Source organism: Sparus aurata, chromosome 21 (assembly GCF_900880675.1).
Source record: "Sparus aurata chromosome 21, fSpaAur1.1, whole genome shotgun sequence".
In the NCBI taxonomy this organism is placed as follows: domain Eukaryota; kingdom Metazoa; phylum Chordata; class Actinopteri; order Spariformes; family Sparidae; genus Sparus; species Sparus aurata.
The window spans coordinates 8,480,088-8,547,623 of record NC_044207.1 but is presented as its reverse complement, the minus strand read 5'-3'; the positions used below and the strand labels follow the sequence as shown (position 1 = coordinate 8,547,623).

General features: G+C 41.7%; 4 protein-coding genes across 4 annotated transcripts; 2 read left to right on the top strand and 2 right to left on the bottom strand.

Moving 5' to 3' along the window:
- Positions 1–8,380: 8,380 nt before the first annotated feature.
- On the bottom strand, positions 8,381–23,750 carry nop9 (NOP9 nucleolar protein). Its single transcript, XM_030404122.1, has 12 exons — positions 23,656–23,750; positions 22,497–22,794; positions 15,162–15,398; positions 14,846–15,055; positions 12,461–12,568; positions 11,258–11,399; positions 10,965–11,157; positions 10,736–10,876; positions 10,439–10,558; positions 10,088–10,300; positions 8,742–8,847; positions 8,381–8,620 (listed from the first exon to the last, which is right to left on the bottom strand). Exons 2-12 carry the CDS (start codon positions 22,720–22,722, stop codon positions 8,466–8,468), a joined length of 1,851 nt encoding a protein of 616 aa, XP_030259982.1. The 5' UTR covers positions 22,723–22,794; positions 23,656–23,750; the 3' UTR covers positions 8,381–8,465.
- Positions 23,751–30,876: 7,126 nt separating this feature from the next.
- tgm1l1 (transglutaminase 1 like 1) lies at positions 30,877–52,628 on the top strand. Its single transcript, XM_030403928.1, has 14 exons — positions 30,877–31,067; positions 36,012–36,298; positions 36,473–36,664; positions 40,138–40,389; positions 43,418–43,536; positions 43,833–43,940; positions 44,459–44,636; positions 45,115–45,253; positions 46,885–47,077; positions 47,492–47,645; positions 47,936–48,220; positions 50,495–50,655; positions 50,780–50,916; positions 51,009–52,628. The coding sequence occupies exons 2-14, from the start codon at positions 36,013–36,015 to the stop codon at positions 51,151–51,153; spliced, it is 2,349 nt and encodes a 782-aa protein (XP_030259788.1). The 5' UTR covers positions 30,877–31,067; position 36,012; the 3' UTR covers positions 51,154–52,628.
- Positions 52,629–55,906: 3,278 nt separating this feature from the next.
- abhd4 (abhydrolase domain containing 4, N-acyl phospholipase B) lies at positions 55,907–62,211 on the bottom strand. The gene is made up of 8 exons (XM_030403703.1): positions 62,012–62,211; positions 61,009–61,094; positions 60,684–60,788; positions 60,266–60,554; positions 57,282–57,469; positions 57,092–57,203; positions 56,811–56,997; positions 55,907–56,610 (listed from the first exon to the last, which is right to left on the bottom strand). The coding sequence occupies exons 1-8, from the start codon at positions 62,059–62,061 to the stop codon at positions 56,521–56,523; spliced, it is 1,107 nt and encodes a 368-aa protein (XP_030259563.1). The 5' UTR covers positions 62,062–62,211; the 3' UTR covers positions 55,907–56,520.
- A 440-nt stretch (positions 62,212–62,651) lies between these two features.
- Positions 62,652–66,522, top strand: dad1 (defender against cell death 1). The gene is made up of 3 exons (XM_030403704.1): positions 62,652–62,989; positions 65,305–65,476; positions 66,268–66,522. The coding sequence occupies exons 1-2, from the start codon at positions 62,779–62,781 to the stop codon at positions 65,433–65,435; spliced, it is 342 nt and encodes a 113-aa protein (XP_030259564.1). The 5' UTR covers positions 62,652–62,778; the 3' UTR covers positions 65,436–65,476; positions 66,268–66,522.
- The last annotated feature ends 1,014 nt before the right edge of the window (positions 66,523–67,536 follow it).

The following is a 67,536-nucleotide window of genomic DNA, read 5'->3' as shown; positions in this document are numbered from 1 at the left end:
GCGGCAGCCATTTTCACACCTGGGGCGGAAAGCTCAGATGTCGCACTGCTGTGTTCCAGGTCGCGAGTTGTACGAGCACGGGGAATCTGACAAATCGTTATCACTTGACCGGCTTTCTGATTGATCAGCAACTGAGAAGAGTTTGAATGTTGATGATCTGGAGGCACATCTGGGCAGTGGCGGTTCTAGACCAGTTTTCATAGGGGGGCCAGGTTGGGGCCGGCTTTTTTGTTAGGGGGCACATACAACCCAGAAAAAAGGATAAATCTCTCATTCAGACAAAGCAGTGTTTACAATTTCAACAATTTTGATTGGGTAGTAAACTGCTGAGACACTTTATTTCTGCCTTTCCCTTCAGAACAAAATCATTGCAAGAAATCTGTCATTGTATTATTAATGCAGAGTCCCTGTCAGGGGGGCCACAGGGGGGTCCAGACTCAGAGTTACGGGGGCACTGGCCCCTGTTGGTCCCCCCTAGAACCGCCCCTGCATCTGGGCCCTCTGTCAATGTAAGCTTCAAAGTGTTGCTTACATTTATCAGATGGCGCGAAGACACAACTCCCAATGACTTCTAATGTTGCTCTGCTTCTGTAAATAAGAAGCCGTTCGCTAACAACTTAAATGGTGATTATACGATTTTGTTGTTTTTCTTATTAATTGGAGTAGCCCCGGGGCTGTAAGTGTGGACTGGGTCGCGATCACTGCTCACTTTAATGGCAACAATCACTTTCATCACAATCATTTTGACTTGGCTTACACAGGTGTTTCTTATAAAGTTAATGTTCTGTTACACTGCAATAATAACTAGAATTAAGGGCATCATTATTGTTTTGTTTTTTTTTGTCTCACTAGTGCTTTTCCTCCAGTTGCAAGTCGAGTGCTCTGTGAAGATTCAGGATAATCAGGGAGTTACAGAAAGCCGCGAGACGTGTAAAGTACAGTACGAGATGTTCATTGTCAAAATAGCAGAAGGGGCCTTTATCGTGCCTTTTGTGGGAAACTAAATTAAAATTCCGCTCCTTGTTTCCTTGATATTGTACGCAGCTCAGAGTGACAGTGCATGCATCAGGGAGCATGAATTGGGCGCTTTGAATGGGGGCAGAACAGAGAGACTCTAGGAGCTGCTCGGAATAATCCACTGAAGACGCCGTAAAAGGGCTTTTACAGGGACTTTCAGCAGAAAGTAGTTCTAGCGGAGAAATGTTCAGAGTGTGCTCTGTGGATTGTCAGTAACAGGAGAAGAAAGCGATGCTGCCCTTAAATTTTTTAAAGCTCTTTTCAAACGGAAGAAAAACCACAGATGTTGGTTTACCTCAGCTGCACAGTGTTTGGAGGGCGAACTTCCAAAAGTGATATCCAAAAAACGTGGACGATTAAAATCAAAGCTGTCTGCACGGCTAAACACCACCGGTAGTGATTGAGGGACCTGACCTTTGAACATAATCCATCAGGCACTTGTCAAGCTTAGTGGAAGAAGCGAACACGATCTTGAATGCCACAGTTTCACCTGAGACTTGTTCGATAAAATTGTCATGTTGTCCGTGCTGTCTGGTATTACTTTCCTCCCTTCCTAAGGAAGTTAAAGAGAGAGGCCAAAGGGGAACTGCTGCTGCTAAAAATACATGTGCAGTGGCTGCTCACCTGAAATAGTTTGAGAAACAAAGTCGGCATCAGTCACGCCGGTGAGTTATGGACTGACACTCCTTCAAACAACACGTTTGGCTGACGTGGGATTAAAAAATACTAAAGGCCACTTCTTTTACATCATTTTTTTTACTTTTAGTCATCATGGTGTAATCTGTACCACACCTCATGATCGTCTGGGAGCTGGGGTTTGATCACTAAACAGTTCACCAATTCCAAACATACGCCAAAGGTACAAAATCCTGGCACAAACAAGGATGGTCTTGGTCGTAGCAGGTGTAGAGAAGCGCCTCGGGGCTCGGGGAAAAGCGATGCCTCCAGCCAATCGCACAAGATCACATCAGATGGCTATGAGCTTGTGAGGCTGGTACAGTAACTATCTGGAGTGGATAAACGGGAGGACTCTTGAGAGGAAGGCAAACTGGCAAAGAGACAGAGGGGTGAGGAGAGAGACAAGAGAGGGAGAGGGAGAGAGACGGGGCTGGAGAAAGGCTTTGAGGAGTAATGGTTGCTTGGAGACTGTCGTCAAGGAGACGATGAGTCCTTTGGCATCTCAAATGTCCTATATTTATATTTATATTTATGTTGATGTTCAGAAAGAGGAGGTTTTCCATCTGTTTTGCTTTTCCCCCCCTTCATAGTAGGTGAATAAGAGATGGGCGGCGATGTGCGCACAGATAAGATGAACTAAACGGAGAAAAGCCGGGATTCTTTTCTTTCTTTTTCTTTCACAGAGCGGGAGATGACACATAAAGGATTTTTTTTATTTTTTTTATCACACTTAACCAGGTCAGATAACTGTCAGATAATAGCATACATTTGACAGCTGCACAGAAGCCTGCAGGAAACAGAGCGGGGCACGGGGACAATACGATAGAGTTTCTCTCCGTGACGCCCTATCAGTCTCTCAGATCGTGACAGAAAATCCTCCCTCTCTCCATCGCTGACTCATTCTGTGGGCACCGACTGTGATTTTTTTTTTTTTTTTTTTTTCGGGCAAAAGAATACTTTCTCGAGAGCAGGGAAGACAGAGGCAGCTCAATGAAGACGAAAAAGCCACCTACTGCGTGCCAGTGAAAGCCTGTCGAACTTGCTCCCTCACTTTGCGCCAATGAAAGACTATTTCCAGCGAGCACTGTGTGTAACTAATGATATGCATATTTTCCTGAAGTGTGGGTGCAGGCATGTTAGCTAGGAGGTAATAATGGAAAAAAGGGCCATGGAAGGGTGTTCGGGGATAGACCTGGGCACGAGGACGCTGCAGCGGTTGGCCGGATGCCGGTGTTGGCCAGACTTTGAGTGGCGTTGAAGGGAAGCGTCTGAATCCCCGGGGGAATGCATTTGATTTGTTTTCAAGGAGGGACGTCTCAATGTACCCCAAAAAGGTCACTGTTCCTCTGCTTTGTCTCCAGATTGCACAGAGCTGATTATACATGCACAGGGCTATAATAACCAAACAACAAAAGGGAAGCCAGGCCAGCCTTGCTTTTAATATCGCGCTGCAGAATGGAGCACGTGTAATTAAAACCGGCTCGGTCGAAGCGAGAAGCCCAAAGAGAAACATCGGGCCAGCTGATTGTAATGGCAGGGTTGAAGAAGAAGGCACAAATCAGCGTTGTTATGGGCTGAAGGCCTCGCACGTTCCACAAATGTGGATTGATGACAGCGAACCCCGCGCTCTGCAAAACAGAGCAAACTATAACGAGATGGCGCCACAAGGTTAGTATTGATCTCAACATTAGCTTGCATTGATTTTAATGGTAAAACCAGTGTCTCGGAGTCCGAACAAATGGTAAAAAACATGACGGCACCGCACACAGATTCAGACATTTAATCCTGCATGAGATGTCCGAACGTGACCAGACCTTTGCTGTATATTTTGATGTGTTCTTGAAATATCACAAATGTTTCCAACAGTGTTCAAATCCAGAGAAATCCGCAAGTTTGCTCCAGGTAGCGGTGCGTTTCAATCGGTCGCCTGATGCTACAACTTCCTGGAGAGAGTCAGAGTGACGAAAGGAAGATGGCGAACAAGACAACACATGTTACACGAATCTAATTTTAAAACATCACCCTGTCTGTGAATGTTTTTTTTTTTTTTTTAATTTTTTTTTTTATTTATTCATATGCACAATGATTAAAAAAAACAGAATCATACTTCATAATACAAAGGCAAATATTTGTGCAGGAGAGGAAAAGAAGCCCAAAGGGCTTATATAAAATCCTCCCCCTTAATACAAAATCACTAAAAGAGATTAACTAATAAAAAAATAAAATAAATAAAAAATTTTAAAAAAGATGGCGAACAAGACAACACATGTTACACGAATCTAATTTTAAAACATCACCCTGTCTGTGAATGTTTCTGTCTGGATCACATCAGGTGGATTTTCCCTGGAAATGAAGGTGGTTTAAGACAGCGAGTCCCATGATCCCACACGACTTAATGTGTTTTGGTTTAATGATGGGGTTCGGGTTAGGCCTCAGCCGGGTTTACTTACTGCAAATAAAAACCCAACATTTCCTGATTTTACCTGCTTCATGATAAAAGCTGTTAAATTTATTTTTTTTTTAAATGGAGGACTTTCTTTGAGAAGAATTTATGTATTGTATCCAAACTAGCGGAGCTTTTTTAGCAGCCATTCTTCGATAATGCTGCCGGGAGGAATTTACAGTGTTTACAGCTGCTCCTTTGACCTCTACATACGATCACGACGTCATCCGTTAAAGGGGCACTATGTAGTTTTTGGGAAGACAATTTGAATGCTTAAAAGAAATTTTAAAAAATGAACTTGTTTTTTAACAAACTGACCTTAAAAGACATCGCGATTTCATCCCATTTCACTTTGTTTATATGTGGTGGACCCCGCCACCTTTCACGCTTCAATCTGTGTTCCGGGACCTTATTTTCCTCTGAGAACAGCTTGTTTATTTATGGAAAAGTTTATATTTTTAAGTTTATATTATTGCCTCGATGATATTGTCAATATTTGAGTTAGAATTTCTTCTCCAAAACTACATAGTGCCCCTTTCAAGACACACCACTGAGCAGGCAGCCATGTTGTAATGGTAATGTGAACCCCTGCTGCGCTGGGCTGACATGCCGAGTTCAAGCAGAGCCAGCACATGTGCATAGAAAGGCCCCATTAGCTTCAGAAATTACATACTGTGTGTTTAAGTAAAGGCACAGATATCATGCTGTTAATGGTGAGTTGGTTTATTAACCATATCTCTCTATTATAATGTATCCATTATTAAGTAACTTTTTTTATTGTTTCACACATGGCTGCTACTAATGATTATTCATCATGGATTCTTCTGCAGGGTGTTTTCCTAATCACCTATTTATGTTCGCTTTGTAAAACTGCCCATCATTATTATCTCGAGCTCAAAATGACACCTTCAAATGTTTTTTTTACTCAAGCAACGGTCTCAACTGATATGGGATTACTCAAGAAGTTGGAACAGCTGCTAATGTCAATTAAAACTAAGTGCATCCAATTACTGGTCTCGAGAGGTTCAGAATGTGTTACCAATTCAGATGGAATATACCATGCTGTTGATTCTGCTATGGGAAACACAGAGGAGACACAAACGTATGAACGTGGTACGGAAAGGCCACGGGTTCGGTAGAATCATGCATATGAATATGCTCCTACAGAGATGAACTAACAGCCTGACCTGTAGACCTAATGCCTGCTAACATTTTATGTGTTGAGTGCAAAAATCACATGCTAAAGTAATGCATAATGTATCGCTCATGACTATTTTATGTATGGACTAATGCATTATGAAGGCATCATGCGTCACACATTGAGAAAGGATCGAGTCACTGTGAGTTTATGTGACCGGCTCAATGGGCGATCTATTAATGACTGTTTTTAAAATCAGGGAGCGGCTGCCGGCTGACAGTCAGGGGAGAATGGACAGACATGTTTAAACAATACATCATGTTTACGTTGGAATGAAGTGAGAAAGAAAAGCTGGCTTCGAATCAGAACTCTGACTGTAACTTGTCAACATTACCAGAGGAAGAGACGTGCACAGTAGGTGTTTGCTTGTCACTGCCAGTCTGATTATAGAAAGCCTCATATTTCAGAGAGCAGGTCCTGTTTCTGAGCCGCACTGAATTATCCTCTTTGTAAATGGATTCCAAATCATTTGGTGGAATTATATTTAATGCACTATGTGCATAGTTGACTATTCTGTGTTATGTCATGCAAATGGAAAGGTTTGGCAGTTACAAACGCCTGTAAAGATTCATCATCTGTGGGTAATACTGAGCAACCAGGCCAGTGTTTCAGGACACTTTGATGTTGAGTTTTCAGGGGTAACATTTTTGACTGGCTTTGATCACTGCAAACTAAATTTGATTCAGCTTAAAAGTACAAGGGCGTTCAAAGCATTTCTACAACAAGACCTCTGGGCCACTCCACAGTTCAAAACTCTTAGATGAAAGTGGGACAGTGATTAGTTTTTTCTCTGATTTGACTTGAATATTATTAAATATTCTTTGATGATAATATTTTGTCCTATTTGAATTTATATAAGTGGAAGGGCAAAAATTGTAGAAACATAGTAACACTTCAAAATTAGGGACACAACAGCTGTGTCCCAATTCAGGGGCTGCATCCTTCGAAGGACACATTTGAAGGCCAGTTATATCACAACGCCCGCGAAGGCTGTCCCAATTCGAAGGCTCCTTCAAATGCAGCCCAACCTTCCCTCTTTTTGGAGGATGCACCACTACTATCCTTCGCAGCCTCACGTATCCCAAGATTCTTTGCGCGCCGCTGCTCAGACCCAGAAAAGCTAATAATGACAATGAACATTACTGTGGGTTCAAATAACAAGTTTGCCTATCCACGGTCCTCTCCTAACCGGAGATATACCAGCCGGCGCCTATGAAGCCCCTCTGAAGGCCGCAAAGGCTGCGTCCTTCGAAGGATGCAGCCCATGAATTCGGACACCGCTAACATTTTGAGTAGTTAATATGGGAAACAAATGAAGACTGAAGACTGCTAGTTAACCATTATTTAATGAGTAACTAATACAATTTACTAGCGTAGCTAATTATTAGTTAATTATTAATAATTAGTAATTCATGAGTCCGTACTACTTTTGAACCAATGACCATGTGGTTCAGAATTAATCAGGAATCATTGAGGAAGTACTTGTTAACATTTCATGAATTATTAAGTCGTTCTTGATTTGTTATTGACGTTTCTTTATCAACTAATCATTACCCAATCATGAGCTACTCTATATAATTGGATTAGGAGTTGCTCAGGTAGGTCCTCATTTGTCCCCTAGTGACTACCCAAAATGTTGTGTTCCTTATTGTAAAGTGTTACTGACACATTTGGTAATAAACAAGATGGAACAACCCAACTCAACCTAGGTCCTAAAAATCAAACAGTTGAATGATTTCAAGAAATTCAGTCATTGTCTCAATTTTAGTGACAGATGCAATGTCAGGTGAATGTCTTGGTCCGCAAAACATTTCTGGAGATTTAGTAAAAAACAAGTTTGCAATACCCTGCGAAAGATAGATAGACCGGGACTCACATTAGAATGAGCTCATTAATTTAAAACGTTAATTACACCCATGAACATGCGCTCTTGCCAGAGCACCCATTTCAGATGGGCTGTGCATTAATGCTTTTCCATTAGCAGCTACGGTGAAGTTTTAGGCTTCAAAAAGGGGTGAAAATAAGGTTTTCAAAATCAGTTTGGGAAGTCGGGTCTGCCAGAGGTTTGGATGACACAGGACGAATTGTATTGAACCATTTTGATTCATTTGTTTGGTTTCTTTACATTTGAAAACGAGTCCCAATATACTTAATATTTAACTACTACGAAATTTCACCCAACTTTCTACCAGCATGAGGTTGAGTACGTAATGACTGGATTTTCCTTTTGGGGTATACGAATCATTGTCTTTATTTGTTAAAGTGGGTTAAAAGATTGTAAAAAGGGCACCAGAATTGGTGGTTTCCTTACAGGTGGTCTATACAAAACATACAGGGGAAGTGTCAATCCAGTTTCTGCATGCCAATTATGTGACCAAGAGGTTTGGTGGCCCTCATTGTCGGCTGTCACATGTGCCATCTTGTAGCACAGCTGCTTGTTTCTCTGCTGAGAGGTATCTGCCAAGACGAAGGCCTTCCTTCTTCAAATCAATATGTAATCAATGTTCTCCTTGGTCACTAAGCTATGTGTCTCCAACAGGCCTGAGGACTAACAGGCTCACTGCTGAGACACAGAATGCTTTCCAACAGCCTCAATTTGTTTGGTTTCTGAGAGGAATTCTTTAAATTGTCAAGGGGAACAGATGAGCTTCAAAGATTTCCTGATCTTTATTACTCGTACGTCAGACTACTTTTTATCTCCCAAATGTCTGAAATGTACAAAAAAAAAACTTTTATATATTTAAGTATGCATATATGGAATAGTTTATGTTGTCATTATTAAGCAAAAACAACAAAATGAAGCAGCTTAAAAAACAGATGTAATGTAAGCACTTGTAAGTGTCTTCATGTTCTCACATTTGAATTGGTGTTGCTTCACTCATTTGAAGACCTGGACCACCACCAAACAAGACTCGGAGGACAAATGCTACACAAGCATCCCCTAGTGGCCAAGTTGATTCTTACATGAAATAATACAAACATATATACAACCACTGTATATTGTCATTGTTAAGGAACCAAGCTCACACAAATTCTCACACAAATTAAGGAATCACTTTGTCTTTTATTGTTTTTATCCAATTGCATATCAAAAACGACACTAACAAACTATTTAAATATAAATTTATTTTAATCAAGAATGTCACTGAAGAGTTTCCGCTTCTTAGACTCTCCGGTCTGGATTTCCTGCCAGTGGGCTCTTCTGTGCATGAAGTGGGAGAGGGCGAATTTAGCCCAGACATGGCGAGCGAACTGGTCTGACCTCAGCTGGCTTTCACTCCCCACTGGAAGGGAAGGAGAGATGGGAGAGGAGGTCATTAACAGAGATGTGAACTACAGACAAGATGTGAAAGCAAATATATATATTTTTTTTTAAGTCAGGATTTGTGTCATGATGTGTATTACCTAGTTCCTGTGCGATGCTTTGCCTGTGATTGACTGAGGCACCGTTCCATATGGCTTCCAGGACACGACTACCTAACCTGGAGCAGGCCATTTGAACATACTGACCCTGTGGGGACAGAAATGAAGAAAGATTGAAACGTGATCATATAACAGCTAAAGAAGCACATAGCGCATAAAGTTACTCTCCATACACTCGCATCTCATAAGCAGGACTCAATGGATAAGAAAAAAGCATCCTAGTGTATATTTACAGAAATAATTGTTTGTATATGAGTCGAGATTTCCCAGAGAAATATGCTTTAATGCTTTTGGTCGATGCAATGTTTCCTTTCATGTGACTTTTAATATATCTTTGATATATTAAAACCATTATTGTTTCTGTACTGCTACTTGTAGTGAACATTGTGTACTTCTTAAAGAGTTAATTGTTTCCAGATCACCCCACATGTTACATCTCCTGAATCCAGCTGTTTTCAAAGGCAAACTATGGACTTCTGGCTGAATCAAAGTGGTTCAGGGAATCAGCATCGTATGAGGAACTACTTGCAGGTACAGGAGGGGTTTTGGTGTGATGACAGCTAGACTGTTTTTGGAAACAACAATGGCGGCTCCTCAATCAGATATATCAGAGTGTTATATCTGTATTTGATTGGAATAAGAGCAAAGGGAGACACTGAAGCCTTCGCTCTCATCCAGACTTCTTTCGGTAAGAGTTTGATGAACAGTTAGTTTGTGATAGACAGATGGTTCTTCCAATCACCTGACAAGTAGTTTTTTGAAAGTGTCTGCCCTTTACCAAACAGCTCCTAATGACTCTTTTCCAGACGGTTCTGTGAAACACACCATCTGTCAGGTTGTTCATTAAAGGCAGTGAATGAACAACATGTGGTCATCTTTTGAACATCTACTCTCTGAATATAAAAAGAGAGACATATGAAATTATGTTGCACAATGCGCACAAATCAAATGGCTCCTGAAGGAGACTTTCTTAATCCTACATCAGGACCTGGAGGTTCAGCTTCCACTCTGACTCTCTTTGAGTTAAATTTAATTTTCACAGTCTACATAGAGACTAAAGGCATATTTAGAAAGTTGTAAGAAACAGCAGCCGCAGCAGCATTTGGACTAGAGCAGTAGTTACTGTGAAATTAATCCCCTCAAAACGAAGCAACACCGACCATTTGCATAAATATAAACAAATCTTAATCCCACTGTGGGTATTCTAGGGTTTTGGTGTTAACAAATCCCATTAAAAAGACCAAAACAAACATCGTGCTGGTTTTCCAAGTCTGAAAAATGTTCTTCACGGTGGTTTTGAGGATTCTTATTGAGGACTGCACTCGTACCTCCAGTCTCTTGAGGATCTTGCCTCTTCCTTTGTCGCTTGATGTGGTGATGAGGGCCTGGAGGACGTGGCTGCCTGCGGGGTCAGAGGCCAGCGTCAGGAGGTCAGCGGGGGTCAGGGTGCGCAAGCTGCTCAGGAGGATCGAGCGCTCTTTGAACCGGGCCAGCGCCTGGACCAGCCGGGAGCCGTGGTAACAGATGGAGGACAGCGGGATCTAGATGTGATCAAGAAGACCAGAAATCAACTTCACTGCGTCTGTTTTCACCGGGCTGACAGTGGTGTTGAGGTTCGGCACTAGTAACTAAATTGTATGTACAGCAGAACTGAAAACCCAGTTGTGTCAGTGGTTTACCTCCGTCTGTGTGTTGCCCTCTGCTGTGTCAGAGTGGTAGTACACCTCATAGGCGAGCAGGGACATGAAGAGCGGGAGGCAGCTGACGTGTCGGGAGCCAGGCTCAGCGCAGTGGAACGCCTGGGAGGCCGCACAACAGCAGGGGTCTCATTACCCACAAATCAAAACGTTAAGTTGCTTCATTGTGCTGTTTTGTACACTTGCAGTCATAAAAAAGGAGAAATGAATAGAAACAAGGGTATCGTTCTATTGATTTAAGACCTCTGTGGCCATTACGTCTCAATAACAAACACTTACACGCAGGAGGCACTGCATCAACTCTTCCTGTTTCTCCTCGCTCTCTGCACAGCTCTCTGCCAGCTGGACGATCACACCCATGTGACCTGCGGCCAAGATGGCCTCCAGACCTTGGATCAGCTCGTCAAACAACCTCAAGAACTACAAAAGAGAAAGTGAAAACTGAATCATTCTTGCGATGAAAAAATCCTGACGGTGATCCGTGTGACGTGCAGACACTATGACCCACCACTTTGTATTTGGCTGAGGCTGCTGTTAGCCTCTGTATGGGGAAGTTGGCGATGGGATGGAGGGCTAAGTCAACCAGGTGACCCTTGAGGTGGTTCTTGTAGAGGTCGCGGAGCAGGGACTTGTGGGACAGCTGGATGATGGTCTCAATGAGGCGGCTGGCGGCCTGGTCCTTGAGAAAGACCAGGAGGGGACTGAAAAAAAGAGCGCAGAAACAAGAGCAGCCGTTGAGAAAACATTCCATGGTGGTCGGGACACATCTGTGGTCAAAAAAGGAAGATTGTCGTCTCCTACCTCACTCCTGGAGCAGCGCTGCGGCTCGTCAAATACTCCATGATGCGTTTGAGGAGCTGTTTGCAGAGTTTGGGCCGTTTCCTGTGACACACGGTCAACATGGTCTGGAACACTGCGCTGGAAATGGCATCCGTCACACTTACTGGAACGGAGGAACAGCAGGAGAGAAAAATACTTGTTAACACTTCCTGCCAATTTAATGATGCCCTGTGGCAGAGTAAACAAAACATTCGGGGTTCCTTACAAAAACACACTGTGTGTATCCCTGAGGTCTAACTAATAGGTTGAATGCATTTTCCTCTCGAGTTACACCAATAAATCAGGTCAGCATTAGCTTATTGCAGATATATCAGTGTTAGTGTATACTGTGTGTTGGCAGAGAAGAATCAAATAATTGCTGGACAGAAGATGTATATTTATTAGCTCCTGCTGTGCCTGACAACGCTTTCAAGGCGGACTGCAAGAGCTGCATCCTCAAACACGTATGTGCTCTCTCTTCAGTTATCCAGACCAGATCTGCCGTTTTATGTGATTAAACATGTGGACAAAACAGAGTTACGCTTTGTCTCTGTGCAGGGCTACTCTGTTAAAAGCCACTTAAGCTTCTCTTTGGTGAGTGCACTCGCCCCAAGGTCACTTATTGACTATTTCACTTTATTTTGATATTAAACACAAGAGGTTGGCTTCATCGCAGATATTCTAAACACAATCTAGACGACGTTCTACTCAGAAAAGCTGCCCTCGGGCACTTCCACCACGACTCACTTAAGAGTCCTCACTTGCATTTAATCAAAACTCAGATGTTTTTCTGACTCCAGGAAAAGTCAGTAATGAGAGAGCAAGAAGAAGAAAAAGAAGAGGAGGCAGCAGCAGCACTGCAGACAGTCTGCCACATTATTTCAAATGCTCCCTTTCAAAAGATCATGGGGCATTCATTAACCAAGTATTCAAAATGTTTATGCACAAAGGGTAAGCTACCGTTTCCAGAGCTCACACTCTTGTGGCTTATGCTCCCAAACATACTAAGCAAAGAAAAACATCTGAAGAAAAGAAAGAGGCGAAGAGAGCCAAAAAAAAAAAAGTAATGGAAGTGTGGGCACGTATCATTTGCTTGGCAATAATACGATTTTCCCTCTGTGATGAAATCTGCTTTTACAGGGAGAACTAACTACATGCACTCGGTCTGGATGAGAGCTGACTCACAATTAACGTTGTCCATCAAGGTGTCGGTGAGGCTTTTGAGCTCGTACCAAAACGATGTCGGAATCTCAAAGTCTGTCAGCTGGGGAGCAACGTTACGTTCTTTTGCACCTGGAGAAAAACAAGAGTAACAAAAGACAAGAGATGACATGAATGCAAGCTCAAAGAGACAAGCCACAAGTGCAGTGAAGTCCTGTCACACTGGAGTGGCCTCAAAGAACTGAAACTGTCAGGGAGAAAATTTACCGTTTGATCTGTTGGCTTTGTTGTTAAAAAAAAGGGTCCAGACTGAGGTGAGAAAGCAAATCGAATGGGTGAAGTCACTTATTTTCCAGCAGCTCAGGCAGGTCTTTATCTGTGTGCTAAGGGTCGACGTTGCCAGACGCTGGGCAATGCTGGGTCACAGACTTTCAACAACAACAACAACACCAGCTTGATGTCGCGATTTCAAACTGTGAGGCGCACCTCACAGGAGGGGGGCTGCTGCTGGAGCTGCATCCAACAACTTTGACACACAGCTAGCACTCACGGAGGCTTTTAAAACCATCAGACTTAGATTGTCTCAGGTCGCCTCAAAAATCACACTCCTTCCAGGAGTCAAAACATAGTCACAACTGAACACAAAAACACATTTTTAGATTCACTGTGACTTTCGCCCTCAGGGGATATCGTTATATCCCATATACGTTGCAAATAATTGTTCATACACCTGCTAATATATCAAACAAAAAAGATGCCCAATGGAACTACAGAAATGTATTTGATGCAAACAGAAACCGCTAAGTACCAATTTGGCATACTTTTAAATGGCAACTTGTTGATGCCACTTAAGCTTCTCTTTGGTGAGTGCACTCGCCCCAAGGTCACTTATTGGCTATTTCACTTTATTTTGATATTAAACACAAGAGGTTTGCTTCATCGCAGATATTCTAAACACAATCTAGACGACGTTCTACTCAGAAAAGCTGCCCTCGGGCACTTCCACCACGACTCACTTAAGAGTCCTCACTTGCATTTAATCAAAACTCTGATGTTTTTCTGACTCCAGGAAAAGTCAGTGAGCAGAGAGCAAGAAGAAGAAAAAGAAGAGGAGGCAGCACACATTTTTAGATTCACTGTGACTTTCGCCCTCAGGGGATATCGTCATATCCCATATACGTTGCAAATAATTGTTCATACACCCGCTAATATATCAAACAAAAAAGATGCCCAATGGAACTACAGAAATGTATTTGATGCAAACAGAAACCGCTAAGTACCAATTTGGCATACTTTTAAATGGCAACTTGTTGATGCCAAATATAGGTTCAGAAAAACACACACCATACCAAATGCAGCAACAGTAAACTTCTGTTTTTATCTCCCAAAGCCCTCATTAATATTTGAACTGTAGTACCAAAACCTGGTGAGTAGGTACTATGACCACACCAGATGTGCCCTCGTATAGAACAGCGATGGTTTTGCTCCTGACGCCTTTATAGCTTAACATCTTGATGTGGTCAGCCACTATTAGTCACTTTTTCATGTTTTTCCCCCCCATCTTCTCTAGCATTTTTCATGTTGCACTGTAAATATCTTTTGACATTACAGAAGCTCAGAGCTTCCCATAAACACTGGGGGATTTGGGCCGATGTCTGGTTGTCACTATCCTGAGTGATGGTGCCCCTGCAGTGTCAGACTTTAGAGATTATGGAGGCTGTTCATGGACACACAGACAATCTATATTACATTTTTAGATTCAGGACTTCCACTTTCAGAGGATAGCAATATCTGTGTATGTACGTAAATCTGCTTAGAAATCATAGAAAAATGACACTTATTTCTAGGAAGCATCATGTTTTTAAATTTTCTTCTCTATCAAAGCGATCCAGTGATAGCTGACTGAACATCAATGTGTACACTGGAAACAGGACCTGCTACTAGCTAATTCAGCATACATGTAATGATGCCACTTTGTTGATACCAAATATAGGCTATGAAAAACAGGGCTCAACTTGTTGCCAACAGCTCACAAACAGCATCAACATTGTGCTTTAGATTTTTGTGCTTCCACATATTTTAAGATTCCATATGACTTACACTTAAAAAGCATAATAATATGTCACATGTCCAGATGCTTGGAAATCACAGAAAGATGATCCTTATATCAACAGAACTTGCTTCAAAAAAAATCATGTTCAAGTTTTCTTTCATATAAAAATGTTCCAGTGATAGTTGTCTATAGATCCATATAAAGACTGCAAACAGGAACTGCCAATAGCTAATTCGGCATTATTCTTTATGCCAGTTAGATGATTCCACTTACAGGCTCTGAAAACAGTGGCACAGTGTCAGACCTTGAAAACCCCTGTAGTATGCATAGCTGTGAATTTGTGTGTGTGTGTTTACCTGGACGGGACTCGGTTCGCGGCGGTCCAACACAACCTGCCAGCACATGCAGGAGCGTGCGCACCACGTGTGAGCCATGAATATGTTTGATGAACTCTGCGCAGTTGTCTCTCACCACCTGGCTTAAAGACAACACCTGGGCCTCCAACACTCCACAGCTCTCCTCTTCTTCTTCCTCTGTGGTAGCAGACGACTCCTTCTGTGAGGACTCTAAACATGAACAAACACAGAGGAGGCACACAGGGGTCAGCTGATGCTGTTGGCTTTGTGCGATTTCACCTTTTTTCTACCGTCTCACTGAAACATGGAATCTTACCCGTCCACTTGGACATCTGTCTGACAGCACTCTCCACTACGTGACCGCCGCACCGGTCACAAGAAACCGTCTTGAAGGCGGACCCCGTTTCTCCTCCCAGTTCAGCCAACACCTCACCCACCTGATCAGGACTGGACAGCGGGAGCAGCCGCTGCAGAGTGATGCTTCCAGTCTGGTCCAACGCCACCAGGGCCGCTTTACCTTTCACTTCTATGAGGACATTCTCCACAAACATTTCTACGGAAGAAATATAAAGAGACACAGCAAAGATAATACACAGTTAAAGATACTGTTATAGAAACTGGGCAGTGATTGAAATCAACTAAGAACATAACTATAACGGAACTGGACAGATGGACGCTGCGTAACCTGCTTTTTTACATTTCAGGTAAAATGAGGAAGATGACCAGACATTTTTTGACTTAACAGTATTTCAAACTCTAGAAAAGTGTTTATAAGCTATCCTGAGCCTTTGTTCATTTGATCCTGTATTAGAAAAAAGCATTAGGGGGGCGCTCGTGAGCAGGACATGGCGTAAGAAGCATTTTTCAGAGCTCCTGCAGAATTAACAATATTTATTCCAAAAAACAGCTTAAAAATACGTGAAGCTCAGCCCAAACGTTTACGAAAGACAACATAGGGAGGCAAACGGCCGAACTGCACGCAGAGCGTCGATTTGAATGGCGGAAAAGCTTCAACAATACAAGTACGGCGGCCAAGCTAATGCTAACAGCCAACGGCCTACTAGAACCACGAGGCAGCATACACCAGGTGTGCTAAACCAACCCTCGCCTACCCGGCCTGGAAACTCAACCATGGATGCCGAAGATATTAAAAAAGAGGTCTTATCCTCCTTAAGGGGAGAGATTTCTAAAATCATCAGGAGCGAACTAAAAAGTGCGCTGACGGATGACTTTAACGCACTTAAATCGGAGTTACAAGGAATGAGGTCTGAAGTCGCCAACAATATGAAAGCAATGCGGGCAGAAGTCGACCACATCAAAACAGACATACAGGATATGAAGGGTGGATTATCAACATGGTCCGACGAAGTGACTTCGCTGCAAGCCACGGTATCCAGCCTTAAAAACCAGGTGGCAACTCTTAAAGATCGATGTGAGGACATGGAGGGAAGAATGAGACGGGGCAACATCAGGATTGCAGGCATAGAAGAGCAACCGAACTCCAGCTCCCCAAAAGCGGTTGCTAAAATCATCAGAGAAGTCCTTCAGCTGGACCGGGATATAAAGGTGGACCGCTCACACCGCGCACTGGCTACCAGGAATCAAGGAGACCGAGAGAGGCCACGGGTGATAATCGCTAAACTACACTACGATGGAGACGCCGTGGAGATCCTACGAAAAGCCCGGGACGGAGCTCCACTGTCTTATAATGGACACCGCATTGCCATATTTCCCGACTACACCGCCAGTGTTGCCAAAGCTCGAGCTGCATTCACGGATGTACGGAAAGCACTTCGAGGTCGGAAGGAGATCCGCTACGGCTTATTCTATCCAGCCAGACTTCGAATCACACACCGGGACGAGGACAAGGAGTTCGTGGACCCCCAGAAGGCCATGGACTATGTGAAGAAAATCCTCCCAGCAACGGAGATAGATGACTGAGTGTATCCTTAACATATGTGACATTAACAGTAAGAACCGGTTATGATAATGACGAGTGACTCTAATATTACGAGCGATGTTTCTTTCTTTCTTTTTCTTTCTTTTCCCCTCTCTGTCGTCATACCGGTTCACTTGTTAAATTTCACATGGGATCATTAACAGTGCAATCTATATCTCATTTAACATACACCAGCATGCCCCATGAGCAATATAAGGTTATAGTAGTCCTCATTATTATCATTTATTCTAAGTTTCTTAAAGTAAGAGCAGACTACTTCCAACTCCTTTTCAGAGCTTGATTTTACAAGTAATTTATGTTTACAAAGCTGTAAAGAGCTGTTTAACTTGATATATTTACAATATGCAGGAGCCTGAATGAATGAATGATGATCATTTTCTTTTTACTTTCTTCTTTCTTTGTCTTAGCGCACCTGAAGTACAGTCCAATCCAATCTAGACTGTGCACACTTGCTGCTTACTTAGCAGTTAGGGACAAGGTCCCAAGTACTATCATATCTCTTAACTATAGTTATACCTGGTTCTGTGTTCTTGTTCTGATCCCTTTGTTCCCCAGGGATCCTGAGTTATATATAATAACAAAGTCATTCCCTCTATTCACCTACAGCACTATATTACTTGTTGAAGTCAAAAAACCTTTACGCAGCTGCAGCATCTACCTTTGTTTTGTCCACTCTTTTTGGTTCCATTACTTGATCACACTCCATAAAACTCATACATTAAGACATGGCATACATTGTGTTCACCGTCGCCTTCCGTTCCTCCTCAGAATCGAAGCAAAAATTAAAACTTTGTGAGTGATGGATAAATTAAAAATCATAAGCTATAATGTGAGGGGTCTTCATTGTCCAATTAAGAAAAAGAAAATATTAAACCAGCTAAGACAAATGAACTGCCAAATAGCATTTCTACAAGAAACGCACCTGTCTGACGTAGAACACGAGAAGTTAAAGTCATGGGCAGATAAAGTATACTACTCTTCTCACCGCTCAGGGAGGAGGAAGGGAGTTTCCATTCTTATACACAGACAAATAAATTTTACAAAAACCTTAATGCATAAGGATACAGAGGGGAGATATATTTTAGTTAATGGAGTAATTGACGGTGTAGAGGTGTCCTTAATAAATGTGTATGCACCCAATGAAGATGAGCCCGGATTTATTAAAACATTGTTTAATACAATATTACAGTATAGCACTGGCTTACTGCTACTGGGAGGGGATTTTAATTGTGTAATGTCTCAGCTAATGGATCGGCAACCGCCTTCTAAAGCTCCCCTCCCCAGAATGAGTAAAATGCTTAAATATCAAATTACAGAAGCAGGTCTGGTCGATATATGGAGAAGTAAGTTTTCGAGAGGTAGGGACTTTACCTTCTATTCAAACAGACATGCATCTTATTCTAGGATAGACTATTTTTTCACCCCAAGAGCAGATTTGCATAGGATAACAGACATTGAGATATTGCCTATCACTATTTCTGACCATGCACCTGTCTTATTGAAATGGGATATAGGACACAGACCAACAACTAAACAATGGAGGCTCAACACTTCTCTCCTTAATGATAAAGAATTTATTTCCTTTATTTCAGAAGAATTCAAGATATATCTAGATACCAATGCCTCACCAGAAATTAGCCCCCTAATATTATGGGATTGTGCCAAAGCATATATCAGGGGCCGTATCATATCGTTCACATCTGCGAGGAAAAGAGAGAGGGAGGCAAGACAGCGAGAATTAGAAGATGAAATTAAAAAGTTAGAGCATAAACATAAACAATCTGCAACAACTAGTGTCACCAACGACCTAAATGCAACTCGCAGACAACTAAATAGCCTCTTATCAGACAAGATTGAGGGATGCTTAAGATTTACAAATCAAAAATATTATGAATATGGAAACAGGGCAAGCAAATTATTAGCTTTTAGATTAAGAAAGCAGCAATCTTCAAATGTCGTACATAGAATAAAATCACAAGCAAATATGGCCACAAAACCGAACGAAATAGCAGGGGCATTTGCAGAATTCTACAAATCATTATATAAGAATACAGATACATGCGATGACGATGCAAAACTATCGGAGTACCTAAAACATATAAAATTAACTGAATTAACAAACTCAACAGCTGAGGAACTAGATCAGCCAATACAGGAATTGGAGATAAAACAGGTGATTTCGACACTTAAGAATAGCAAAAGTCCAGGTCCGGACGGATTTGTCAATGAATTTTATAAAACCTTTAAAGACCTGCTGGCACCCCTGTTATTAAAAGCATATAGTCATGCCCTAGAGTCCAAAACTATGGCACCATCTTGGAATGAGGCAACCATAGTCGTAATTCATAAAGAGGGTAAAGACCCCACCGATTGTCAGTCTTATAGGCCAATATCTCTGCTGAATGCAGATGTGCGTATATTAACAGCAATCTTAGCCAGACGGGTAAACAAGATAATTACTCAAATCATACACCCTGATCAAACGGGGTTCATCTCCGGAAGATATTATGGCGATAACATAAGACGTTTACTAAACATCATTTCCCATCAGAAAAATAAGAAATTAGAGTCAGTGATCATATCCTTAGATGCACAAAAGGCATTTGATCGTGTGTCTTGGCGATATCTACTTCAAACATTAAAACGATTCAAATTCGGCCCCAATTTTATAGATTGGATACAAACACTTTATTCTTCCCCACAAGCGGCTGTTAGGGTTAATGGATACAGATCAGAGAGATTCACACTACAACAAGGATGCAGACAAGGCTGCCCTTTATCGCCCTTGCTATTTGCTATTAGCATTGAGCCACTAGCCCAGCTCATTAGAGATGATAATAACATAAAAGGGATTATAATAAATAGAGAAGAACACAAAATATCACTCTATGCAGATGATGTCTTGCTGTATTTAAGAGAACCCATATCCACTATACCATATCTTAAGGAGCTCATCTCTAGGTATGGGTATTACTCTGGATATAAAGTTAATGTAGACAAAACAGAGGCTATGGATGTGAACAGTTTGGTTTCAGAAAATGTTAAGTTACAAAGTGGATTTAAGTGGCCTAGAGAAGGCATTAAATACCTTGGTATTCATATACCCCAATCCCTACACAATTTGTATGATGTAAACTACAATAAAATAATTCGGCACATTAGCAACGACTTAGAACGATGGTCCTCACTTCCGCTCTCCCTACTGGGGCGTGTGGAAAGTATCCGTATGAACGTCTTGCCTAGACTATTGTATTTATTTCAGATGCTACCAGTGGAAATTCCTAAAAGAACCCTTGATGACCTTGACAAAATGATATCAAAATTTATATGGCAAAAAAAACGCCCCAGAATTAGACTTAAAACTCTACAGTCACCAAAATCAGATGGAGGTCTCAAACTTCCAAACTTAAGATATTATTTTTGGGCTGCACAGATGAAGCCACTTATAGTATGGATTCAGAACGATACCTTTACACGATGGCTTAATATCGAGAAAAGTATGTGCCCAGAGTCTCTGGAAAACTTGGCTTTTTTAGACACTCCTACAAAAGAAATGGCGGACTGGACCAAAACCACTTTAAAAATCTGGAATAAAATACGGTCAGCTTTCGGGTTGCCAAAGGTACTCTCATCATTAACAAATATTGGACTTATGAAGACCTTCACTCCTAATAATTTAGATTCTGGTTTTAGGAAGTGGTCAGACCATGGCCTAAACTATCTGCACCAGCTAGTCAAGGATGACAATTTGAAAACCTTCGCACAGTTGAAAAATGAATTTGATCTCCCTAGGACAGACTTCTTCAGATATCTGCAGTTGAGATCTTTTCTGATGACACACAAAGATTGGGGAAAACTTAAAAGATCTACCCCTATAGAAAAGTTTCTCATTTCACAAATAAGTCATGGAGATAAGAAAATAATTAGTAAATTATATAATATATTCTTATCAATAAATGTGCATAACTCTGAACACATAAGATTGAGGTGGGAGGCGGAGATGAACAAAAACATATCACTCGACACTTGGAAGGAGATATGTACTGAAGCACACCTTGCCACAAACTCGAACACATGGAAGGAATTTAAGTGGAAAGTAGTTACCAGGTTCTTCAGAACACCAGCAATAACATCTAAGATGGGACCAGCACTTGGTAGCTCATGTTGGAGGAACTGCGGCACTGAGAATGCTAATCACACCCATATATTCTTGTTGTGTCCCAAATTGAGCCTATTCTGGAAGGATGTTTTTGATGCTCTCAGAGAGGTTTTCAAACGGGATATTCCACACACCCCTATAATAACATTATTGGGAGCAATTCCTGAGGGTATAGAAGGTAGGGATGTGAAATATCTCTTAAACATTTTGCTCACAGCAGCATTAAAATGTATAACCATCAGGTGGCTAAAGCCAGATCCTCCTACTTACAATGTATGGATCCAGAAAATATGGGACATTTACCAGATGGAGCAAATTACATATTCATTAAGACTTCAAAAACCTATTTTTATTAAACGATGGAAACCTGTCATAGCTCTGCTAATACAATAAGTTTGTAGCATTAGACTCTTGATCAAGTACACACATCACACATCACCATCGCATCATGTAATTTGATACCTAGAGTGGATTCCTTTCCCTCTCATTTAATTATTTCTTTATTTATTTTATTAATGAATTCCTCTAACAATATTGCCATTCTTTGTATTATATTCCATAATTTATCTTCCTTTACCTTTTTTTTTTTTTTGCCTCTTTCTCTTACTTTGGATCTGTGTAATTGATTTTATGTTTTATATGATGTTTTGTTGCGCTGCTTTAAAAATGTACATAACAGGGGAATGAATATGTCGTGTTGTCAAAATAAATAAAAATTAAGTTCTAAAAAAAAAAAAAAAAAAAAAAGAAAAAAGCATTATAGGTAATTCTGACAACCAGCCCTCAAAAGAAAGAGAGATGGCCAAGCTACATAAAGCAATACATGAACATTTGGGCTGGATAATAGATTTATATTTATTGTTGCTTGTTTTCTTGTTAACATAATTCATTTAACTGTTAATGAATCTCTGGTTCGCTTGAATTTTCACTTTCACACGATTTCACTTCTAATGATTTTGCACAAAAAATGAGTGCAGTGCTTCCGCTCACTATTGTTTTCACTATCAATTAATCTGTCAATTGGTTTTGTTTTCTATCACTTTATGTTTGTTTGTCTTACAAAATGTCCGAAAATAGTAAAACAATTCGTCTCAATTTTCTAACAGCACAAGGTGACATTTTCAAATTGCTCATTTTGCGCCAACAACAACCCAACGATATTTCATTTACTTCAATAGGAGACAAAAAAAAAGCGTAAAACCCTCACTCGAGAAACTGAAGACGCAGATATATAGATATATTGGCGTTTCAGTTGAAAAAATAAAATAACTCAAACGTAAAGTTGATCATTAGCTGTATAAACGACATGTTTTAAACTTTAGCCAGACAAACTAGGGGGGGTTTCCACACCTCAACAGATGTCACAAAACTTATATCTGAAGATGGCTTAATGATTTATTTTTCTCCAAATAGTGCCAGTCAAAAGCGCAGACTATAGTTCAAACATAATGCTGTACTAGTCTAATGAGCCTTTCTCCCAACTCTTCCAGTCCTCCATTTGCTCAGCTCTCCAGAGAAGTAATCCCTCTCACCTCTCTCCTCATTATCCTCAAAGCCTTCACCGAGTCTCTCCCCGACTCGGCGGAAATAACCAACGCTCAGGGCGTCCAGGCGCTTCCTGCCGCCGTCTCCCTGACCCTTTTCTCCTTCCTCGCCTCCCCTCCTCTTCCTCTCTCCTCCTTCTCCATCTTCACCGGGGTGTCTCCTCTTCTTTCCTCCACCTTTCTGAGGCTTCCTTTCGTCCGTTTTTGCCAGCATAGCTTTGGACCTCCAAACACGCAAAAAATGTCCTGGTCTTGTTTGAGAGGGAGCTCGGTTAGATTCTTCAGGCTGTCACAAGAAACAGATGAGGGGTGAGACATGACGTAATCATTAGGAATTGATGCTCAAAGTCACATTCACCTGAATCACAAGCAGTCTGTTATTCATATGTTAGAAATTATGATAGATTTGTTTTGTATTGTACTTTGAATGACTAGTATTGTTAACCTGTACAAATAGTGATAGAAAATTAGTCAAAATTCTGCTTCTGTACTGGTCAGTCTGTATTAGATTATGACAATCGCATCACAAACATACCAGAACTTACACACAGACCTTCATATTATTGAAATTACACTAATTGAAACAGTCACAAGTGAACTGAACTGGAGAAATGGGCTCACATTAAAAACCCTTTGATAAATACTGCAGAGTATTTCCTGTATCTACTGCGTATATCAGTGCTGACTGCTGTGCTTTCAATCTACCAATCCTTCCCACTAGCTGGGTAAGACTGAGGGCAATGTCAGTGATGAAAAGTTGTGTAAACAGGGTAATTTTGGTTGTTGGGTAACAGCAAAGAATGCCGAATTTGCTTCAGAGAACTAATGATTCAGAAAATGTCAGAGGCCATGTCATACGAGTTCAATATAGTTGCAGATAAGTGGTGACACGTTAAATTGACATATCCTGGAAGAGGAGTTTGGCTGAAAGACGAGCTCTACGAGGAGGCGTCCATGCTTCCTCCCTGCACGAGAACTGTAACACAGACTAGCTCGACCGTTTTTCGAAGAAGCGGACATATTCAACAGACTGGCGACGAACATTTACACGATGCGTTTAGCTTAATGTGTACAACAATACATATATATATATAAAACGATAAGATAACATTTGTTATGTAAGGTAAACAAATGTAGTTGAACTCACGTGTGAAAAATGTAGACCTGACAGAGGCGGTGTGTTGTGGGCGCACTGTGATGACGTAGTATCGGGCGGCGACTTCTGGTGAAGACTTTTTTTTTGTCATGCGTACGATTTTTTTCATGATATCTAGGACATGCTCGCGTTTTTAAATAGCTAATGATCTATTTACTTGTTTGTATTTAATTCAGGGCTATTAATTAATTAATTAATTAATTAATTAATTAATTTTCGGTGTCACTTTTCCCACCAGTCCTCATAAAGAATCAAATACTAGCTAGACTATCACTCCTTTAGTCACATAATTATGCCCTTTGAAAAGAATAAAGTATCTGTGTGATGTTTTATTAACTTGTTGACAGAACACACCCGACCTGAAAATGTTTTTGATCCCCGTTCAATTGTGTTCTGTTAGATGTGCAGCTTTACAAAAGCTGTCCGTTGGTGTCCTCTATACTGGCCCCTGTAGTGCTACTGTAGTTGTGACCTACAGACAAATATCTGGTGTGAGAACATAACCATTCCCATTAAACAATACATAGCCTACACCTAATACTACCTACTGTGCATTCTTGACATAAACTTAAGTCATTGTTTATTGTAGCCAAGCTTAATTTTGATAACTATATTTTAATGAATATTTTGATAACTGTTGAATGTCACAGAGTATCCAATATAATGTCATGAGGTAACTGAGTTTTGGTGGTGACCACCAGAGGGCAGTATGGTTACTTAAGGAAAGCAATCGTGCTTCTCTTCCCTGTAAGAAGATTTCAAGGACCATGTTCACTCAGAACGTCACTTTATGTGGTAACGATCGGAGGTGTGAACTCGAGCCCAGGGCATTTGATTCATCAGAAGGAGACCTGCAATCCAACAATGCAACAGTGGAGGGCGGAGACTTTACCAGGTTTTGGAAGCCAAAGCAGAAGAGCCTTGGCTGGTGCCTGCCGTGTGTTCAGCAGAAAATCAACAACCACTTTTCAATTTGCAGGTGCCCTTGTAGGTCGCCGGCGCTTGATTTGATGAGTATTTTAATGAAATAAAAATATTGGCAGGATTTCATTTAAGTGGCAGCGAAAAGAGAAGCTGGACTGAGAGATTGTGTTGGCCTCTCACCGTGTGAAAACAGACAAATTCACGCTTAATTGATTCATTCCAGCAGGTGAGAGTTCAGTCAGAGTCATTCAGGGTGCTTTTAATTCTGTTCTTTCGATTTCAATGGCGAAATGCACTTCGTCTTTCTTTTTGTCTTTGCCTGAGCACAGTGTTGCTGATTTTTTTCCCCCACACATATAGTGCTTTTCCTCATCAAACCCTCTATCGTTCCATATGTAGTCTTATTTTAATTCTGATGCCAGCGACCCGTTGTGATTGATCATCTTGGAGGCCCTTAGAGAATAAAGGCTTGGTCGTTCACAAGCAAAGACGGGGCGAGGTCCACCACTTTGTGAAACAGATGATTGTATAAAGGATATTACTACATCTGCTTGGGAACACTTCATAGAGCTGTTGTCACTAAACACAGTTCATTTGCAGATGATTTGTTTTACAGTGTCCAAACTTTTTTTTTAATCAATGTTGTAGATTTTATTGTAGTTTTAATATTTTAAATGGGCATGTTTCACACTCAAAATCCAACATTCAGGACCTCTGACCTGTGCCCTGCCTTTGAATTGTGAAATAATGGCACCGCCACTCTGTGACGACAATGACAGCATCATGGTTTCTTTGGAAAAAGTGAGATGCCCTTGGCTGCAGTATATGTTTTTGGGTGTGTAGTTACAAAACAATCAGAGTCAATCAAATTTGAGATGTTGTCATCTGTTATCATGACAAGAACAGAGGTTGGTCATACCTTTTAAAGGCAAACCGCAAGAGCAGATGAGAGATCTTATCTGCTGAGTGTGTTTCGACATCAACTACTTATTGGTTCCCAGGTAAAAGCGATTTATTAGATGTACACTGACAAGAAAAGGAGATGAAGATAAAAAGAAGTTGATGATTTTGAGAATTCAAAGTTTTTTAGCCTGGCTGGTAATCACCTCTTTGGTCCGTATTGAAGCATCAGAGCGAGTGCAGGATGAGGTTGATTGCGACCGAATTTTACAGATACTCCAGTCCCCCTCAGGATACCTTTTAATGTGATCCCTTCACTTTAAATCTAGAGTTATCATCGGATAAACAACTCAGTGTGTCCAGTACTATGTTTTATGACTAAATACTTCAAACGAATCACATGCCCATTAGCCCGATCGGCTGTCCCGTGTCTGGACTCCCAAAAAACGTGGCTTTTACATTGGGTATCTCGTCTCTTGTAACGTCGAACAGAGATGATTTTTATTAATTTGATTTAATTCATCTGGTGTGAAACCAAAGTAGTAGTATTTCTATTGCATAATCTAACTTTTTACTTATTTAAAAAAAAAAAAAATACATCCAAGTAGTTTTATAGCCTAAACTTAACCAAACTAAAACTGGATCTGAGCTGTCCAAGAAGGTGGACGTGCTGGCTCGGATCGGGCGGCAGCTCAGTCCGGGTTACGACGATGGCAAAACATTGTGAACATTATACCTGCATGACATCTGCATGTATCGTCAGTGGGAGCATGTTAGCATGTCGATGTTAGCATTTAGCTCAAAGCACCAACTGCTTCCAAATGCTCATGGTCTCACAGAGCAGCGAGGATGTCTGTACACTCTCAACCCCGTTAAGATAATTGAAACAAGGATTGCTCAAATGAAGCTGTGAAAGACAGTCGTAGCGCTTTGTACAGAGAACACACGAGGAGAAAGCCAAAAAAATCCTGGAATAGAATGACAAATGTGAGAAGTATGAGCTAATAAATGATTACATTCCGGTTTGCGCTTGGCTGGCACCCTAAAATGTTCAATATTTTTCAGGACAAGACGTATTACTTGTCTACATTTGCGTTCAGAAAACGGGGTAGCTTTGTCTTTGATACACAGAGGAGAGACTGAATGTTACACGCTGAGCACTTTAGGATGGGGTGGTGGGGTTTGGAGGGGAGAGGCAGATAAATCATCTGTCGAACAGCGGTGCTCATGTCGGCTTTGTCTGTTTGTGTTCATCTCCGGCGCAACTGCGGTGCATGAATCAGCCCCCGCACAGCAAACTGTGAATGAACACTGCAATTGATTAAGACCTTGCGAGTCACACAGTCGTTCGCAGACGCATTTCAACACACCCCTGTAAAACACACACGGCTTGATGTCATAAGCTGAATCCAGTCATGAATCATACCAATCAGAGCCTCCACTGTCATTAAAGGAGCTAACAATTTTAGCTGGAAGGAATTCTTCATTAAGTTATCTAGAACTTCTTGTAACTGGTTCTCTGGTCTGGCTACCTGTGAAGATATTGTGTAACAGGGTGAGACATAAAGGCAGTAGGCTAATGGAAACGGTATTGCAAATTGTGTGATATTGATACTTGACATTTTATAACAATAGACAAAGGACCTTACATTAGATGATAGAAAGAAACATGTTGGGAACAAAGAGTTTGAGGGAAAAAATGTAGCCAATCTGAAGTCTGTCTATTAAACACAAAGCTACAGCCATGACAACGTTTGCTTAGCTAGCCTAGCTCTGTCAAGTTAGCTTTTTCCCTTTTTTGTTGTTTTTTTATTCGGATTAAACAAAGACGAACATGTTAGCTAGTGAGCACCAGAAGTGCCTAAGTGCTGAAACAAGCTAGCTCTTTCTCCCTGCTGCCTGTCCTTATGTAAAGCTAAGCTAACCAGCTGTTTTCTGTAGCTTCATGTACGAACACAAAAGTGGTGTCGGTCTTCTCATCTAACTAGTAAATAAAAGTGAATAAATGCACTGTGCAATGATGTCAAACTTCTCCTTCAAAGGGAATCTGAGGAACCTCTGACTTGATGCTGAAGGGAGGTTGTTAGCTTATTTTAGCTGATTCCACTGTTGCTCTCTGAAAGGAGGCACCCGACAACCAGAACAAAGTCACAACCCTGGAAAAATGTGACCCGTGTCCCTTACAAAGAAACCCACAGTCCAGCGGCGTTAGAAATACAAATTGTCCAAACGTTTCTATCAGAGACGCAGGCGAGGTCTCATTCTTCACGTCACGTTACTATAAGCTCACGCAGAAAATAAAAAAGTTAGTTCGACAGGAAAATTGCCACAAAAATGCCACACAAATCTACTTTAACGCTACATGGACGTTAGGTTTTTGCTTCTTTATCCGCTGCATTCTTTTTGTCTGTCTATTTTTTATGTTAAACAGCTCATTTAGTTGTGTCTGTGCATTTTCATTTCCTCCTTAGTAAGAGAGCAGGTCAGAGGAACTTGGTTATTATTTAACAGAGACGTGTCAATACAGCACATACCAAAAATATTCTCACTGACACTCCTCGATAGAGGGGCAGACCTACTGAACTGTATGTTTGCAGAAAGACTCAGGCTCCTATATTGTCCCCATTCAATCAACGACAGCTATTGATTCCTTTATTGTATTCTTTCTTTTTTTTTCAGTGAAAATATATAATACAAAGCCCACATTTCTGTACAGTCCTAACATGTCTCCCAAAGTCAGGAAGTATTCTTTGGAAAGTCGGGAAGTTTCCTTTGGCCGGCGGCTGACTGTTTGGTTTCCCACGTACAGTGTGAGATCCAGGACCAGGACCCATCTGTTATGCTCAGATACTCGGCGAACCCAAGTCACCTTTATGTTTCCCCTCACGCCCACCGCTCTGCAGAAGCCGCAAATGTTGCCTGTGTCATTTATCACGGTGTTGTCAAGCCGGCAGGATGAACAATAAGACCGGTAAATGGTCTGCATTTTTCAAAATACAAATAGCCATGACAAAAAAAATGTAATGTATGGCTCCGAGCTACAACTCTTATATAAAAATCTGTTTGTCAAAGAATACAGTGGCATTCATCAAAAAAATAAACCCTTAGGGTTAACTTATTACTTTTTTTCTTTCAAGTAGGTTTTATTTCATGAAAAGCACTGTGTTCCATTTAAGTGGCCCTGTGATGCATTTGAGCGAGAGGCACCATACACAATATACATCTGACACATCTGACAGGAGTTTAGCATCATTAATGAATGTTATTAATGACAGCTGTGCCTTTCCTGTTCTGACATAGCTCAAGGACTGACAAGGAGAGGGGTCTGTTAGGTACCAGTTTAAAACCTCACAACTACTCTTATCTACTGTCTTGATAACATCAGTTCAAACAAATGCACTATTGAAACAATAGATAAGAAAGTGTTTGACTACATTTTTAACAATTACAGGCTCAAAATCCTTTCAGTGTTGTCCTTGTTCAAGCTATACTTTTGACTGCTTAATTTCTGTCGCGTGTTGCCTCATGCCATGATGTTTTGCACAGACATTCATGGTCCCCAGAGGAAGAGGCCTCGCGACTTTGGTAATCCTCTCACTTTTAATCTAGAGCCACCATGAGGTCAAAGCCATCACCCAATCAGTGAAATATCTTGTCAGCTATTAGGTGGATTGGCATAACATTTTGTGACACTCATGGTCCCCAGAGGATGAGGCCTCACGACTTTGGTAATCCTCTCACTTTGAAACTAGAGCCACCATGAGGTCAAAGCCATCACCCAATCAGTGAAATATCTTGTCAACTATTAGGTGGATTGGCATAACATTTTGTGACACTCATGGTCCCCAGAGGATCTTGTGACTATGTGATCTTTTGGCGCCGTCGATATTTTGCTCATCGCGAGGTTCTCCCTAGTTTGCGTGCTAACATTGGCATTCAGTTTAAAATACAGTTGCGCTACACAGTAGGATATCCACACAGTGCTAGTGTTGCAGCTCCCTCTCACACTAACACTGACAAATACATTTGATCCTGTTATCTCATCGAATTGTTGCTATAACTCTCAGCCGCCATGATGTAACTCATTACCTCTGACTGACAGTTGAAGGCAGGTCACGCTGTTTTCCCAAACATGCCGAATCATCCCACTGATCAGAAAATTACCTCACCATATTATCTCCTGCCAAGCCACAAAGTTACAGGTGCACTTTAGTCATTCTCTCACTGTCTGCTCTGATTGGTTACTGTCACTTTGGAAAGCCTGCCGTCGGTGAGACAGATCACCCGAAACAAACGCTTCATCACAGTGTGCTGTTTGCCGAGGGACACTTTTGAAATTAAGTTAGCCGTTTGGACTTGTGATCTGCTGGTTTAAATTTAGGATGAGAGGTCAGATTGAGGTTTTTTATTTCCTCTGAGGACTTCCTGTCATTTGTGCACAAACCATCAGATGAGAACTGAAAGTGTGAGGGGGGAAGTTGTGACTCCGCCAACACTTACAGAGGGGGGTTTCCTGCTGGGGAGGCTCAACCAGGGTTCATCCGCATAACACCCAAACCATGGTTTTAGTTTGTTTTGGTGGTTTTTAACCCCATTGACCAAAATGTAGCCCACAGATATAATGTAAGCTATCTGGCACTGCCCTCTCACTGAATTTGGTCCATATTAAGATTGTTTCTTTATAGTGCAGGTTATAGGTTGTTTGCATCAAATCATTGTGTATATATATATGGCTGGAGCGATGATTTACTCTTTTATATTTGGCGCTTACATAAGGTCCATCCATAAGTACATTTATTCAGGTACTGCAGGCTACTGAAGTGCAAATTTTGAGGTACTGCTTTATACTCCCACTCATCTACATTTCAGAGGCAAGTAAAATATGTTTTACTCACTACTTTTTTATGATAACTTTAGTTACTAGTTACTTTACAGATTACATGCATTAGTGCATTTCATTGATTATTTTTTATCGGTTAAAAAACAAATTTGAAAAAAAAAAAAACCTCTCAAAAAATGCTGAATATTGGATCTAATAATGAGCCGGGCCAACAACATATAAACATGCACAACATAGGTGAACTTTACTTTTACTTGTGCTATCTATAACCGAGTACATTCATTGCCAGAATATTACTTTTGATACTTTAGTGCATTTAATGCTAGATAGCTGGATGGAAAAAAAAATAGCGTCTGCCTAACATTGTGTAACAAACTTTATCTCCTCTGTCTTCCTTTTGGGTGTGTGCGTCAGTGTGTACGTGCGTGTGTGTGTGTGTGTGTGTGTGTGTGTGCGTCAGTGTGTGCGTGTGTGAACGGAACCCCGAAGCGGAGAAAACTTACTGGGTGGGGCGGGGTGGGATGGGCTGTGAGAAAGAAAGGGGTGTGTGTATGCGTGTGTGTGTGTGTGTATCAGCTTGAAGTAACGTTTCACAGTGAGCGTATAAAGTATTCTGATCCGAGAACCGAGCGAGCGAAGAAGAAGGGAAGTTTTCCAAAAGTTTGACGCAGAGAGACAATTACTGAGGAACGAGGCAGCAGACTCACCGCGGATCCAAACCAGAACCAACATAGTTAAAGTAAGATTTCCACTTCTATACCAAGTTTGTCTTTCTTATAAAAGAGATGTTAAGTGAAAAGGAAAGTTGAGTTGGCACATGACGCGCATGACATAACGGTTTCTTCTTGCTGAGAGAGGGAGGCTCCCGTGATCACTTCTCACTAAGGACAGACCGTATCAAAATATATGAATATCAGATTAGTGTTTAGTACATACACAGACACAGGCGAGGTTTTTTTTTTTCTTGCCTTTATTGACTTTTTGAAGTTTGAGCTTGAACTTGCTGAAGTTTTGTTGGAACAAAAAATCCAATTAATCAGCTCCCCAGAGAGGCTTCCAGCTGTTTTTATGATGGAGCCTGCAACCCACCCAGCCACCCACCCAGCTCTGCAAACCCCCAAGAAGTTGGTTTACTGTTAAAAAAAAAAAAACTAAAACCCACAGAAGGCAATTTCTGAAGAAACTGCAGTTTGAATGCCAGATGTTAAAACGCTGGTGCTGAACTGCATTGCTGTGTTTAAAAGTTAGTTAAAGCGTCTCCGTGCCTTTAGCCTCGCTGGTTTTAGAGCTGCGACAGTTGATCGAATGATCAATGAGTCGTCAACCCTTAAATATAATCGCCAAATATTTGGATAATGGATTAATTAGTTTGACTTTTCTGGTTTCTTTACTCTTCTATGATTATTAGGTAAGTATTTTTGGTTGTGGACGTTTTAAGGATGTCATCTTGGTCTTTGGGAAACACTAATTCTTCACCCATTTATGACATTTTATAGACAGAACAACTGATCTGTTCATCAAGAAGCAACTGACAGTCCTTAGGTGGCTGATGGCCAACCAGTTGCATTTCTTGATATCTCTAAGTACCAGGTGGGCCAGCATGCCAACACAAACCGACAGAAGAGAGTTACCAAGCTGCAGAGGTGTGATGGAAGAAGTGATACATGTGGTAGTGATGGGCAGAGAGAGGGAAAAGAAAAGATGAAGCAGGCTAACTCTTGTTTTCATGCTTGGCTGATGGTAGTATTAGAAAATCCATTTAAATTTGCGCATGAAAGTGTGAGGTAAGAGCAAGGCTGCCAAAAAATTAGTCTTGTGAAATGGCTTTTCAAGGTTTTAGGGGGCTGAGTGGATGACTGTAATTGGGCAATTTTAGGCCACCTAAGGTGCAGCAGTGAGATAACTTTGCTTTTTTTCTCCCCAAAGCCTGTGAAGAACACACATTAGCAACAAAACAGCCTGAAAAAGGTTTTGTTCAGTTTGTTGCCTTTCAAAAGAATCCTCACTTTGCTGTATTATATGACCAATTATAATTGGCTCTTTCATTTTATCACCCCAAATATTTGGTCGTATTTGGTCTGTGACTGTGAGGGAGCAGGAAAAAAGGAATGGAGGCTTAATTTTGCTTTTCAAGTCAAATATGGTTAATCGTGTCATGCCTTTTACTTGTTGTTAATCTGCATGGCGGTTCCTTTTTACTGAAATCAGAGACGGAGCGTGGAGTGCAGCACAGAGTGGGGCAGAAAACGTGACTTTAGTTTTGGGTGGAGGTCGCGTTGCCGTACACACAGCTGACGTGATCCATTGTGTCAGTCTCAATGATTGTGGATGTCTTTGCCAAATATTTAGAGGATCTGGGAACCAGTTGAAGGGAGAGCAGGGTCATGTGACCGGCAGATGAACTCAGGAAGTCAAGGAGTTGAAAAATCTGAAGTGAATTATATGTTCTTGCGCACACACACACACACACACACACACACACACACACACACACACACATAGACTCTGAGGGTCTGATACTGTGAGCTGCCCCTCCCTACCACCTCTCCCTCAGCTGTTGTCTGCCCTTTGAACCGGACCACATACCTTCACTATCAATGCCTTTTTTGCCCCAGAAGCAGTGTGCTCAGCCTGTCCAATTCAAATAAATCAATGGAAAAGCAGCAGCACCAAAATCAAGCAATCAAACACTCTCACAGCTGCTTGTCTGTATCAGATAGGTGCAGTTACATGACTCTAACATCATCTGTCCGGCCTTAACTTTAGCTTTTCTTTCCAAAGCGAAATAAAGTTCAACAGCAATCTTCCAGTCATAGCTTCATGCTACCCGTTACCCACAAACCTCAGCGGCATGTCTTATCAGACGTCAACAGTGAGGTCTGTGAGTGAAAGTCCCGTTCATGATCTGAATCAAGGATGTTGGTTATTAGCGATAATGTTGTAACAATCCAAGATAGACTTACTATGAGCTTTGAGATTGTCAAACAATGGTAATGTGATCAGCCAAGAAAAGCATGTTTTTTTTTTGCACGTCATGGAGAAGTACCACAATGCCTGCAACTCTAAAGCGAGACAGCAAGGTTTCTGATTGGTAGAGCTTGATATTACCTTGATACCATGTTTACCACACCTGTCAAAAGTGTCCAAATGGGTAAAAGCAACTAAGTCAGGCCGTACTAGTGTTTGTGTGTTGGAAGTTGTTGGAAAGGAATCATTTGCAACGGTTTGTGGGATAAATCAAGTGTTTTGTGGTCACAGTACCGCTCATAATTTGCCTTGGTTCCAGGATTAAACCTCTTTAAATGAGGATTTTCTGAAACATAAATGGAGTGGATGATGGGAAATTCACTTCCTGAGCCAGAGCCATTTCTAAAATGTGTTGGTGACTGTTGACTTTTTAGGGTATTAATTAGTCAGATGTTACAAAAAATACCACGTGTAGGACTGGGACACCTGCTGTCTGGGACCCTACATGCTCCTACATCGGGTTTAGCTAACGTTAGAAGCTCTGTCCTGTTTGTGTTGGATAATTGTTGGATTAAGTCGTTTCACTTATAAAAGTCAAACGCGCTGTTTGAAATTCTGAAAAGTAATGTGTCAGTCTAACTTCGGAAGTGTGCTTTCCCAGTACCACGTGAACAGGGATTTGCAAATGGAAAAATAACATTTTAGTTTTACGTTTAGCCATCAACAAAGACGTTAGCATTTTTTTGCTAGCGAGCGAAAGCCGCTAAAATCTGCCAGCGTACTATGTCTACCACTCCGCCACCATCATTGTTTCAAACCCTTAATGCAAGAACACATGTCGTGACAGGAGCAGCAACTAAGGAGGTTTTGCGAAGGGTGTTCCCAAACCTTAAGACGAGAAAATCGCCCTGTAAACCCAACGTCTATTTGTGTTTTTACTTAGCAACGCGGAATTTCTCCTGCATTACTGCAGCTCATTACAGTTTATGGGTGTTTTAAAAAGAGCTAACAAAACTCCAGCGGTGCTTAATTGCTTTGGTAATTTAGCCGTGTATTAGCCCATATATGATGCTGAGATAGAGAAGTTGCAGATGGTGAGAAAAAGGAGGGAGTGGAGGGGAGGGAAAGTCCTCCTCCATCTGCCTGTCATTCTCGTAAACGTCAATTTGCGTTCACTTTCCTAATGTTGACGTTTGGTTTACAACGCGTGACCCAGAGTTTAAGATGTGAGCATGGGCAGGAAGGACAGGCTTATCTTCGGTGTGACAAATGATCTAATTCCGCTGTGATTATTAGTGCGCTGTATGAGGGTGGGGATGTGACAGCGTGATAAATGTTCATATGATCCACAGTACTGGACACCGAAAGCCCACAGTGTATGTGCACACAGAGACATACAGTCCTAAGTGCATTATTTCGCAACAGCTGGGGTGAGGCAGATTGAATCCAGCTGCTGGTAGGTGGTATGACAAATTGCTCAGGGAGTGTAGCGGACAAGCATGAAAGCCTAAATACCCCAGAATTCTTTGAGAAAGCCTGACAGCTGAGGAGGGTGCATATACGGAACGTGGTAATTGTGGGAACAAAATCAAATAAGACGTGTGTGGTTGTTTCAAGATAGGGTTGAGGAAAGAGAGGGAGAGAGAAGAAGGACTGGAGGAATGTTCTGTTACTCTGATTGTTATACAAAGTCTCGGTGGAATGAAATGTACAGTCGCACACAGCCAAAAAACGCTTTGCTCGGCCGCCGGCATTCTCTTTGTGCTTATCGTAAAAAGCTGTTGAGCTGCTGGGCTTCGGCATTTTCTCACTCATGTTCAGTCGTTGCAAGTAGATTTGGTTTTATTTGTCCCGCTGTGAGAGTTCTGCTGTCAACCTAACAAAATTGAAGTGAAAGTGTTTCTCACATCAGGAGCAAAAAAAGAATAGAAGCTCATCAGCAACATCTCTTTCCAGATAGAGTGTACACATTCATCTGGATGAGGCACAGCACAGTCATTAGTATTCTAATGAGGAGCAGGTAATAAAAACACAGTTTACAACAGGGATTATTCAGAGGCCAATACTTAAGAACTTAGTCAAGGACTGTAGTGTACTTCAGGGGTTAGGGACCGTTGGACAGAGAAGAAGTCCAAACTCTCCTGACACGTGGTATAAAGAGCTACTTTATTGTTAGACCCACACAGTTTGGCTTGTGGCCTTCATCAGGGTCAGGCTCAAAAGACTTTCCAAAGGTAGAAAAAATAAGGGACAGGGAAAGTCTGTAGAGACATATATGTAATATTTCTGAATTAAAATGTCTAAACAATGACTCGACCTTTGCTGTATATTTTGTTAAGCTGTGTACTTACATTACAAACACGACTCAACATAACACAAATGAGTCATCCATGGACATTTTTTGTCTGAGTCTGAGGCAGATAGATTTTAACTAGCAACGGTGGTCATTTACCAATGAAGGCTACGAATCCCATGATCCCGCACTGTTTGCGTGTTTTGTTTGCTTTTGATTGAGAAACCCCTAGCAGAAAAAAATGCATACAGTGCCTTTAATTATATTTTTTCATAACACTTTTAATTATTTGCATTATTTTGTATTTGTTACTATTTGGAGCTTCTAATCGTACCAATTTCAGCAAAACCTGGATCATTTAGTCATCATGTCTGTGCGCCATAACCAAGTAACCAACCAACACTTTCCTAATATGTCTCCTAGAATGCCAGGTGAGCGGTTATCAGTCAGAGGAACGTCAGATGTGGGGCGTTTTCCAGGAGCGGCCCCGCCCACCAGGGTGGAGCTGACCATTCATAAAGCGGGCGAGAAGAAACAGGAGGAGGGAGGCTGTCGCCGCTGGTTCAGGAAGATGTGTCCATGCTGCTGTAAGCGCCAGAACAGCCTCTCCTATGATGTCACGGATAAGGTGGAATTGGTCAAACCTCCGACTCCAGCCCCGGAGCCCGTGAAGCCGAAGCCTGAGAATGGAGAGGCAAAGGAAATGGAAGGTACTGTCGCAGATGTTTGGAGGGTAAATTGTGGTATGAAATTGTTAGGACAGCGTTAAGCTCAACTCTCTCATATCATGACGACCCTTCATGACCCTCTCCAAATACCGAATCCACAGCAGCAGTGACACAGACACATACTGACATTTTATGATAAACTTTCCCCTCTCTCAGAAATACAGCTGTCGGTGCGTTCTGTGGACCTGCTCAGCTCAAAGACGGGTCAGAACAGACGGGAGCATCACACCGACTTGTATCACGGGGAAGAGCTGATCATCCGCAGAGGACAGACTTTCCAGATAGAGATGGAGCTCAGCAGGCCTTTCAACGCTGACACCGACAAGCTGCACCTGGACCTCAAAACAGGTATGGGATAGATTTGAAGTGTCTGTTTGTGTGTCATCATACCTTCCACCAAAATCTATGACTGATGTTATGAATGAATATATTCAGTAGAAATATTAGTGCATGTTATATAACATATCTCCGCATATCACATTGGGTTGCATCAGATTGGTTAATTTAGAAGAATGCACTCAGGTTTCCCAAAGAAGAATCTTACAAACACACTCAGCTGAAAATGGAAGGCGCTCTCCAGCAATTGAGCATTTCACTTTCATCACCCTGTGTTGATCACCATAGATAGATCAAAGCAAATAATGAGCACAATCACAGCATCAGAGGCAAAGATATCCTGAGTTTTAGGTAAAAACTGGCTCCTACACTTCCCATAATGCCGCTCATCAGCAATAAGTAAGACTTTACTGCCTGATAAATATCCAGTTCATTCAAACTCAAACCGCCAGATCATAAACCTGATTATCTGTTAAATTTGTAAATTTGAAATCCCTTACCCAATTTTATTATTTTTGAGGATTAAGAATGATCCTCCAGACCAGTGATTCCCATCCAAAGGTACTTCGGCAGTCGCAAGGGGGGACTTGGAAAAACTGAAGAAATGTATGATTTGATTACAAACAGCATCCGCATTTTGAGTCAACAAGTGAGCATAGCAACCGAACCCAGCTGACATACTGTAGTTTAGGTAATAGATAAATAGTTGGACCAGATTGGTCAAAGTCCATCCATTAGATCTATTCTAATCCATTAGAATAGATAAATTAATTAATTGATAAAAGCAATTGATGAATGGTGTTGAGTGAAACTTGATAGTTCATTTTTTAAGATTACCATCTGAGTAAAATGTGTAAATATCCGTACTTGTAATGACGCAATCCTATTTCAGTAAAGCAGAGGATGTTCTGTTACCTGTTAACAGTGGTAAACCTGTAAAGTTTTCAAAAAATAATAAGTAGAGCAACTTTCAGTTTAAGCTCCACCTATTCTATAGGTAATTCAGTATGTGGAACAGCTGCAGATAATGGTGTGCAGGCTCATCCCTTGTGAATAATACAAAGTTTTAGATAAACTTTGAAGGATCGTAATGGAAAAATAGTTTCGGTTGCTGAATAAATCATAGATGGTCGGGGCAGAACATGTCTGGAACGTGCTGGGTGGTGTAAATGAAGCCTTCAGGTATGAAGGGGTTCATGTAACGGGGTTGTGGAGGTACACCACTCAAACACATAAAGTCAGTACAGAACTCTTCTCACCGTGGAGCTGTACTGTCCGTGATTCAAAAAATAAACTGATCTGAATATGTGGAGTGCACCTTCAACCAGTACCTGCTGCAGGCCTGTGTGCGAAACACGGAGGACTGAACGACAAGTCTCAAAACAAGCATGGGAAATGTGGTCCAAATGCCACGCATAGCTCGCACGTTTAAATCGAGCAGCAGCTTCAGCCATAGCTGCACCGCGAGGTTTGGATTCCACCCACCACCCCACAGCGTTAACAGTTTCCAGACCTCAGGACATTGGACACCCCGCTCTGGTATTTGCAGGCCTCATACTACAGCCATCATCTGCTCACTCGAGAATAAACGGCCATTACATCACCACAGAGAACGCAGCACATAGTTAAATGGGGAGAGTGGCTGCGAAAAAGAATAGACACAGATTACAATCTCAGCCGCCCACTTCGGTCAGGTTCTCATTAACATTGCTTTCACAGTCACATTTGCCATGAAAAAGGGGGTTTAAGTGTTGCACTAAAAGCGCGGCGTCATATCATTGCAGCTCTCCAAGATGTTATTTTGTTCAATCAGTGAGCCGAATAAAGAGTCCAAGTCAATTTTCAATAGAACAGCTGAGGGGAGAGTGTTTTACATTGATTTCCTTTAGAAAGAGCACTTAGACGTATGAAAGGAGAAAGTCTTGGCTGCAGTCAGATGGAGAACAATGGTTTTCGGGTAAACTCCATGTTCGCTTCAGCAAATGGCAGCTAAGGCCCAGCAGGGTGCCACAGGAGGGACGCACTCAATAAGTCTTAATCCAGCTAGAAGGTTAGCACGAAGGTTTATATCAAGTTGTGTTAGCTTTTCATTTGTTCGCCTTAAGCGAAACACCTAGTCACACAAAAAGGAACGCCGAAGGTCGCAAATAAAACATTCAAGAATGTGTTTACTTTTCTGCAGCGATGTGTGTGTATGTGTGTGTGTGCGTGTGTGTGTGTGCGTGCAGTGTGGGTGGTTTTACAGCCCCTGAAATTTTGTTTACTCTCGCAAACCGCGCACAGCCGGGTGCCGCGCTGCGATGCATATGTGGTTTATGGTTCGCTATGGTTATGTGAGCCGCCGTCAGAGCACACTTGACAATTACCGTGACGTGAATAATGGAGTGTACTCTGTTCATGTCGCGGTGGAGCCCCTCCACAGCCGCCTCCGCCATCTAACGTTATTGAATCCGAATTCTCAAGGTTAGCTGAGAATCGAGAAAGGGAGAGAATTGAAAAGCACTTTATCACTCTGACATGAAAAGCAAAATCTTATACAAAGGTGCTTTTTCTTTTTTCAAACGAGCACAAAGTGAACAAGTTTGAATGCATTCGCTCTCTCCGGTGCAGATCGTAGCCGAAGAACTCTCACAATATTGTTTTTCTTCGTTCCCACGACGAGCATCAGTTGTGTTTGTTTTGCCCCGAATGGTTCACCCAGTTTGTTACGCTGATTCTTGTCTTTCTGAAGCATTATGATGATTATTTTCTTAAGTATTTTAATAGCTCTTATGGTTCACGGCAAAACCAGCTGCGTGCAGTTAACTTTTAATCTCAGTGTTTTGGGAAAAAACGCTGATTTGGTTTCTTGCCAAGAGTTAGACAAGAAGCCCTTAACCACTTACACATCTGACTGTTACATGTAAAGCCTTGAACGTGCTGGATAAATTGGCCAGTAGTGTCATTATTAGACAGGTACTAATGCTTGTCCGTGTCTAAATACCGCAGCTAGCAGTTTTGGCTAACTGTTTTAGCTTAACAGACAGATATGACAGTGCTATCAACCTTCTTAACGGGCTTTCAGCGAGAATTTGAATATGCATAATCCCAAAATGTCAATCCAGCCCTTTGATTGTGTACAAATATGCATGCACCTGAGCCAGCACCGCTGACAGTAACAGAGCAGCTGTGCTAAATGAATTCTTACGTGCCGAACTAGCTGCTAGGCATTACATTTTGCAAATGTGTGACACGATGACCCAGTGTGATGTTACAAAGTTACGGAATTAAAGGTGGGGCTACTGATGAGGTGTTTCAGGGAGCTCCCTTTGGCACACCCTTTAGCTTTAGAAACCTTTTATATGCACAAGAAACTTCATAACACACTGAAGGAAAGGGAAAAATAACAAAAAAGCATATGTCTCCTTTAATACATCAATCTCTGGTTCCTGAAACTTTTGTGACAGTGTTTCTGTACCATGACTCAACTATAACCTGTGTTGCAGGTCCCCTACCCATGGTGTCCAAAGGCACCCATGTCATCATTCCAATGGTGGATCAACTGGAGGATGAATACTGGGAGGCCAAGATCGTCGAGCAGGACGGCACCACGGTCAAGCTGTCCGTCAACTCGCCGGCCACCGCTGTGTGCGGCCTGTACGGGCTCACGGTGACGTGTGGCTCCGTGAAGGGCGAGTCGACAACTACTCACAACTCCAGCAGCAACATTGTCATGCTCTTCAACCCTTGGTGTGAAGGTAAGATTGGCAGCGGTTTGTGAGTGAGCGGGGGCAGAGGGTTTACATAGACCCGGGGCAGGAATGTGGAGGAGAAGACAAGTGATGGACGATAAAGGGAGAAAAATGAAAGGGGAAGAGGCAGGCAGCGTTGCGTAACATATCTGGAGATTTACATACTAGTTACTATTAGCTTTGAGGCTGAATACATCTTCCAAAAGTCAACATTTTTCTCTGAGCAGAGCTGTCTGTTACAGTCCGATTCCCAGGGAGAGTGTTCCGAGAACACTGCTGCTGTTTTATGTATGGCGTCATCATTCTGATAGCAGACACTGGTACCGAGTAGATCCGTTTGGTCAGTCTGCCTCTGAGAGGAATCCTGATATAACGTTACACATGAGTGAGAAAGCCCAGCTTAATCTGGGAGTGTGTTGCTGTCTATCAAGCAGCCGCAGCTTGACCCTGTGTGTGACTGTGGCAGTTATGTAACTGCTTGGCATGAGTCAAGACTGCCGGCATACTTGGCTATGCCACTTATGCACCGCGTTGAACTATGCGTGTGTGACCAAAACAGTTTGTGTGTGAGATGAAATAGACCTTTGCATACAGATATGAGTTGTAGCCTTTGCTTATGCATAAACCAAATGCTTTTTTAGGGTTTATCTGTATTTTATCTTACCTGACTTTCAAAACGTTCGCAGATAAAACAGGTCCATCCTGTTTTTTTTAATCAAGCATACCATTTTTTCTATCGTTATTATTAAACCTGCACTGTTTCCTTTGGCTACATAGAGTCAGTGGAAACACAGCTGACATAGTATCACCTAAGAGCAATATTAGCATTAATTTGGAGGGGTGTTCATGGCTTCCTGTTGAAACTAAGTCCAATATTCACTCTGCTGTTACCTCTGGGGCCTGTTTCACAGAAATAGATTTTGGTTATTACTTAAAAGGTAGGGAAGGCGATTCTGGAGAAAGATAGTTGATTGTTGAGTCTCATTCCCAGGTTGGGAAATATTGCTTTGGGTTGGTATTCAGCCTGAAATTCTAACCCAAAGCATTTGTACTACAACTATCAATCAACTGTCTTTCTCCGCAATCATCTTCCCTAGCTTTAAGCTCAACTTTGACCATTTTAATGCCAAAATGAGTGGATATATACGGTTGTTTCTTTGTGTTTGTGTGTTGCCTTCAACATCACGGACACACCGACAAGCAGGGAACCGTAGAAAAGCACCGCAGAGTTCACAGGCAATGTCACAGTGGTTACTTTTTACATCAGTCTCTCCTTCAAACTCAAGGACGTCTGAATTATGTCCTTGCAGCTGCAGTCTCTCTTCTGCAGTCTTGAAACGACAAAATAAAGAATGGGTTGTAAAAACCAAAACAAAGAGCTAAAAGATGGTAAAATGGGCGGAACTGCAGAGTTGGATTTGTCACTCCGAGCCGCACCTTTAACATAGACATAACATAAAACAGACTGTGCTTCATGTATATCATATTTGTACACTCAAAATGAGATTTTAACCTGTATGTATGAACAAATTTAAGACTTTTTTTTGTCAGTATCGTCTTATTTCCAAAATGCTTGCTAAAGTAAAATGGAGGTCAGTCTTTTCCAAAATAATGCATACTCTTCTCTCAGTCTGTAAAAAACAAGCATTAGGAAATGAGGTCCATTGGTTATTCTGCAGAGTTTCTTTTCGAGTTTGCTGAGCACTGCAAACTATGCACACAGGATATTTGACAAAAAGAAGTGTACTTGCAACACAGCAAAATAAAAAAAATAAAATAAAAACCCCACCAAAACCCAGGACCTGGCTTTGATAAAAAAAAAAATATATATCTGTCTTTCATTACGGGGTTGCTGCTTTTGGCACGGAGCCCAATCTCCTCTTCCCTCTTTCAATCTCTTCATCCCGAGACCAATCTCCCCCTCGCGCTCATAAAAGTCAAAATCCCACAATTACTGTATAAAACCGCCACAGGGCGAGCTCACAGTAATCCTGCAGCTGGTGACAACCTGTCCTCTCCCTCCCTTTTACTGCCGCTGTGTGTATTTCCTGCCTTTATACGCCTCTCCCACCCAGCACAGCTCCCGTCTTGCTATCTGCTGACCCGACCCTCACTCTATCCCCTCCTTGCTGTGTTTTCAAGCCTTGCTCTCGTTCATATCCTCCTGTGTGTGTGCGTGCGCGTGTGTTTGTGTGTGTGTCTGCCGCACCCTACATTGCAGAAATATTCAGTAAGAAGAGAAAAATCGCAATTATCACAGCTGCCAAATGCCGTCAGCCTCACCTCCCCTCTTCTTTCTCCTGTAAAATCTCAAGACTCTCTGTTACGCTCCGCTCTCCCTCCACCCTTTTTCGTGCACAAACACAACTTCCCTTCTTTTCCCCCATGACTTTGTTAAGCCTCTTCCTTCCACTCTTTTCTCATGTCCAACGGTGAATGCTCTGGTACCTCTTCTGCCTTTGGTTACTTCTATTTTGCCACATTCCTTTTTCCCCACCCACCGGTAATCAGGGCGGCAACAGAGAGATAAAAGAGATGGAAAAACAAAGGCACAGATTTTTCGGAAGCCCGGGCAAGAGGTGGATGCAGTGCTGATGTCAGTCAAAACAGACTGTTTCCCATAAAAAGAACGCGGGCCCCACTGCAAGGTCCATGGACTCATTGTGTTTCTTAACCATTTCCTGGCCTTGGGGACCCTTTTACATCGTTTGTGAAAAGAAATGGCATTCTTAAGTGATTCAGTCACTGCAGAGTTGAGTGAATCATGGATCACTGGGTCACTTTCACAGACGAGGAAGAAACCAAAGTCTTAAACTCTTGTCTCTGTCATTAAATGGAATCCTACATTGAGCCCCTCTGTTTCCTGTCAGGGTGGGTTTGAGAGTGTCAACATTACCACTGCAGCTGTAGTCGCATGAAAAGGAAAGAAACATGAGTGCGTACAGTGCAGGATGAAAAACTGCACCCTCACTGTTCTATTCTCAGTATTAGAAGAATGAAGTGGCTAGGTATAATGCTGTTCATGTCTTCCCAGAGGACACGGTGTTCCTGGATGATGAGGAGGAGAGGAAGGAGTACGTCCTGAACGACATCGGGAGGATTTACTATGGCACAGAGAAACAAATCGGTGCTCGCACATGGAACTTTGGCCAGGTACGGGTGGCTGTTAAAAGGGGCAGGATGTAGTTTTGGAGAAGAAATTCAAACTTCAATTTTTTTTACATAACTGTGGCACACAGCCCCTTTTGTAACTTATGAGGATGTATTTCTTTAAGCCAGAAACCTATGTTTAACTATTATCACTGTTACTCTTTTTTTTAATGTGTCAATATTAAAACGTGTCTTTGAGTTTGACTTTATTTGTTCAAACCGCAAGATAAGATCAAAACCCTCACTCGAATGAACTGTTTTCCTTGGCTGATTATTTACTTTCTTCTTTTCCGCTGCAGTTTCATGAGGGAATCCTGGAGGCGTGTCTGTTTATCCTGGAGAAGAGCGACATGCCTGCATCTGGCCGAGCGGATCCTGTCAACGTGGTCAGAGTCATATCAGCCATGGTGAGTTTAGATGTGTACTCACGTCCCGACCCTGCTATCTCCATGAACTCACCCGAGATTTCATACCGTCGTGAGTCCAAGTCCTCCAACGCACATTTTTCACGAGGCCAGCTAAAACACACTACAATGAACTTTTATCTCATCCCTACAGAGGAAACTTCCAACTCAAAGGCTTGTGCTAGTGAGATCACGACCCCCATGACAGTGCTCATACCGCTTTTGTCCACAGGGTTTGCTGTTTCCCAACATGAAATCTAGTTTCACAGTCTTTTCCAAACTGCCAGGAATAACATCATGGGAGGGAAAACACTGGATACTTTATTTTTTCCTCTTTTAATTTATTTTTCTTTACCTAACCTCAGGTTACCACAAATTCACTGAAAAATGCAGAGGACATGACCTCAGTGTCTTCGTTACTAGCTATAACCCTAAGTCTCGCTCATTTTGGACTTGGAAAATGATGATTTTTAATATTCTGATGACACTTGTGGCTCACTGTGTCACCATCCTCTCTTCAGATAAACGCTCAGGATGACTTCGGGGTTCTGGTGGGGAACTGGTCTGGCGATTACTCTGATGGAGTGTCTCCTTCGTCGTGGAGCAGCAGCGTGGAGATCCTGAGGAAATACCACTCGTCCAACGGCACGCCTGTGTCGTACGGACAGTGTTGGGTCTTCTCTGCGGTCACCACAACAGGTGAGAAAAGATATAACAGGCGTGCATCAGTTTGGAGCTGGGTGGGTGGTAGAGCTATACTGAGTAAGAGAGACAGCTGTGCGTTACAAGGTATTCAACGCAGGTCAATTAGATTAACAGTCCTCAAATGATCATGAGCATGGCTTCCCGGTCGACCAGGCCCTCCTAATCAGCCCTCACTGATCTGTAACAGAAGACTTCATTGTGTGTTGCATGCAGGGACACTCACATGATAGCTAGCTGACCTAGCAAGCCGTAGCTCATATACACCCTAAATACCTCGCATTGGCATTCCAGTCATACCTCCTAGTTCTGCCACCGATGGAGCCACATGTGTTGCTTTCATTCAGCGAGGATAATAAAGTTCAAATGCCACCGTGCAAATTCCATCTCCGGTCCCAACATCTTGGAACATAATTCAATTACGAAACGACCCCATAAATTCCGTTTTAATTAATCCGTCTGTCTTTGTCCACAGTGCTGCGGTGTCTTGGCATCCCCGCCCGCAGCGTGACCAACTTCCAGTCTGCTCACGATACTGATGTATCCCTCACTACGGATGTCTTTTTCGATGAGGAGATGCAGCCGATCGACTACCTCAATAGGGACTCTGTTTGGTAAGATGTGTTGGATTACATTCGAGGGGACGGCATGCTCAGAAAATTGCCTGCCTTCTAAATCAATACCTTGGGAATGCACTGTATATTAAGACCTGCTCTGAAAGCAGTTCCCCCTAACATGAAACCTCAGACACGTCAGGCTCCTTCGATTATTAATATTTACTGCTCTAGGGCCGCAGAGGGTTGTCTGGTATCCATCTGCTCTCTGGTAGTAGTGTGAAAAGCAGTTAGAATGATCCGTGCCATTACTGGTTGCCCCTGCCTTGTTTAACAACAAAGAAAAAGTACACCAGGCACTTGTTGCAACGTAGCTAAACGTAGCTATGTTAGCCAGCTTTGTATCAATAATTCCTGTTAAATTTTATGATCTATCAGCAGTGATGTGCACAAGGAGGGGGCAGGGGGGGCAGTCGCCCCCTCTCGTGGCCCAATTGTTGAAAAACGTGCGCTAAAGTGCCCTCCTGAGAGCCAAAACGCGTGCTAAAGTGCCCTCCTGAGAGCCAAAACGCGCGTTACAGTGCCCTCCTGAGAGCCAAAAAAGCGTTTAAGTGCCCTTCTTTTCGCCCCTGCCCTTCAAAAAGTCTGCGCACGCCACTGTCTATCAGTGAATTTCATGGGTGCATGCGTGCCCTCTTGGTTGGCAAAACACACTAAACTGCCCCCTTGGCTGGTTAGAACATGATAAACTGCCCTCTAGGGAGCCAAAACGCGTGCTAAAGTGCCCTCTTGGGAGCCAAAACGCGCACTAAAGTGTCCACTTGGGAGCCACAATGCGCGCTAAAGTGCCCTTCTTTTCGCCCCTGCCCTTCAAAAAGTCTGCGCACGCCACTGTCTATCAGTGAATTTCATGGGTGCATGCGTGATACTTCCAGTGCCCAGCAGAACTAGCATAAGTATCATAATAACTTTGGCACCGGTGGCACTTTAGCTGGCTAAGCAAATAATAGTGTGAGCAGTATTCACTCGATAAAGCTGCTAAACTAGATGTTAATGAAAGAACGATACCATCGGATTAGCGTCCTGTTACAATGGAAACCTAGAAGCGGCAGAAGTCGTGCCCATAAATTCTCGCAAGGCATCATGGCAGCTCAGAATAAGATGGATTCTTGATTATCTAGCATTGTTTAATGGTCATTCTCAGACTTCTGATACACTTTTGCCCAACCTGCACACATGTTCATGAAAACATAGTTCTTTTGAAATTTGAAATTCAGATGCTGCTAAAAGCTGCTGTGATCTTTAAGGAACAGTATGTTCTGAGTTGTTTTTTTTGCTGAGAGTTAGGTGAGAAGATTGATACCATACTTGTCTGACAGGAGATGGTTAGCTTAGCTCAGCTTAGCTAAACTTAGTTTAGCTTAGCACACAAGGCCAAAAAACAGAGGAAAACCGCTAGCCTGGCTTTGTCAAAAGAAAACAAATCATGCCTTCAGCCTCTCTGACGTTAAAAAATAAAAACTTGGTATTGTGTTCAATAGTGTAAAAACGTGGACAGAGTCAAGCTAGACTACTGTTCTTTTTATGCTAAGCTAAACTACATCACTCTCCGCGGACAAGGCTTATTTCCAAAAAGGTCAAACTGTTCCTTTAAATGGGCTCTCACATTAACAGTGGTTGATCCCATCTAGGAACTTCCACGTATGGAATGACTGCTGGATGGCGAGACCAGACCTGCCCCCAGGTCACGGAGGCTGGCAGGCAGTCGACTCTACTCCTCAGGAAACAAGCCAGGGCACCTTCCGCTGCGGCCCCGCCTCTGTCAACGCCATCCGCTCCGGCCAGGTCTACCTCAAACACGACACGCCATTTGTCTTCGCCGAGGTGAGTGCTCAAAATGTGCAAGTGTGTGCTTGAACAGAGAAATCATTGTTATTATGTTCTCTCCAGATTAATTTTGATGCCTTAACAGAGTGAGAGGAAGGTGGTCAAAATACAGTGCATGTCTGGAGGATTTCAAAAGGTGGTCTTCAGTGCTGGAATACCTATTTGAGACACAAACTGTGATAATATATGTAATTTAGTGCTTCCCGGTAGACACCTACTCTAGCGGCATGCGTTACTTCCAGATAGAGGACAAAACGCACCCATGTTATTCACAGGGGAACAAGAAAGAGTCTGCTAAAAAAAATAATAATTAAATAAATGTGATGCATACTTCATCTTTAGTATGAAGAGCAAACATCTCATGTACTCTCATGTTTGAGCTGATCATGATTGTTGGTACTTTTCTTCCAGGTCAACAGTGATAAGATCTACTGGCAGAGGAACCTGGATGGCACCTTCAGCCAGATCCACAGTGAGAAGAAAGCCGTCGGCCACTTCATCAGCACTAAAGCAGTGGGCTCTGATGAGCGGGCGGACATCACCCACCTGTACAAACACCAAGAAGGTAGGGGCAAGCACATTGTGCTTCTAATTGCATTTCTACCCCAGAATTATTTTTACAGTACAGTAAACTGTCATGATTTAATGTTCTCTTGCTGCATAGATCATTTCTCTGTACATAGACTCTCCTCATCTGACCCCTTGACGACTCCACACAGTTTTAAAAATATGCGTCTCTGTTTGCTTTGGTCCTCTGTTTGGAGGACTGTTGGCCATATTTCTCGTATCTGTCAATAAATCCTCAAACATCGGACAAGATGACATGCACTCACCCTCTCCTCCCTCTTTCGCTAGATTCGGAAGAGGAACGTATCGCAGTGGAGACTGCCAGTCGCTATGGCAGCAAACCAAATGTCTACTCTTCGCCCATGGCAGAGGATGTGTCCGTTGAGGTGAAGATGGACGGTGAGGGGCCCAGGATGGGTGCTGACGCCCAGCTGAGCATTCTGGTGAAGAACCTGAGCTCGCAGCCTCGTCGCACCACTCTGCACAGCCAGGTGGCCGTCATGTACTACACCGGTGTGCTGAAGGGCACCATCAAGAAGGAGCAGATGCCTGTGGAGCTTTTGCCCAATGAAGGTAGGCTTTCCACTACAGTTTAAAGGGACAATTAACCCCAAAATCATACATATCATACATATTTTACCTCTTACCTGTAGTGCTATTTATCTATCTAGATTTGTTTTGGTGTGAGTTAATGAAAACGTGACATATCAGCCGTAGTAATGTCTGCTTTGAATATCATGGAACTAGATAGCATTCGGCTTGTGATGCTCAGAGTCAAAAAATGCTTAGAAAGACTTAACAGCAATTTCTCTTTCTCGCAAAACTTGACTCGGTTACTCAAGATAATTTACATGCCTTGTTGTGAGCAGTTTCACATTGGAACTATTTACTAACCGTGTCACCATGCAGAGGGAAATCTACTGCAAAAGACACCTCCTCGGCTTAGCTGTAACGCTGGCTAGCTCAGTTAGCCTAGTCATCAAACTCCTTATCCATTTTTTATTCTAACATTGGATCAAATTGCCACGTGCATGACGACAAATGTTCCATGATCCATGATTCATATTTACTGAGCAACTGTTTGCTTACTTTTGCCATGTCAAGTTTAAATGGGAGAAAATAGCTCAATGTTGTTTATAGGTTGTTTATGGGGCCATCATGTGGCCAAAAAAGTCAGTTAATTCAGATTTAAAATGGCCCATGTATCTTGTTGAACACTGGCCAAAAGTGAAGAGAGTGTGACAAATTTCCAGTCGAAGTTATGCTAACAATGCATTATATTAGCCATTAGCGCCTGTTCACAAAAAAACCCAAAATAGAGCTACAGTAGCACCCCCCTCCCCCCATGACTTTTTACTAGGGCTGTCAAAGTTAACGCGTTAATAACTCGTTAACGCAACATCCTCCTAACGCCGTTAATTGTTTTAACGCGCGATTAACGCTCGGTATTTAAAAAAAGAAAAAAAGAAACGTGCATATGATTTACGGCCGTCGTGGCACCTGTAGTCTTGATCCAGAGGGTGGCAGAAGAATAAGAAAGGGAATCCGAAGAACAAGAAGCAGGGTTGGCGGTTCGGGGAAAACACGGTGGACTGAAAAGCGAAAGCGAAAGGAAATGGAGAAAGGACTTATAAACGGCAAATTCACTTTCACTGCCAGATGGTTCGGTCGATAGGACAAAAGTTATCTGCATGTACTGTCAACATGAAATGAGTTACTATTGATGTTCGTCGAGTCTCAAATATCATTTGCAAGCCAAACACATGGCAGATGCAGATAATAGCCCACCGCGCCAAAAGCAGACATCACCATGTTTTGATCCCATTTCGGGTGAGGGGATATTTGTTGAGCCTTTTATTTTCCTGCATGATTTGAAGTGTTGAATAAACATTTTCATTAAGCAAGCATATTTGCCTGACCCTAAGCCTTTCTTATGTTGTTAAAAGTATTAAGAACATGAAAAAAATACATTAAGGTACATTTAGAACAGAAAAAAAAATTGCCAAAAAAATTGCAATTAATTTGCGATTAATCGCGAGTTAACTGTGGACAAAATGGGATTAATCGCGATTAAAAAAACTGATCGTTTGACAGCCCTACTTTTTACTTGTAAAGGAAAAATGTGTTGTTTCTTGTTTCCAGTGAATACAGTATTCTCGCAATTGATGTTAATGCGCTCGAGCAGGCAGGGAGCTTTGCAAATCAACCGTGAAACTAAATGGCACTGAAACCAAAAAGTGTTGCAGCCAAGAGAGTTAAATAGATTTTTGATGCACATTGTGGCATAAACACAGTGGATTCAAGTCAAATGAGCTGTGTTAAACTATGTCATGTCACACACAATGGAAAAGATGTATTTGGTGTACCTCATTAAAAAGGAGCAGTTCAACATTTTGGCAAATACACGTGTCAGTCTCCTTGGCAGTCAGACGAAAAGACTGATACACTCTCATGACTGTACAGCAAATATGAATCTGCAGGCAGCAGCAAGTTAGCAAATACCAAGCAGTAAAAGCAAGTAGTAGTTTTTTCTGGAGGGATGTGTGTGAGCAGGGAGACTATAACTTTTTATTTGGTGAATTGACTTCCAGGACATTGTGCAAGGTTCATGTATGAAGTCATACACCCGGCAAAGGAATAGATTTACACATTGGGTTTTTTTTTTTTCTTGAATATAAAAACGAGGTCAACTATTTATCTTTGACAGTGCGGGTAGATGTCCTAAAAAAAAGGACAGCCTGTTTTTTAGTCTCAATGCTAAGCTCAAAAGCTAACAACACAACAAAAGAAACACTCAAACCTGCTGATAAATATGCTTGATAGTGAGCCTGTATTTTCTTCAAACAGAGAAGACCATTGAGTGGATCCTGCCTTACCAGCAGTACCAAAACCAGCTGGTGGACCAGGCCGCTCTGATGCTGACCCTGTCCGGAAGAGTCAGTGAGACCCAGCAAGTATTGGCCAACCAGACCACCTTCAGGCTCCGTACACCTGACCTTACCATCAAAGTAAGTTTCAGATTTTTTTTCATTTTTAGTATCAGCGTTTTTAGATTTACTTCTTGGTACATTATTCATGTGGGGAAAGGTTTGGGTCACCCCTCCTGACTTCTTTTGAATCACCCTCCGGCAGCCTTTGGGAGATGCCGTGGTCGGTAAGGAGATGGCGGCCAAGATCACCTTCACAAACCCCCTGCCGCGTATGCTGAAAGGAGTGATCTTCAGAGTGGAGGGCCTCGGTCTGCAGAAGGGCCACGAAGTGGTTGTGGGGTAAGAACACAACACATCTCCCTCTCACTGAACCCCCTTCATCTCTTCCTCCACGGCCACACTAATATTCGGCTCCTCTTTTTCCCTCTCAGTGACGTCGGCGGTCACTCCACGGTGACATTGACGGAGCACTTCATCCCCACGCAGCCCGGACCCAGGAAGCTGGTCGCGTCTCTCGACTGCAAACAGCTTACACAAGTGCATGGAGTGGCCGACATCGTTGTTCTTGAGCAATAAGAGGTCGCTCGCTTCCTGTCCTGCTTCTCTCACATCATCTTATATAAATATAAACCCAGAATCTCTAAATATATATTATGAAAGAAGTTGTTCCTGTATCTTAAAACTATCTTTATTATTTTTTACTACATATATTTTTACAACTATGAGTAGGCAACTACAAACTGTAGCATTATTAGTATTATTAACTTAAGAGTTATATGAATTCACGCGTCCGCCTTAATGTCAGAACTGTGGTAAAGGACGCAGCAGAGTTTGAATGAAGTGCTTCAATGACACAAGCATTTGTAGATTGAAGCTATAAAAAACAGATTACTGTCCTAACATTAAAGCATTTCAACACACTGAACAAAACAATGTGAAGGTGCTGAAAGTGGTGTCGTGGTGTAAATACTGTCGGCGCAGTACTGGAGATGATGTGAGAAGTATTGTCGGACAAAATGAACCTCACATGGCTTACATGAAGGAGAGGCGCTGTGAGATGTTTTTGAAACGGAACGGCGTCGAGACTGGCGATGACATTTTGCAAAGGGCACATTATAATTCCCGACGTTTATGTCTGTTGCTCTCGATTGAATGTAATTGCAGAAAATGATCTTTGAAGGATGACTGCATTTTCCGCGCCAATCAACAATATGGATTAATGAAAAATAATCTAAAAAGGACAGTAAAGTTTGCATAAAAGTGCGATATGTAAGAGTTTCAGATGGAAACGTTCAAAAAATAAAGCTGCTGTGAGTGATGTTTTTATGTTAGAATAAGAGTGAAATGGCTCTGCATTCCAACAGTGTTTGATCAGTAACCCATGTCGTACGGTAACATTAAAAAGACATTTTCTGGCAACCCTGAATACTTTATCCAATCAGGACAGAGATGCTGACTGCAAAATGGACAGGAAGTTAGCCGAAATGACGACAATGTTACGGCAGCTTTAAATAAATTAGCATCAGAAAGCAGAAACTGTTTTGACATCATGATGTGTACTTAATGTCTTGCTAAGTACTTGCTAACAGCGGCGACAATTGGCAGCAGTTAGCAGTTACACTGGTGATATCCTGCCCCCTAATTGTTTTAATTCGGAATCCAACAGGTGGCCAATTCTTACATATCGCACCTTTAAATCAACAGATGAAATGTGAATTCATGATGCCGCCTTTATTTTGCAAAGCAACAAGTTGAAACTAACAAAACTGCAAACTGAAACTTTCCCTTCGGATGAATTCTACCAGATGTCGTTGACTACGTCACATGTGTTCACCTCTATAATGTGCTTTTAATGATGCTAATGTCACCTTTATGGCATATTGCAAACTTACCTACAAGATTGGACTTGTCACTGCTGTGAATTCAGTCAACACGATGCACAATGTGAAGGAAGCTATTTTTATTTAACATTACACAATTTTTCTGCCTCGAGTGTTTGTTTTTTTGTATCGTATGCGTTGCGTTGGTAATAAAACTTGACAGTGACGTGATGAGCTGACTCCTGAGTGATTCTGTCTCCACACATCATCAGACAAGTCTTTACTGGATAGAGAAGGCAGATGTTCAAATTATGATGTCATCCAGAGATGAGAGAAGAAGCAAGTGGTTACCTGTATTTTTCCATTTCTGCAGTCTAACCATTTTGTGTGTGTGTGTGTGTGTGTGTGTGTTGGTGTGCTGCATGGGGGATGATCCGCCGCGCAGTGACTCATTTCCTCTGCGCAACGCGAGGCAGGTGACACACCTTTGCTGCGTTTCATCATTCAGGATATCGAGGGTATACACTTGAATATGTCATTGCTATATTTTGTCTCTGAACTGCATGCAGGGTTTTTGTTTTTTGCTTTTCCTCCCGGGCATGCTGACGCCAGCAGTACAGACTTAAGACCAAGATATGCATGTTAAAGCGAGGATTGGCTCGTCCCCACCTGATTCTGATTCATCGCTCTCGTTTTGCCAGTCTTGTGTTTTATTTGTTGCATAATGCGGTGGTTTAATCTCTCTCCTGGCTGACTGTACATCGGCTGCAGCCTTTTAAAACACGATGGGATGAAGAAAAGTGTAACGAACTACTTAACGCCACTTCTTCTCCACTGCATTTCAGAGGGATGTAATGATTTTTTTTCTTTAGTCCATTGCATTTATTTACCAGCTTCTTTTTACATATAAAAGATACAAACAGTGAACTAATAATACAACTCTGAGGTATTCTGCTGCCAATGGGAGTACCTTTACTTCAAATTCTTAAAGTGTTAAAAAACTCAACTTTTTTAGACACAACGGGCAAAAAATGTAAATATCGTGAGTCATATATCACCATGAAACTCTCCCATTTGTTCCCCTACATAAGCTACATGTTTTTTTTATTGGGGTAAAGTGTTTGAAAGTTTATGTTTCAATATGTAAATAATAGATTAATAAACACATTTTAAGTGTCCAGAACAGAAATCTGAATATTGGATTAAGCTGCGGTCAAAGGTTTTTACACAGGGAATTTTTGATATCTCTTTTATCATCACATAACTCAACTCAACATTTTTTGCCATGTTTTGAGGAATAAAATGTTATACAGATCAGGCTGTGAATAATATATGAACAAACACTTCAGTAGAAAAGACTTTCGTAATATGAATAGTATCACAACTGGAAGGTTGGGCGCATGAAAGTGCTGCTGAAGAGGAGATCTCCGGCACTTGAGTATAAGAAAGATCCTCTCTTTGAGACAGCAGGCTTTAAAGATATGTATTAAACATTAAAAAATTCCAAGACTGTCACTTTGTTTTGAAGACTGGCGGGGACATAAAGGCTCCGATTAAAAACACATTTTTAAAATTTCATAACGCTGCTTTAACTGAATATATTTTACCATGGTCATCCCAGGATTTTTGACTGTACCATTTTAAGCACAGGGTTATACAGACAGATGACAATCAGTTCATCTTTTGATTTAACTGCCTCGAATGTGATAAAGTGTGTGCGTTACAGCCCGACTGATAGGCAGTTTCTAGGGCCGATATATTGATAGTTTGTAAGGACATAAAACATGTTGATATTGACATATTGGCTAATAGAAAACACATTTTTTTGCAGATGATTCCCTCAAATGTGGTTAAAACTTGAATTGACTAATATATGTATCAGAGGCATGCTATTTTACAGATTTACATCAACTAACTTACATCACAGCAGTGCACTGAAACAATAAACTTCACTGGAAATGTAATAATTATATATCACTATTTAAACTAATCAACAGTAAATCAAAATAGTTAAATTAACTTCACATTGACAAGCTGCAACATTCACCACCTGGACCCTGAACGTCCCTTTAACATTCCCTCCAAAGCATTTTTAATGACAATTTTTGTTATATTGGTTGAAGACATCTTTTAAGCTATATGATGCTTTTTTTAAGAACGAGGATGCGCATAAATGTCATGGGTGCAACATCACATCGAATCTGAATCATCTTAAAGGTGCACTATGTAGTTATGGGGAAGAAATTTGAATATGACCGAATAAACTGAATAAACAAACCAACCTTAAAGGACAACACAGTTTCATACTGTTTTACTTTGTTTATATTTGGCGGACCCTGCCACCTTTCTGGTTTCACAGTGTCCTGGGGACCTCTGAGAACAGCTTGTTTATTTAGTTATGGTAAAATATAAAAAAAATTAAAAATACATTTTCAAATATTAAAATTCTGAGATTAGTTTCTTCACCAAAACTCCAAAGTACCGCTTTAATGTTTTGAACATATTTCACTGTTAACCTGACGCTTGTTACTGCCCTCTACTGGCTGGGCCACAAAGTGCATCACACATGTAGATCTCTACAGCAGCAGACGTGAAGGAAATACTGTCAAGTACTCTTTATTGTTTTTCAGGGTATAAAATACAAACAGCTGTCTGATACTGCGGGACAGATGAATGAACAAAAGGAAGAATCAAAAGAACAAAACATCTCATACAGTACTTAATGGTTCATGTCAGGCACATGTACAAAGTGTGAATCAGTAGCTGTGTGGCGTCTCTGCCACATATAAACCCGGAGCATCAGACTGCTGTGCGTGCTTATAAATACAACAATGGGCAACATGATTTAGCACTGGATGAAGTGGTTCAATTATTACTCTGTGTGAACACATTGACAAATAAAATAATCCATGTTATAAATAAATCAAGACTACCTTAAAAGAAAGCTTATATGAGCTAAAAAAGAAAGATAACTTCACTCTGATAATATCACCATTAACAAGTTACATTCAGACCAGTGTTGAGCTCTAGATACGCCCCGACGCAAAACCATCCCGCTTGCTTCAAGTGCAATGGTCTAAGTGCTAAAACTGACACCAACTGTAGGAAAACTTTCAGTCCTTTCACACACACACACACACACACACACACACACACACACACACACACACACACACACACACACACACACAACCATTCACGCCAGGGCTGTGCCGAAATGAGGACATATTTTGTGATGAAGACAAAACAAAAAGCTTTTGTTTTATATAATGCTCGATCGTTTATTTCAGTGCACTTGTAGTCGCATTCTTCTGGAAATATTTTTATCATTTAGACAAGGCTTTAGGGAATTCCACACGGCGTGGATGCAGGCAGGAAAGCTGCATGAAGGCAACGGACAAACACGGAGAGCGACCGTGACAGAGACCACTGTCACTAGGGATGGAACAATAAAAGATTTTATCACAGATCAAAATTATAATAATAATGTCTTCCTCGTTGACATACAGCCTTATATTGGTTTCCTGATTTTTTTTTTTTTTCACTTGTCTGAGCCTGTCATCATGGCTTGCACATCCTATCCACCACAAAAACAAGTTAAATGTGTGCGGATGTGTGTAAATACCACAGATTCCAAACTAAAGGGCTACAGAGAGATGAGGTAACCAACATTTATTTATCCTTCATTTGTGCACGAAGACCTTATAATTTATGATTTTTTATTTAAGAAGATACTCAAGTTTGTTTTAGTGCAATTTTAGTCGAAAGAAAATGTTGTTGACCATTGGAATAATATCGTGAATCATAATCATGTTGGACAGGGTAATCGTGACGTGATATATTCATATTGTCCGATGCCCAACTCCGACCAGCCAAGACAAAACGAGGAGCTACTTCTTCTGCACGGACGAGGTTTGGGGGGAAAAAGTCTGACAGCCTTCGAAATGAAATAAGAAATATGGCTTTCCATGTGGCCATTTTTTATCGCAACTACATATCTGTGAAAATGTTATATCATGATATGCATCCTTATCTGGATCTGAAATGATATATAAAGAAATATGGGATTGTGGTCATATTGCACTGCCCACACACACACACATACATACACACACACAGGCGGTCAGTTTATGGAGTTACATACATTTTCCACCACTCTGTTGAACTCCTCTGGTTCATCAGCATACACGTGGTGAGAGGCGTCATCGATCAGCTGCACAGTGGGACAGAAGAGGCAATAAAGATCAAAACAGAGTCAGTAATTACACACCACCACATGGAGTTTCTCTGCTGAAGAAAAAAACAAATAGTAATTGATTTCAAGAGACACTAATTTAGAGCTGAACTGCACATTTGAGACTCATAATTGGATAATATCTCCCTCGTGAGTCTTAACCCTGCATCTCTACTCACCAGCACGCTGGTGTTGGCTTTGTTCCTGATCTGGAGCACACTGTCTCCAGACGAACTGCTCACCCAGGACCGTGCTCCGTACAGCATGGTGAGGGGCATGGAGGGGGGCAGCAGGTGAACCCGCTGCAGCATGGGCCTCTTGGCCCAGCCCAGAGACTCTGACATGGCCCGGAAACCCACCTCACCACTGGGAGGAGGAGGAGGAGAAGATAGGTCAGCTTTTTACAAGATTTATGTTCTGTTAGGAAAAATGTGTTTAATTAATGCATGTGTTGGCTCACCTCGGGGTTTGTGCGTTACAGTGGTAGATGTACTTTGTCATGGTGTCATCATCAAACAGATCTTCAAATTTCCTTTTGAAATCAGGACGAAATCTGTTCACCAAGCCCGGACCTGAGCCAGTGACAAACTGTTAGGCATGTGCAGAGGGTATAATGTGGCACATTGCACTGTTAGGTAAACACATCTCACCCCATGGCCCTGCTGCTCTGATGACAGCCAGTGGGTTGAAGAGGGACACCACAGCCGCAATGGCTTTCACCCAGCGAGGAGGGCCCGGCCTCTTCACCACCTCTGCACCCTGACCTTGACCCTCCTGGTTCTGTGTCTGGGGTCTCTCTGGAAAACCCCAGGGGTCGACCAGGATGAGATGCGACACTCTGCACGAGGGGATCAGAAGACATCAAAGTCAAGAATTTGCCAAATCCTCACACAGTAGCTGTAAATGCAATTTCTCATTTACAATGTTTTGTTTGTCGGATCTGTTTATTAGACAATATGGAGAATATACAAAATATTGACATCTGATATTTTCTCAATCATGTGTGCATTATGTCTCTTTTAGTAAGAATATAGCTTTAAAGCAGCATTAACAGACTTTTGGCCACTTGAGGGCAGCAGAGCAAGCTGTAAACACAAAACGGACATAGCATCATCTTATAAAGTGATTGTGGTGAACACATCAGCTAACAGTTGCCTATTGACACATTCTTTCATTTGGAGTTGTGTTTTCTGAACATTAGATAAATGCAACTTATCCTCCTCTGACCCGATTATATTATATTCACACTATTAGTTGCACACTTTGACTGACTTCAGCCAAAGTTCAGTTCAGCCAAAATTGAAAATTCTATCATGAACTAATCACCCCATCTCAATGAAAAATCACTTTAGTTTAGTAGTCCACAATACATTTGTGGAACTTCACAGCAGATCAGAGTTAGATCAGGACAAAGAGGGGTATTCTCCCAAACCACCAAAAGAGGTTGGGGACTTGTTTTATAACATAAAACTGACTTTGGCAAATTTTGACCTTAGCAGAAAACCACATATAAGTAGCTATGAATAACAAATGTGTTTGACGTGGAAATGATCTCATCTCTAAGCAAAGTCTATACTTGATGTAAGTGACTTTTCTGCTGGTTGTGAAGCGGTACAAGACATACATAAAGGCCTGTGATGAACTTTGCATAAGCTTTAAGACCTTTATGAATGTGCAGCAGCAACACACTCCTACTCTGGGTGTTTGGCTTTGTTTGTTCACTCTTTTTAGCCATTGAATAAAACATGTTGTCTGGCTTCAGTCTCCTCTGCCATCCCCTGTGATCTAGCCTTCAAAAAAGTTAGAATTTCTCTTTTTGTCCATGACTACTCCTGACTGAACCCTCATGTGTGCTGCATTGCATAAGGGGGAAACAAAAGGCAGGGGCCTTCTGTTTAAGTTGATAAGATATTTATAGATCAAAAGGTGTGTAATTCACATATGGGGTCCTAAGAACCTGCTTGAGTAAGGTTTTACATGCTCAGCCTCGAACATAAGCACATCGTCAGAAATTATTTTAAGATTAAGTTCAGCTATAATTCTAAGAACATATTCATTAACTAGAACCCTAGAGTCTTGTTGTCAGGCTGGCTGCTGGAGATCGCTCCACATTCAATGTATAAACATGAGCATGAGAAAACAAGTAAGCTTTAATTTCCGAAACTATTCCTTAAAGAGCATGATCATTTTATGATGCTAGCAAACAACTCCAAACATCACAGACATGTGTAAAACGACTACAGTTGGCAAAACATTTAAAGCATGAATTATTGTGAATTTGCAAAATAAATTAATTAAAAAAATAAGAATATAAAAAATAAGTTAATATTCATAACACAAATCAAATATTTTAACATACACAGTTATGGATATCCTGATCTGATCTGCAGGATCGGGATCGGGCCGATATGGGCATTTTTCCACTGATCGTGGATCGGCAATTTTGAAAGTGGACTTTTTTTTTTTTTTTTACGACAGAGCACAATTTGTGGCAGAAATGAGTGTGGAAATAACTTCAATTAGAAAGAGAAAGCAGTCGAGCGGCGACATGTAACACCTGCAATACGACCGTTTCGCAAGGGGTTAAAAAAAGTGCTGCATTTAATACTACTTATTTGACACAATAAAATATTACAGAGAAGGTACATTACATTGATTCCACTTTCGAGTTACAACGTGCCGGTATGCCCACTAGTTTTGTGGGTCTCATAGAGCAGAGCATGTAAAACAGGCAATCGAGGAGATGCTGAACGCGTGGGATATAGACAAGCAACGCGTCCACGTCATTTTACGTGACAACGTAAGGAATATGAAAAAAGCAGTGGATGATATGGAGGTACCAAGCGTGGGCTGCGCCTCGCACACACTTCAGCTGGCTGCACACGAGGGTCTGCTGTCACAGTGCAGCGTCATAGACTCACATGCTAACACAAGGAAGGTGGTAGGCCAATGTTGCAATAGCATATGCAGAATAAGAAAGAGCTATATGAAAATACATACTTTGTTTCAACAAAATGGATGCAGGTACTTTTTTTTCAGATGTATTATCCAAGAAAATATTAGTTAAGGCTAAGTATCGGATCGGGACTCGGTAACGGCATTTACAAAATATTAAAGGTCTCGGATCGGGATTGGGGTAAAAAAAACCTGACTGGGACATCCCTGTACACTATTCAAAAACAATCTTTGCCTTTATCAGAGATTGACTAGAGAAAGCAAATGATTTACTGAAAGTCCTTAATCCTCACGGACAAAAAACACTTAATTCGGTACAAGTTTACTACAGATACCACTACAGGGTTCTCCCCAGACGGTGGAACAGCGGCGCTGCGCCGCTATACCGCTCGGTCAGCGCCGCTATACTCCGCGCGTGACAGTGTCGAGCGTCCGTCCGTCCGTCCGCCGTCCCCCGGTTGACGGCTAGGAGCTCCCGGCTGACGGCGATGAGCGTCCGTCCGTCCCCCGGCTGACGGAGTTGATGACCGGCTGTCCGTACGTCCGTCCCCCCCCCCCCCCCCCCCGGACAGACGGTGCGCCGCTATACTAAGAATTTCTGGGGAGAACCCTGCACTACAAGGTCCAAGTTACCTCTGATCACTTGATGTTTGACATGCTATCCTATCAGTATCATTACCTTGAAGGGTACTGGATGGCGTAGGAGGCAGCCAGGTACCCCCCCAGACTGTGTCCCAGCAGAATCATGTTCTCCAGGCCCACAGACTGCCTCCACTGCTCAATGGAGTCGACAAACTGCTCCTCTGCCTTGGCAGCATCTGAGGGGAACAGGGGCCTGGAGCTCCTGCCAAAGCCCAGGAGGTCAAAGGCGTAAACAGGCCGTGACCGACTCAGTGCCTCTAGATTCCTGATCCACAGACCAACCCCTCCTCCGAATCCGTGGACCATCACCAGGGGAGTCTTTTTGGCTTGAGAAAAGAGAGGGAGTTGGAAAAGACATAGAGGAGTTATGTCATGGGGTTTATAATGCAAACAGCACTGGGAGATTACAGCTCTATTTCTTGCACAACGAACACAGACTGAGAACAGTGTGGTACCTTGCTCTGCAGGATTGCGCTTCGCCTTGTTGGTGACGGTCAGAGTCCATATTCGATCCTGGTTTGGTAGGGTCACAAATCTAGCCCATAGATCATTCTGGATACCTGTCATGACCAGACAAAGACAAGTGATGATACGTTTACCCACAGTGGGGCTCTGTGTCAGTAGCTGGTGACATAACAGTCGGCATAAAAGGTGTCATATTACACTTACAGATCTCCACATGGGGAGAGAGATATTCATATAAGACTTAAGAGGTTTTATATTTCATTACAAGTGCTTGGCTACATTCATATCAGTTCCTAGTTGTCAAAACATTCTTACAAGCAAGAATCTTGGACTCTGTAGTCTTCAAAAGGGACATGGAGGTCGGACGCCAGGAAGGCCACCAGCTCCAGACCGAACTCCTTCTGACGAGGGAGAGAAAGAAAGGCAAAGACATGTAAAGAAAGGAGAGATAAGTCAGAATATAAGGGTTAAGTCAGCCTTATCTGTATTTGCATTGAGCAATGGCGCAACACGCCCAGGAGTGTCATGTTTCACCGCCATCAAGCTGTCAACTAATTCAGCAGTGATGTAACGGTTGATATTAATCACAATTACCTCTGACCTCTTGAGACTATTATTTACTAGAAATTCAGGGTGGTTTAATGTGCATCACATTCTGTAATTTACAATAGAAGGTATTTCATTGTCAGCATAGAAACTGAAAAGGTGTGTCTACCCCCCACTTCCTCTCTGATTGGAGGTACTAAATAGGCCGGTCTCACATTTCTACCTCCACCAGGTCCTCCTACCTGTTTGCAATCAATGGGCAATCTAAATTTGCTGAGTCATCCTGACAACAGGCTCATGGTAGGGTGTCACTCAGAAGTTCCCTTCTCCCCAGTGGCAACTTCAAAAGACCTATTGTCAAGACAGCCTCATTTCACCACTATTATACACGGAGCTGATCATAAGACTAATTTATGGTTAATTTACACTGATTTGACTACATTTCCCCCCCCCCTGCTCCTGTCACATTGAAGCTCACTTGTAATTGTTATTTGTCCTACATTAGGACACATTTAGGTGCCTACATTTACATGTCACAAAATGTGTTAGGCTCAATGTTGCACAACATGTAAATATGAGAATGTGTGGAATATGTGTATTTTATTTGTGATTAAGTCACAGTGGAACAGCACAGTAGTGGCAAAACAGACCACAGGTGATGTCACACAACAAACACCTTCAGTCTTTACAGGTTTAGCTAGCATGTGCTGTCAGTGGATCAGCGATGTGTCGGAGGAGGTTGTCGTCGGCTATTTGGCTCTTAGTTACTTACTCAGTATCACAGTCTTCCTGTATCGGAGCTGTGGCTGTAGCAGGATCCATTAGTTGACATACTCCACTGACCACATTCAATGAAAACAAGTTCTGAGGGTGAAAACACGCTCTCCTGCGTCTCTGATGGAAGGACAGCCGCGGTGAGCCTAGTTTCAATGTTTTGTAACGCGTACATTCCTAGGTCAGCTGACTAGAAAGGACAAAGATTGTCTATTGCGAAGATGCACCAGCCGTGAGCAGAGTTTACACTTTATTGTATTTCCACAGTAGACGAAAATTGTTAATTAGACAAAGTAGGAACGTCATTCAGTATTTATAAGCAACTAACGGCCAAATGGACAAATATTGTTTTGTATGCATTCATTTTGTGCATTACAGTTGTTATAAACAACGTCTGCATGTGTGTTTACGTGGTTTAATAATAGATGCAGTTCAACATTGGGGGAATCTTTTGGGGTTTCTGTTAATTAGATATTATGCACTGGATCATTTCAGCTAAGAAGGTGAAAATCAATCATACAGTTGACACTTCTCATCTCGAAATACTGTCAGAGTAGATCATCTTTCCACGTTCCACACCTCTCTGTCGGACGGTGGGCGGCAACAAGGATCCTTCCATCTTTGTTCCTCTTTCCGAGCGGAGTCGGAGGATATTTTTTGCCACACCGACGGCGCCGCTTCCGGTTAATGGGGACACGTCACTGATTCGACTGAGGAAGAGGACCCGCTTGCTGACCCATTCTGCACAAATTAAACGGCAAAACCATGTCGAATTCAGTCATTTCGGTCATTTCTCGGTTTCTGGAGGAGTACACCACCACGACGCCCAACAAGCTGAAGGTGGTGGACGCATATCTGCTGTACATCTTGCTGACAGGAGCGCTGCAGTTCCTCTACTGTCTGCTCGTCGGCACCTTCCCCTTCAATAGCTTTCTGTCGGGCTTCATCTCGTGTGTGGGCGCTTTTATCCTCGCAGGTAAATATCTATTCAGTTAAATATTTTTCTGCCTTATTTTGAGTTGTACAAAGCTTCAGTTCTGGGGTTTCCGTCAGTCACTGGACTTCTGGCCCATTAGTGAACGTGTGTATACACAAGCTAGCTAACTAAGCTAATAGCCTCATGGTTTCACTTGTATTTATAAAGAAACAATATAAATAAATGAAGAATTTCAGTCACTGCTAGAAATTAAACTGTACATGCATTTACCACTGCAGGTTACCTACAGTAGTAAACACTGTAATGAAGTTTAAACAATAAAAAAGCCCTGCAGTAAATCTTTCTCGACGGTTATAATATCAAGTTGTTGATTAAAAAAACCAAACCTTTTTGGAGGTGTTTATTCAACACAAGTTTTAGTTTGTAATCTTACTGAATTGCATTACATTACACTGAGATCTGTTGAGTATTTTTTTACACCCAGTTTTATCAGGCTTAATAATTAATAACACATAGGCATCATACAATTTAGAAAATATTATGCATTGCAATTAAACAGCACTACAACTTGTGTCTGCTGTCACCATAACTTTACAAGAATAAATGTAGGATCTCTCACAGGCCTGTTGCAACAGGGCTAGCTAAGCTGTACCTTGTAGGCATAATGTCAGATTAAATTGTATTTGTAATGTGGTGGACAGTTAAAATCAAGGGGAACATCAAAAAGAAGGAAGAGTCATCATGTCATGTCAAATTATGAAAACATAGGCTACCTCTAGAAAATGAAAGAACATACTCAAGAGTTTAGGTCAGTGACTCATTTTTAAATAAATGAGTTTTTATTAATACATTTTTTTTCACGGTCACATCAGCCATATTTGGTCAGATCGTCACAACATTGTTACCCCTGTCAATTGGGGTTTGTTGGGTAAAAGAGATCACCTCTTAGTCAGAAGTCATGGGACGTAGATATGTTGTTTCTCCATGCATCCGCCATAGACTTCAGCACATCTGGCCCCAAAGCAAACTTTGACAGCGTAATGACCCGTTCCTTCTTTCTTAGGTTCCTTAGTTAAAACCAGGTCATTAATTTCACACCTGCCACCTGCCAAATACAAGGTAAATGCTGTCTGTGGCAGGTAATACATTCTGATCATCTGCCATCACTAGTGTTGCTTATATTAATGAATATTATTATAAAAAATGTTGAGAATAGCCAGAGTCAGGGATCAAGGTGATGTGATGTATTCCATATTTCTACTAACTTGGTACCACCGACTGTTCACAATTTTAGTGCCATTCATATAGATTTAAGAAGTGTCAGACAAAAAGATTGAGAAGCTGGAAGAAATGTTCAGTGCCTTGCCACATTTGAAGGACAGGAGGAAAAAACTGACTTTTTTAAAACCTGTTACTCAGAGCCAGCACTGAGAGAATTAGATGACTTGTGGACTCCTCCGTAAACATAATCTGGGTGAGATTTTGCAGTTTGGTTTGTATTATCAACACGTTTATAGCATTGAACTGCATTGTTAATCTATTTGGTTTATAGTCTGGCTAAGGGGTGCCATTTAGCTCAGTTGGTAGAGCGGGCGTCCCATATACAGAGGCTTTGTCCTCGCTGCAGCTGACCCGGGTTCGAGTCCTGGCCTGGGGTCTTTTGCTGCGTGTCACTTCCCCTCTCTCTCACCCTGTTTCCTGCCAATTCTTGAGCTGTTCTACAAATAAAGGCCAAAAAAAAATAGTCTGGCTAAAAAATGTCAGAACACAATGAGAACACAATGAGAGCACAGTTCCCCAGAGCAGAAATATAGCAACTCCACACATTGGAGAACGCTATAGTCACAACATTATTAAACCATCAGTTATTGTTAATCGATTAGCACAATGATTAATTTTTCTTTCAGTTTACCAAGCCCAGTGCACAGTAACATCAATTTATGTCAAGTTCACGTTATGTTTTGTGAAATATTTCATAGTTTTTCATTGTTGTGTATCACAATATTTGTATAAAAATCCAAGTGCGACTCCACTGAAGGAGACGTTCTAATATTTTGCTTCAACAGAATGAATTGCACACCATTTTACAGTCACCGTAACAAGTCTCACTCCTCTCGTTCCCAGGTTTTGTCACATTCAAATAGACAGATGCGCCTTAATGATTCTTAAGTTCAGAGCCCCCTGTTTGTGGAAATGTAACCATAGCAACAGCAGCACATCCTCCAGTTCAAAAATGTAATCTCTGTTAGTGCTGAAGTTGATAGATTTCTAAGTTTAAAAATGACACGCTGTTATAATTATTCATTCTAAAGTGTACAGAATACTAAATCCTCCGTTATTTGTCTTTCTTCTAGTGTGTCTTCGTATCCAGATCAACCCACAGAACAAAGGAGAGTTCCTGTCCATCTCCCCAGAGAGAGCCTTCGCTGACTTTCTGTTCGCTCACACTGTCCTCCATCTGGTCGTGATGAACTTCATTGGTTGAAAGAGATGTGCGTCTGACTCACAGTGCCCCCCTCTCCGAAGGTGTGTATTTCACACATGTACACATTTCTCCTTTTTAAAGGTGGATTCTTAAAAAAAATTAAATTTTGGTTATAATCCCACCGTCATACCTCAAACCACAGTGGAGCTACTGATGCGTCATCTTTTGAATTTATTGATGTTTTTATCACAACCAACCTCCAGTCGTCATCATGGACAGAGCCCACTAATCCATTAGGCCTGAACATTCATCAGTACTGATGTTCCACTTTGTGGAATAATAAAAAGACCAGACTGGTGAAGGATGAATGCCAAGTAGTTTAGAGAATGTGTTTTTTAATGTGTTTTGTACCATCTGTATCTGAATATGAGGTAATATCCGTGTGTAATATGTATCAGTGTTTATAGTGTAGAGTCTCAATGGACAGCAAATGGGGGATTTTATGAACTAAAAGAATGTTAAAGTTTGCTATCATACAGATGTGTTTTTAACTGTAAAGGCTTGTGCTTGTAAAACAAAAAATCTACCCTTGTCTTTTGTGTGCTCTCAGTCACATTAAGCATTCCTACCAGTTCATCATTTTATTCTCAGTGGAACAACTTCAGATATAATATATGATAAGAGACTTCAACTATTCTCTGGGGAGATCAACATGATATCACATATTGCTTTTGCTTCCCTAGAAAACAGCGTAATGAGTATTTTTGATTTGCGGGCAGATGGAGAGGACATCCTGCATCCTCTTGTTTCTCAGTTGCTGCTGAATAATGACTCTCATAACTTTAGTGTCACTAACCCCACCGCCTCTGCTTCTTCTTATTCTTTTTTATAGATCACAACAAGAGAAGTCATCCGATTTCACCTTCAAGATATGATGCTACATCTGCTCTGTGCCACTGATTTGGAGAGTCCCATCCCACCATCATCGCTGAATTAGTTGCATCTTGTCACATACGATGCAGTACAATTTTCTTACTGATAATGGTTGATTTTTCTTTTTTCATTCTTTTTTTAACGTTAAAATTTGTAAAGCATTCCCTTTTGCACTGAGAAGAAGAAATAAAAATTGAAATGGTAACCTTGTGAATCATGAAGCAGTCCTAGGATGAAGCGTACATCACTCCATTTAGTTCTCCACAGCCGTAGACTTGTTATCAATAATACAATGTGTAAGGACAGACAGATAAAGAATGGCTGATAGAATATTGTGTGTGTGTTCTGTCGAAATACCCATAAAGGATGCATTTAAATCTTTTCAATAAGTCATATTCTCCAAATGAGTCTACACAGATAATAGTTTTAGTTGAAAGATACATTTTTACTTTACAGGTAGAAAAGAACAAGTTAACAAATGGTCTGATTTCCCATTCAAACACACTAAATTAGTAGTTTTGATTGTTAAAGGTACCATATTGTAAAAAATGTTGACATCCATGCCTTTTTTTTTATTATATAGCAGGCCTAGGTGATAGACAAACACTGAGAGTATCAGCACTGAAAAATGTATTTGGCACATGCCAGACAATCAATTGTCATTAGTCTGAATAGGGAATTTGCGTTCACTATGTATATTATGAATCTATGCCCCAGCATGTCCGTCGTGCTAAAGGGCGGTGCTAACTCTGGCCTGGATGTGCTCACCAATCAGAGCAATCTAATTTCCAGGAGAGGGGCCTCAAAGAGACCGGCCCTTAAACACAGCTGTCAGAGTGTGAAGAGCAGATCTACTGCTACTGAGTGCAAAATAATGTTTGGTGATCATTAAATACTGTAACCATGTTCTAGTTGGCACCAAAAATCAAAGTGCGAACCTAAAAATGAGCATAATGTTGGACCTTTTAATTAGAGGTGCATTAAATGAAACGATACCACAACCGTCAGCAGCGCAGAAGAGTACCCCCTAAAGCCCACTTTATTATGGTGGCGCTTGTCATATATCTTCAAATACAAGCCTGTTCACATCAGGGTTTGTTGGCGCTGCATGCTACATCAGCGGCTGGTAAGAGAAAAAGAAATATATGTTTAAAGGTTGACAGGCCATAAAATAAAAGTTGGTGAAAATTGCCAGGAAAGAGCTCCATCCCTTGTAGAACTTGTTTTG

What these genes read in the sequence shown, in the direction of transcription:
- nop9 (XM_030404122.1), bottom strand. Translation starts at nt 22,722, where the DNA reads ATGCTGGCAAAAACGGACGAAAGGAAGCCTCAGAAAGGTGGAGGAAAG. An exon ending in AGGGCAACACACAGACGGAG is followed by an intron (nt 10,301 to 10,438) that starts GTAAACCACTGA and finishes GATCACATCTAG; the next exon opens with ATCCCGCTGTCCTCCATCTG. An exon ending in AGATCCTCAAGAGACTGGAG is followed by an intron (nt 8,848 to 10,087) that starts GTACGAGTGCAG and finishes CTGTCCCCACAG; the next exon opens with GGTCAGTATGTTCAAATGGC.
- tgm1l1 (XM_030403928.1), top strand. Translation starts at nt 36,013, where the DNA reads ATGCCAGGTGAGCGGTTATCAGTCAGAGGAACGTCAGATGTGGGGCGT. An exon ending in CTCAATAGGGACTCTGTTTG is followed by an intron (nt 45,254 to 46,884) that starts GTAAGATGTGTT and finishes GATCCCATCTAG; the next exon opens with GAACTTCCACGTATGGAATG. An exon ending in GGCCACGAAGTGGTTGTGGG is followed by an intron (nt 50,917 to 51,008) that starts GTAAGAACACAA and finishes TTTCCCTCTCAG; the next exon opens with TGACGTCGGCGGTCACTCCA.
- abhd4 (XM_030403703.1), bottom strand. Translation starts at nt 62,061, where the DNA reads ATGGATCCTGCTACAGCCACAGCTCCGATACAGGAAGACTGTGATACT. An exon ending in AGAGTCCAAGATTCTTGCTT is followed by an intron (nt 60,789 to 61,008) that starts GTAAGAATGTTT and finishes TGGTCATGACAG; the next exon opens with GTATCCAGAATGATCTATGG. An exon ending in GCCATCCAGTACCCTTCAAG is followed by an intron (nt 57,470 to 60,265) that starts GTAATGATACTG and finishes CCCCTCGTGCAG; the next exon opens with AGTGTCGCATCTCATCCTGG.
- dad1 (XM_030403704.1), top strand. Translation starts at nt 62,779, where the DNA reads ATGTCGAATTCAGTCATTTCGGTCATTTCTCGGTTTCTGGAGGAGTAC. An exon ending in GGGCGCTTTTATCCTCGCAG is followed by an intron (nt 62,990 to 65,304) that starts GTAAATATCTAT and finishes TCTTTCTTCTAG; the next exon opens with TGTGTCTTCGTATCCAGATC.